At 41.6% G+C, this 70,266-nt stretch overlaps 5 protein-coding genes across 7 annotated transcripts; 3 read left to right on the top strand and 2 right to left on the bottom strand.

Annotated features, from left to right (window-relative positions):
- The first annotated feature begins 4,376 nt into the window (after positions 1-4,376).
- LOC105933815 (achaete-scute homolog 4) lies at positions 4,377-5,477 on the top strand. Its single transcript, XM_012873527.3, has 2 exons — positions 4,377-4,714; positions 4,808-5,477. Exon 2 carries the CDS (start codon positions 4,812-4,814, stop codon positions 5,334-5,336), a length of 525 nt encoding a protein of 174 aa, XP_012728981.2. The 5' UTR covers positions 4,377-4,714; positions 4,808-4,811; the 3' UTR covers positions 5,337-5,477.
- A 4,965-nt stretch (positions 5,478-10,442) lies between these two features.
- On the bottom strand, positions 10,443-20,809 carry sapcd1 (suppressor APC domain containing 1). 2 transcript variants are annotated; one of them, XM_021322053.2, is made up of 4 exons: positions 20,511-20,809; positions 14,731-14,940; positions 11,128-11,274; positions 10,443-11,033 (listed from the first exon to the last, which is right to left on the bottom strand). In XM_021322053.2, exons 1-4 carry the CDS (start codon positions 20,640-20,642, stop codon positions 10,944-10,946), a joined length of 579 nt encoding a protein of 192 aa, XP_021177728.2. In that variant the 5' UTR covers positions 20,643-20,809; the 3' UTR covers positions 10,443-10,943. The 2 variants fall into 2 exon arrangements, with proteins under 2 accessions (XP_021177728.2, XP_012728977.2); XM_012873523.3 differs by having other exon boundaries at positions 14,773-14,940; positions 20,511-20,774.
- An 11,171-nt stretch (positions 20,810-31,980) lies between these two features.
- On the top strand, positions 31,981-37,902 carry cdkn1d (cyclin-dependent kinase inhibitor 1D). The gene is made up of 3 exons (XM_012873542.3): positions 31,981-32,394; positions 34,821-35,317; positions 35,412-37,902. The coding sequence occupies exons 2-3, from the start codon at positions 34,825-34,827 to the stop codon at positions 35,468-35,470; spliced, it is 552 nt and encodes a 183-aa protein (XP_012728996.2). The 5' UTR covers positions 31,981-32,394; positions 34,821-34,824; the 3' UTR covers positions 35,471-37,902.
- Positions 37,903-39,875: 1,973 nt separating this feature from the next.
- Positions 39,876-46,509, bottom strand: slc37a3 (solute carrier family 37 member 3). 2 transcript variants are annotated; one of them, XM_036148789.1, is made up of 14 exons: positions 46,391-46,509; positions 44,991-45,247; positions 44,265-44,382; positions 43,961-44,053; positions 43,782-43,865; positions 43,541-43,686; positions 43,222-43,318; positions 42,268-42,352; positions 41,954-42,165; positions 41,419-41,560; positions 41,223-41,324; positions 40,933-41,132; positions 40,444-40,509; positions 40,241-40,333 (listed from the first exon to the last, which is right to left on the bottom strand). In XM_036148789.1, the coding sequence occupies exons 2-14, from the start codon at positions 45,065-45,067 to the stop codon at positions 40,241-40,243; spliced, it is 1,515 nt and encodes a 504-aa protein (XP_036004682.1). In that variant the 5' UTR covers positions 45,068-45,247; positions 46,391-46,509. The 2 variants fall into 2 exon arrangements, with proteins under 2 accessions (XP_012728995.2, XP_036004682.1); XM_012873541.3 differs by lacking the exon at positions 46,391-46,509 and having other exon boundaries at positions 39,876-40,333; positions 44,991-45,067.
- Positions 46,510-53,193: 6,684 nt separating this feature from the next.
- Positions 53,194-65,619, top strand: LOC105933850 (DENN domain-containing protein 2A). Its single transcript, XM_012873569.3, has 20 exons — positions 53,194-53,534; positions 54,251-54,301; positions 56,009-57,208; positions 57,328-57,419; positions 58,578-58,672; positions 58,743-58,952; positions 59,080-59,173; positions 59,266-59,316; positions 59,406-59,593; positions 60,659-60,768; positions 60,888-60,957; positions 61,298-61,375; positions 61,460-61,600; positions 62,802-62,950; positions 63,445-63,622; positions 63,709-63,750; positions 63,847-63,955; positions 65,024-65,296; positions 65,379-65,465; positions 65,555-65,619. Exons 1-20 carry the CDS (start codon positions 53,500-53,502, stop codon positions 65,584-65,586), a joined length of 3,285 nt encoding a protein of 1,094 aa, XP_012729023.2. The 5' UTR covers positions 53,194-53,499; the 3' UTR covers positions 65,587-65,619.
- The last annotated feature ends 4,647 nt before the right edge of the window (positions 65,620-70,266 follow it).

Raw genomic sequence — 70,266 nt, 5'->3', positions numbered from 1 at the left:
CTTGCGCCGAAGACGCAGCGACACTGCTCATCCCCGTTGACCAAGAAGAGTCTGGAAGCGCAAGTTGAAGAAACAACCAGTGACCACAACGAGACGACGGGGGAAGAGCCAGAAAGCAGCGCTGAAGAACGCCGTGGATATTCCGTGATTCAAACGGACGCCACAGGGTTCCGCGTGGTCACAGCACGACACGAAAAGGCAAAGCTGGCGTCCAAGTCTCCGTCCGTTCGTCTGGCTCAGCCTGAAACGGACAGCGAGCGTAATGGGCAGCGAAGGTCCGGGTGTCAAACGGATCCGGGACCTCACAGCGGCCGTCTTCCTGGTGTCTTGACATGGCCAGGGAGGCTTTTTAGGTTTGCCGGAGCTACGTTTGGGCAAGCTCGCCAAAGAACGTCATCGTTTGTTCAGCAGGTCAGAAGACTGCTGGGGACTGCATTTGAGACAGCCAGAACCGGGACCGCAGGTCTCTTGGACGCAGCTCAAACAGAAGTCAGAAATGCTTTGCGTGCGGCCAGGGAAAGGCATGGAAACAGATTTTTTCGGCTGGTGGCAGAGGTTCCAAATGTTGCTCATATACTTAATATCAGTGTTTTTGAGATTCTGATATCCATTATTCTTTGTGGCAGCCTGCTGCTCTTTCCCTCAACGTGACCTCAGAGCCTTGACACTTTTGATGTTATATTACTTTTTTATTGGCATTATTATGGTGATTAGTCATCACAATGTTTATTTTATTTTATTTTATTTTATTTTTTTAGCAGGACAGCAGTCGCGACTTTATTAAGTCACGACTGCATCCGAGAAGGCAGGACACACTAAAAAAAATAAAATAGAAAAAAACGCATTAAAGGAAAGCGCTGTGATTTTTCCAGGAGTTTCCCCAAGTCCCTTTTTTTTAAATAACTGCGCATGTTTAAGACCGTCTTACCTGCTTTTCTGCTCCTCAGGGGGAGCCACAAATCCACTCCGCTTTTATTTCTTTCTAATGAAGCCTTCCTCTTCTTCTCTTAAACTTGTACGCGGTTTGCTTCTTGCCCAAAAAACTTAGATAGTCATGTATTTAAAAGACTACAGGTGTCAATGTGTCTGCCCTGGCGTGGGTTCTCTCCGGGTTCTCCGGCTCCCACATCCCACACTGCAAAAATGGATCTAAAAATAAGTAAAATGTTCTTAAAGTTAGTTTATTTGTCCTTGATTTGAGCAGGTAAAAAAGATGATTTGCCAATGGAATAAGATTTTTGCACTTAAAATAGGAACAACTCATCTCCATCGTCTTATTTCAAGTGCAGGGTGTCTAATTATCTTATTTTAGGGGTTAAAACACTCATTCCATTGGCAGATAATCTTATTTACCAGCTCAAATCAAGGACAAATACACTAACTTTAAGAACATTTTATCTATTTTTAGATCTATTTTTGCAGTGCAGAAACATGAATGAAGTGGCTCCTTTTATTAAAGGTGTTTTCACGACTCTGTGATGACCTGTGATTTCTTTTTTTTTTTCCCGCGGCATTTCATTCGTACCACAAAAAAGCTTGTTACCAACGTTTTCCGAATTTGACATGGCGAGCTGCAAGCGGTCTTTGCATACACAAATTAAGTATAAATACATAAACTAAAGGAAATAAAGTAATGCAGCCTCAGGTGGGGCAAGTGTCCTGTTTTGAGCCGGTCCCAAGCCCGGGTAAATGCAGAGGGTTTTTTATCAAAACTGCATTTGGTGTGAAACATTTTTTGCCAAATTCACCATGTGAGTCACTAACACGATCCTCATGCTGGATTTGTCAAACTCCGGGTTAACAACGACCGGTGCTGTGGACCGACAGGGCACTGGTGGTCTACTGTTGGTCAGCGAAGAAGAAGAGGAGGAAGACGTGTCCCTAGGCAGAGAGAGATAGAAGAACTTCAGGAGAAATAAAATAAAGAATAAAATGAACAGTATGCACATGTATGTACAATTGATTTTATACATAGAGTAAAGGAAAAGAAAGGCAGGCTGAGGTAGTGTAAATATGCTTATTTAGTTTCACAACAGTGTAGCTGAACACTTATAATGAGGTGTTCTTTGTGCTCGGCAGAGATACATCAGGGAGCCAGTGTAAGGACTTTAGAACTGGGGTGATGTGCTCTACTTTCTTAGTCATAGTGAGGACGCGGGCAGCAGCGTTCTGGATCAGCTGCAGCTGTCTGATCCACTTTTTAGGCAGACCTGTGAAAACACCGTTGCAGTGATCGATTCGACTAAAAATAAACGCATGGATTAGTTTTTTAAGATCCTTGTGAGGGACCAGACTCAACACACTGCAAAAATGGATCTAAAAATAAGTAAAATGTTCTTAAAGTTAGTGTATTTGTCCTTGATTTGAGCTGGTAAATAAGATTATCTGCCAATGGAATGAGTGTTTTAACCCCTAAAATAAGATAATTAGACATCATGCACTTGAAATAAGACGATGGAGATGAGTTGTTCCTATTTTAAGTGCAAAAATCTTATTCCATTGGCAAATCATCTTTTTTACCTGCTCAAATCAAGGACAAATAAACTAACTTTAAGAACATTTCACTTATTTTTAGATCCATTTTTGCAGTGCAAGGACAAAAAAAAAATTTCAAAGTAGAAAACAATTAAATTTAGTTCTTCCAAAAATAGTAAACAAAACACAGATTTAATGTAAGACTAAATCAAAGGATAAATAACAAATTTGGGGCCCAATTTAGCTGAGGTCAACTGAACTCTATCTCTACACAAACAAAACTGACCTCTAAACAAAGAACAAAACGCTGCTTAAATAGGGATGGAGTAACCCAAGTCTACCACATGGGGGAGGCACGACATAACAAAATCACAAATAAATACAAAATCAACTAAAGCATTCTATGAAACAAATAAAGCAAAACTAACTCTTAGCAGAAACAATAATAGGTGAATATTTGAGAGACAAAATTAACTAATTAAAAATAAGTTGAAACAAGTCTCCCCTGTCACTCTTTTAAAAAACAAATGGTATGTTCCAGGTTTCCTCCTCCAGCTGGTTTGTATCAGCAGCACCTCAAACAAAAGACAAGTGTAAAAAAACAATTCAGAAAGTCATTAACCAAAGTGTGCACCCATTATAAAATACCTGTCTAAATGAAATAACTTAAAAAAACTGTAATATAATATAAAGAAAGAAAAGAATACTAACACAATGTGGTGGTGGGAGGATCATCCACCACAATCCTGCTTATAAATCAGTCCTTTAATCCTGGAAATGTTCTTCAGGTGATAGAAGGGCGACCTTGTAATTGTCTTTAGAGGTTTTTGGAGGTTCAGGTCTGAGTTCATCATTACTCCTAGTTTTCAGGCCTGATGTGTGGTTACTAGCTGATGTGACTGAAGCTGTGTGCTAACTTTTGATTGCTTCTCTTTTGGTAAAAAAAAGTAATACTTCAGTTTGTTTTTATTGAATTGAAGAAAAATGTGCACATCCATGCATTGATTTCTTCTAGGCATGTATTCAGTGCCTGAATTGGTTCATAGTCACCTGGTGACATGGTGATGTAGAGCTGTGTGTCGTCTGCATAGTTATGGTAGCTGATGTTGTTTTTTATGATCTGGGCTAAAGGGAGCATGTAGATATTGAATAGGAGGGGACCCAGGATGGACCCTAGGGGAACCCCACATGTGATTTTTGTCACATCTGATGTAAACTTGCCTACTGACACCAAAAGTACCCTGTCTTTTAAGTAGGATTCAAACCAGTCTAATACTGTACCAGAGAGGTTGACCCAGTTCTCCAGGCGTTCTAACAGAATGGAGTGATTGACAGTATCAATCGCTGCAATGAGGTCCAGTAGAACCAGCACTGTGGTTCTTCCACAGTCTGTATTTATATAAATGTCATTAAACACCTTGATAAGGGCGGTCTCTGTACTGTGGTGAGGAGCCAGACTGGAAAATGTAAAAACGGCTGGTCATCATTAAGGTGTTTATTTGTTGAACACACAGCTTTTGCAATAATCTTACTGATAAAGAGAAGGTTTGAGATGGGCCTGTAGTTCTGGAGTAGAAGTTTGTCTGAATTGTTCTTTTTCAACAGTGGTTTGATAATTGCTGTTTGTAGAGACTGGGAGAAAACACCGGACAGAAGGGACGCGTTTATTATCCGAGTCAAATCAGATGTTATGACAGCTAAAACTTTCTTAAAGATATCTATCTATCTATCTATCTATCTATCTATCTATATATATATATATATATATATATATATATATATATATATATATATATATATATATATATATATATATATATATATAAATAAAGCCATGTTAACTGTTTTTTATGCAATCTCAATGCAGCTTGTGTTAGGTTTAACACAAAATGTGCTTTATGTTTAATAGCTAATTTGTTGTTCTTTTTAACACACCCCTCTTGCGTGTGCTGATTAAAGATAAGTAGGCCCGTGTTACTTCACACTGAGCGGAAGGAAGAACTTTTTTGTAGTTTTATCTTGATCTCAGACCATCTCCGCCCCAGATCACACCCCTATAGGTTAAGCTCCTCAGAGCTCTCCAGCAACAACCAGGCTGTCTCTGACACAGACAGAGGCGCGAATCAAGCACAGGGGAATCCTAAATATCACTGTTTCTATGAGAAGGTCCAGACAGTCCTCAGGAGGAAACTCTGCTTGAAAGCTTTTGCTCAGATGTTCGAGAGGAGAGTCTGTCAGGGTGAGAAGTGGATTTTGTCGCTAAATCTTTGCTTTGCTCACTTGAATTATCCAGTTCTCTCTGTTTAACAAAAATGCTTGGATTTTTTTTCAGAAACATGTCTTATAACAAGGAGTTGATGGGGAATATTTCCTTTGCGCCTCCGCTGGCTCTCCGCGGCATCTCGGTGAACGGCAGCCCTGCGCGCTACAAGGACGCGCTCCGGCTGGGGATGCCCTTCCACATCGACGCCGCGTACCTCGACCAGGGTTTCCCCTGCAGGCGGCTGCCCTGCTTCCCCTTCCCAGCTCCCTTCGGCGTGTGCGAGTACGCCTTCGAGCCCGCGTTCATCCAGAAGCGCAACGAGCGGGAGCGGCACCGCGTGCGCTGCGTCAACGAGGGGTACGCGCGCCTCAGGGAGCACCTGCCGCAGGAGTTCGAGGACAGACGGCTCAGTAAGGTGGAGACGCTGCGTGCGGCCATTGACTATATCAAACACCTGCAGGGCCTGCTGGGTCTGGACGTCTCCGGGATGGAGATCTCGTTGGACGAGGTGCAAAGCTGCGAGGCTCTGCGGCGGAGGATAGAGAGCGGCAGCGACGGAGAGTCCAAAATGAGCGACAGTGGAGACAATGTTTACTGAAGACTTGTAACAATGGCAATAAAGGGCAACGAGCGGTGGATAGATTTATCAGCCCTGGTAAAGACATGTTAAAAAGTACCCAAATGAATCTGCATAATCTGACATTGAAAAATCCAGCCTTCAAATTGACTAAATTGATAGAGAAAACAAATAAAATAGACAAATATATTTTAACAAGATTATAGGATGTGAAACAGTTCCAAAGCATGACAGATGTTTGATTAAATTGCCTTTATTATCCCCATCCGGCCAAAGCCCAAAGCTCCATTTAAAGTCTCACAGAATCCAGACATTTATGTTTGGGTTGATGGGACAGAAGATGCCCTATCTTGCATGGATCGCAAACTTCTAGTGCTTGATAGTGTTAAATGGTATATGGAGACCTGGTGAGATGACTGTCTTAAGTGTAATGATCTTTGGAGATTTGTTTATTTCCTATACTCCCCATGCTGTAGAGTTGAAATATAAAAATGGGCCCTGGTCCACCTGAGAAGCCATATTTATGCCCCTAGACAACAGAAAGTTATGGATCTAATCACTAATTAAAAGTTAATAGAAACTCTAGTTAACTAAAAAAAAAAAAAGTAAAATATAAATAATTAAAAATCGTCTTATTTGTATTTATTTCAAAGGGGTAATAATATTTGTTTTATTGATAAAAAAGCTCTTAATAGTAGATTTTACTAACTATATATATATATATATATATATATATATATATATATATATATATATATATATATATATATATATATATATATAGTGCATTAAAGGATGATGCACAATATATTAGGGTATGAGTTTTGAAGAAAGGTACTCAGTTTTATTACATTTTATTTTAAAAATGTCATGTTGAAATTTTATTATATGTTTCCCCTTGTATTTTTAGCATTATTTATCTTTGGTAATCAGCTCCACTTTCCGTCAGTTTCAAGTTGGGACTTTGGCTGGGCCCCTCCGAATTATTAATATAACTTCAGAAGCATCTGCTTAACTGTACATTTATGTCTTTTTAACCCACCAAGTCATTGCTTTCTGTTCACAGCAACTGTTATCATTATGGGAGCAATTAACTGGAAAACAAAAACAAGTTTATTTTAACCTCAACTGTGATTGATGTGAATTGTACTTTTGGCATTAGGTACGAAACGGAAATTATGTGTATAAACAAAGCAATAACTAACGTTCGCTGCAAAATGTTGCCTACATTCAGCAAAAAACATTTTTGATAGAATGCTATTAAACAATATAATATCAATTTTACGAAAAAAGATGAAAATACTGAATTGAAAGGCGTAGTAAAGGCATTGCTGTGTTCCTCTAAACAACGTGAAAGTTTAGTTGGGTGGTAAAAGCTGAAAAGATGTCGAAATAAAAGAGCTTTATGTTATAAAAAGGATTAATAGTGGATTTTAAATTTCTATGGTTATTTTTTGTCCTAATCAGAATTCAATTTGTTACTGTTTTGTTTAATTACGGGTCAATTTGATGATAACAAATGAAATCTTAACATTTTAATTAGACTTTTATTAAAGATTCAGTCAAACTTTAGCTATTCTCAGTCATTGTGTGGGGTTTAAAACAGAGATCGGTGAGACTAATTGCATTGTTAATTGTTAATTGGCCCAGCGACAGCGCTAATGCTAAGGTCAACCTTCTGGCTAGTTGAGCTTAGCTGTGGTTGGCAGGGAAGAGTTTCACATGCCACTTGGGTAGAAAATATATACTAATATTTCATGCCTTAATCAGCAAACAAAATCAAAAGCTAAACATCTTTCTTTATAATAATAAAGAATTGGCTGGAGTTTAACTGCCTTTAGCTGGGAAGGAATTCTTTCAACTACTGATTAAATTAGGATATATAAAAACAAATTTCTATTTTACTGACTAAACTCTTACTCTTCTTTGATTTTTTTCAGTGTATTCAGGTTTATATTTGGTTTAAAGACATGTTCATGAGTCTATGTGAAAATTAGACTTCTGTGTTTGTTATGAAAGTTCAATTAAGATTTCTTTATATGGGCTGAATAAAGACAGGGATAATAAAAAGCTATTAAAAACCCTCTATCAGGAGTGTTTTTGAAGATAAACTCAGTTTGAACTATCAGTTTTTTTTTTGTTGTTGCTGACAATAAATTGAAATTTGGTAGAAATGTTGGTATTGCAAATAAAGGCTTTGGTCAAATCCCAATCCAACACTGGCAAAAATATCTAGAGGTGGATGAAGTGGAAGTTCTGGCATGCTGCAACTATGAACAAAGAACATCCAGTTACAAAACGATATCAAGTTTCTTAGTTTTGTTCTCCTAATAGCTCATGGAATGCATTTATCGGGAAGCCCTCAGCCCCTTAAGAACCTGATTGATTTGCACGTAATGGCTCCTTTCTGATTCTCTGCAATGCCGAAGCCACCGTTTTTAAAAGCGTAAACATTATTTTTTAATGCGAGTAATAGGGACCAGCAGGGCGCAGTTCAGGTGAACCGTGCTGTTTTGGAACAGCGGCATTGACAGGCTCAAAAGCGTGACAGTCCCTCGCCAAAAGGTGTTTGGCAGCGCTGCGCGCAAAATTAGACCCAATAATTAGCAGAGTGCTGGTAGCCCCGAGGGTTGATGGTTCAGTGGCGTTCTGAAGATGGAAAACATGAGGCTACTTAAAGGAAAGCCTTCGTCATAATGGATGTTTTTCTTTCCGGATGTGCAATAAGCTGATTCTAATCAGGGTCTTGCCCCGACTCCTTGCAGGAGACATTCTCTTTTATTGCCTTTCCAAGAGCAGAGTTTTAGCAGAGATATTTGGATTTAGTGTTACTTTGAATTGTTTTACAGATTGTACAAAAATATATATATATATTAGGGCTGGGCAACGATTAAAATATTTAATCGCGATTAATCGCCCTGATTAATCGCGATTAATCGCGATTAATCGCATTGTATTTACAAACTCCAAGAATGAATTCAAAAGTAGTGTAAAGAGCACTTTTATTTTAATGTTCTGCTGCCATATGAACAAAAGTGTTGTAACATTTGTACCACTTATTTTATACTGGATATTTTCAACCCATCTATTGAATTTAGTGCACTAGTTGATCTTTTCTTCATAAGAGAACAAGCACTGCAGCCAAAATATGGCCTTTTTTGACCTGCTGTATATTAGCCAGTCCCTAAGCTTGATGTATCATGAAACTGTTGACCTTTTGGGTTTTGTGGTTTTTATTTTATTATTACAATTTAATAATAATAATAATAATAATAATAATAATAATAATAATAATAATAATAATAATAATAATAATAATAATGTTATGTTCAGTGTTTTTTCGCTAATCCACCTCTTATTTATTTCAATCCTTATGTAATTTTGTCTGTGTTGTATGCACCTGCCTGTTGCTTTAATCCTATAAATTTCCCCGTCGTGGGATAAAAAAAGGATTAACTAATGTTATCTTATCTTAAATAACACTTTTTAATATATGTACTGGGTTCTTTCAAGGTCTTAATTACATGTTATGTGTGGGCTCCAGTAACATCCATCCATCCATCCACTGATCTACCTGGATGTTCCCAGGAGGACTGAAACGCCTCAGTCAGAGACGTCTGTCTGTGGGTCTGTCGGGGCAGTGAGAGAAGTTTCGTCTCCTCTCTCCGTTTCTGGGGCTCGACGTTTTCATGTTTTTTCACGTGCTTAGATAAATTTGTTGTGTTTCCACTTAAATGAACCGGCTTTTTACAAAACATACAGCTTGATTTCATTTACGGTATTAAAATAAAACCGAACGGTGCTACTTCCTCTGTTCATGTTTTTTCGCTGCTGCGGTCTCTCTCAGCTGTTTGTGTATTAAGTTTGTGTGAGAGCTGAGTGCGCGGGCCAGGCTGAGCCTGCGTGCTGATTGGCTGGCGCCGCTGAGCCATGTACGAGAGGGGAGGGGGAGCGAGAGAGTGCTTCCGTGACAGCGCGCTGCAGTCAGCGCGCGTGCTGACTGACACTGACTGAAAGCATGATGTGAGCAACATGCGTTAATGCGCGATAAAATAAATATCGCCGTTAATGGTCTAATGAATTAACGCGAAATTAACGCGTTAACTTGCCCAGCCCTAATATATATATTAATTAAAGTCCTTTTCCCTATGCTTATTTTACAATCATGGTAAAGCAGTGGTGATTTGACCAAACTCTTCTATCCAAACAGAGACAAGAACAGAGGGCCACCATGGGCCCGCATATAAACCAACACATGAGGAAGATGAGACCTGGAAACAAGATTCTGGATAAACATTATAAAAAATCTAAAAATACTGAACCATGGTCATGTCTGTGCAAATACTGTCAAAGTGGGACAACAGACGCTCGATCTGATCAGACATCTCCATTTTGTTTGAAGGTAGCAAACAATCCGACCTTCCTTTCCTGCACTCACAAGGCTACAGTTATGCTGTGCATGAGAGAAATTTCCTGCAAACGGTAAAGATGACTGTGCGCGATAAGGTTTATCAGTTGCTGTGAGATCCGTGTGGGACCACCAGGAGAGGTTCCTGCGACGTGTACCAACAGGGAGCCCTCATGTGAGGACGGAAACGGAAGAACCGGGACACACAATGATGCAGGGGTGTGCTTTTTACACCTCAGGCAAACACTGATGAGGTTAAACAAAAACAAAAAATAATGTATATATATATATATATATACTTAAAAACATTTTTGCATGAAAATGACAGTGTCATCTGCAAAGAATACAGTTTTAGGAGCTGCAGAAATTGAGAAAACAAAGCATACAGTTAGGGTAAAAGTCATCTACAACATTTTCCAAGTTCTGATAAGCCAAAATAGGATATTTTTCTGAAAAACTAAGTAAACCCCCATATTTGCAACATTGGGTTTTAGTCCAGCTTCAGATGGCCTCACGTTTGATCCTTGAAGACTTTTGGTGTACAGAAATGTTCACGGTCGAGTGAATACCTTCAAAACACTTTCATTCATCTTAAGACTCAACATGCTAACTAAGAAATATAGTTTGAGAGTCTGTGTATTTTGCCATTTCTCTAAGAACTGCAGAGGCTGTGTCATGATTTTTTTCTTAACAGGACAAAAATGCATGCGCTCAGGAGATGCTTGTTGGAGATAGTATTTACTGTAATGATGAAACATATAAATTCACAGAATACGAGGAAAACACACAGGTAAGGCAAGTATATTTATATAGCACTTTTCAGTAGCAAGACAAATCAAAGTGCTGACAAACACAGGAACCAGTGCGACAGCAGCAGTAGAATGTGTGTTTTCATTAAAATGCTCTTTTTTACAATTTTTACAATGGTTGGAATATCTATGTTCTCTAAAACCTGGAACGTTTCCTGGGGTGTGAACACTTTTGACATCCCTTGTATTATGGAAACATTTGCTTTACAAGTTAGTGGATTTCATACAGTATTTTAACTGCAGGGCGTGGCTTTCATAAATTATGTGTCGGATAAGTTGCCTGAAAACTTATTGACCTAGAAGATGATTGGCGTTTAAAAGAGCAGAAGAGCTGTATGAGGTAGCATTTATAGTAGTTATCTTGGAGGTGACAGTGTCCCGATCAGCTGGTGTGAATGTACTTCAGGCCCCTCAACAGGCCTGCAGATCCTCCAGCTCTTCAAGGAGAGCCTTCCTTTCCAGCTCCAACCTGGAGATCCGACGATTCTTCTCACTCACTTTCTGCAGGAGGATTTATTTTAACTTTACTGTCAGCACACAGAACGAAGAGTTGAAAGCGATTGCCGTCCTAAAACGTGATCGGCTTCATCTTTACCTTAGTGAGTACCGTGTTTTGCCAGCGGAGGTCACTGTCTGCCAGTGGATCAGAAAGACAAGGATTGCTGCTGACAGTGGGTTCACTCATTATAGAGCCAAGGGAGCCGTTAACCCGCTGGATGTGTGTGGGGAGGCAGGATGGAGGCTGAAGAGAAACAAACACCATTGTTAGGGCGGTCAAACACCCTTGAAGAGCATCTGATATTGTACAATGGAAATAATGTTTACTCCTGCATCCTTTGCACTCTCCTGATTGCAACACTGCATTATTGTCTCAGTTCATCCGCTTGTTTACAGTCTGTTCATTTGGGGTTTCTATACAGCAGAGTGTTTGATTTTTTACTACTGGATTATTGTGTTACGGCATTATCGGACAAGTCCGCACATCGTGAGCATTGTAGACTTAGACTTAGACTTAGACTTTCTTTATTGTCATTTTGTATACACAGAGTGCATACAGAACGAAATTTCGTACAACCTCAGAGTCAAATTCCTCGTATGTGTACACAAACCTGGCAGAGAAAGCTGATTGTAAAATGCTGTGTGCATGAAAGGGTTGGAGCGGGTTTTGGGTAGGATTTCCTAAATGCAAACCTGCACCAGGAAGCTTGTTCCGATGGAACATCACAGCTTCCAAACAATCCCATATATGTCACTTTGTCTGCAGTCTCGTTCTGAGCCAGGAACCGTGGTCCATTACGGTAAGTACTAAAACTTTTGGCATCTATAAACAAAATAAACTGCTTCATTGATATCCTCCAGACACAATGAACACAATTTCAATTTTGTTATAGTCCGAAAAAAGAATTGGAGGCACAACACTGAATTTATTGTGTATTTTCTCTAATCCACACAGGGTCAAAATTAAACCTTACAGATTTATATATACATATTTTTAACACTAATATTAAATGTCCCTTGGCAAGTTGCATCTCCAGCAGAAGGTACTGTAGCAATTAAAAAGTTTTCGATCCTATTTCTGGGCATGATTTGTAGAGTGCATTCTTAGAGCTTTTGAAAAGGATTACGGTTCCAGGAGCGTGGCCTTTGTTGTCCATTCAAAAAACTACTTTTGTCAGTGTCCTGCTAAAAGATCTCTGTTAAGCTTCAACCATCTTGTTGTCGATCTGAAGCATTTTTTTTAATGAAACAACTTCACTGCATGACGCTTCCATCGCCATGCCTGGTAACTGGTGCTGTGTTTTCTGGTTAGACGCAGCCCCATCTCCTCCAGACATACCTATGTCTAGTCACTGTAGCTATAAAGACGTTTGGCTTGTCTATGCGGGAAGCTGGACATTTTAGCCCATAATAATAATTGTATTTATTTAAAAGTGCTTTCTATCAAAATCCTGAACAGGCAGTTAAAAACAAAAGCGAAAAACAGTTTAATACTACTCACGACACATACAGGAAAAACAAGTGGGTCCTTCAAGCTTTGCATCAAAGCATCTACAGAGCAGGCCTTTCTGACATTCATAGGCAGATTACTCCAAAGTTTAGGTGTCCAAAATAAAAAAGAGTCATTTTACTGACTTTAGGCACCATCAAAAGGCTGGGTCCCTGAAAACAGAGGGTACAAGAAGGCACATAGATGTTGACGAGATCATTTAAATAAGAAGGCACAAGCAGTGTGCGAAATACCTGTCAATATTTGGGGGGGTCCCCATCTCCCGATTGTTGCGCAATACCGATCTAAATTTTCTCAATATGCAGTAGGCCTATAACATTACAAAGTCAAAGTTAGCTTTAATGTCAATTCTTCACATTCACCAGACATACAAGGACTCGAGAGGACGTTCCTCATTCACCAACAGTGAAACAGATAAGATCAGTTCCTAATACTAAAATTTAAACATTTTTAGTATTAATCCCCCTGGGATCATTAAAGTATATCTGATTCTGATATTTGTGAATAAATGTTTTGAATTTTAAATACTGGACATGTTGAGCTTAAAAATTTTTTAGTGACCATTAGTGACAAAAAAATATTTCATTTTTAATTTTTTTGACACAATTTAAGACCCCTTTTTAACTTTGCTTTTGAGGCTTTCAGGGGGTCTCATGGGTTAATCGGGGGGGTTGAGCCCCCCCGGACCCCCCCATATTTAGCACTCTGGGCACAAGTACATAAAGACTTCTCTCGAACCTGACAAGGAAGCCAACGAAGAGAGCCTAACATCGGGGTACTATGCTCACACCTCTCCCCCTCGGTCAAATTAGCAGCAGCATTTTGCACCAACCTGCACAGCTCTAAAACTTTTTCGAGGTAGTCCGAACAGAAGGACACCACTGTTGTCCGAGCGAGATGTTACAAATGAATAGATAAGGACTTCAACATCCTTGTAAGACAGGGTGGACCTGATCTTAGCAATTCCTCTGAGATGAAAAAAGGAAACCCAAGAAAGCTCCTTAATGTGCTTGTCAAATACAAGGCTCTGATCAAAAAGGTTTTTCATTCTGTCAGTACATTGTACAACACAGTTATCATGAGACAAAGAAACATTGTCAAATCGACGATGCGATTTCTGAGGTTCAATGATCATCAAACTCTCTGTCTTTACAAAATTAAGGAACAGGAAATTCTCCGAAAACCAATTCCTAACGGCTGAAAAACAGACCTCAAGTTTGGACAAACTAGACCCATTTTCAAAAGTAACAAGCACATATACTTGTAAGTCATCGGCATAACGTAGTAACTGACCAAGTAATGCAAGATAGAGGGAGAAAAGCACGGACCCCAAAACAGTGCCTTGTGGAACCCCATGCCTGACTGCACAAGGCTCAGACATTATGACATTATTAAGCAAAACACTGAGTTCTATCAGACCAATAAGACTTCCACCACATCAGCACTATACCGAGATGCAGAAATAATATTCAAGTCCCTCAAGTAAGATACAATAACCGACTGTTTCAAAAGCACCCCTAAGGTCCAACAACAATAAAACGGAAGAGTCAATATTTAACAACAGGTCAATAACCACCTCTGTCAGAGCTGTCTCAGTGGGATGGTTTGCTCTAAGAACATTGACTTCTTTGGGATTTTCCTCAGCACCACCACTAATTTCCTTTTATCCGAGGATGATAGTCTGAGTTTTCTTCTGGATCAAGTCACCAATAAAAAGTTTTACTTGCATAAATCTGCAAGTATTAATGAACAGCTTCAAAAGACTTGGACACATTTAAGAGTATTAGTCTGTTGGTATTTTATGCTGGAAAGAATAACTCAAGCTCACAATAAAGATGATGAAGATTAAAGAGGTTTTAGTCTTGTCAAGGTCAAGGAGACTGTAGAACCTTTAATGCCCCTTATGGAAATATCTAGTTGAATGTATGCTGATATTAAAGCTGTATATATATAATTGTGATCTTTTGTGGATTAGAGAAAAATTCCAACTTGTGCACCTACCTAATGTTTTTCAATCACTGAAAAACAAGTTATGGATGTGAGTTACTTTCCTCAAACTGTGCATGAACTGAGAAAAAAATGCCCAGTTCATTCTCAGCCTGACTCCTCTACTTCCAGACAGGCACTGTTCATTTCCTAATTAACTTAACTAATGATTGTTCACGTGGCACTTATAAACACGACATTTACTGCACGCTTCGGTGTTGTGAGAATCCACACTCGTCCCTGTACCTCTGCTCTCCGTTTGCGGTAAACGGCGGTCCCGTTCCGGCTCCCAGCACTCCGCAGGTTCCTGTTCTCCACGAGCCGCTGGACGTACCACAGCCGACTCTTCTCCAGGACCTCCAGACCTGACCACAGAGCATCCTTCTCCTTCTCTAGGTCCTTCATTCGCTTGATCTAAAAAGAAAAATGCAAAACGCAAAAAACTCAGTTTTACCACAAATTATACAAAGGGTGATCCACACTGCATTTCTCGTTTTCAGTGGACCCAGCGTGTTTTTTAAGGCAGCAATAGGTTCAAACAAAGACACTCACAAACATCAGGGATAGCTGCAGAACAGATGATGGGCAATTAAAAAAAGATGTAAAATTAAAACATTAGGAAAATAATGACATAAATAGGAATGTAAGCAGGCCTGATCATTTTAAATGAGTTTGCCTAACTTTGTAGAGGCCCTAATAAAGAACTTTGCAGAGCAAGCTTGACATGCGAGAATTTGTCGCTAGGATAAATTTAGCAAAGATGGAAACACTGACTGATGACAGCGAGAAAACAAAACAAAACACAATGACTCATCCATCCATATCCGCCACATTTACAGGACTATGTCAGCCGTCATGATTGTAAATTTGTACAGAAAGGACAAAAATAATCTAGAAAATAAATATTTATTAATTGAGATCTTAGGGGTACATATTTATAGCTTGGCACTCATCCAGAATCTTCTTGTGATTTTGGCATGTTAAAAAGCCATAAATGTGATTTTCCCCCCCCCCTCCAGTCAGTTAGACTTCAGTAAAGGCAATAATTTGTTCCAGGAATGTGACCCAGATCTAAAGGTGCACAGTTAAATGCGCAGACTGTAATTCCTAAAAAACAGGAATCCTAGGTTTTACCTTAACTTTCAGTTGTGTCGGCATTGTGTGTGTCAAGTTAAAGATGCTCAAAAACAAACTTTGTTTACATACCTGTTACACTCTGACCGGCTCTGTGCAAAAGACCATCATCATAAGGCTACAGCAAGCTAAAATAACCTTTTATTCCACAGATTTGCATCTTTTATTATCTGCTAAGATAAACTGTCTGTTTAGATGCAGGTCACTGCATTGCTTCTTGATGTTAGGATCAAGGTTGTAAAGAAATTTAGCAGACCTTAACTTGACATGCGAGAATTTGCGAATTGATGGGGCCACTTCTCTGCGCTCGTTTAGTGCTGAGTAGGTGGAAGTAAGAAGATATTCAGACGAGAGAGAATGACTGGCTGAACGAAAAGGAAAGATACAAACCAGAACCGAGAAGCTGTGGCCAATCTGAATAAAGTCCGACCCACTTCTAGCTCTGTGTGTTATTAGTTTTAAATGTCCCATCCAGATTTGTTTGTTTTTGCCTTTGGGCGCCTGGGGATGGACCCAATTTATCCAGCAGGATTGATTTTTCTAATCGTTCACAATTCAGCTCAGAAGTCCAAACGAGGGGATCCACCGAGACCTGCTATGTGCGCCTGTTTCAAAGGGCATAATTACATCCTCTGTATTCATCTAGTTGTACAGAATCCAGATAACGATGTAATTATTTGATTCTGCCGCGCTGGAAAAAATTTATCTAGATATTGCAGGACACCAACCCCCGAGGCCTAGAGTTTGACACCGCCGCTCTAGCGACACATTTTATTTGTGGCAACATCAAAGGGATACAAAATCAATCACTGATGGGGGGCTCAGGTCATCAACGATGGGTCTGGTAAAAGCCCACATGCTGATGCGTTTATGGACCGAAAAAAAAAATCAATGTGGGGTTTCAAGGACAGTTCACTGTCGATCACAACGATTCCAGAGCCTAACGAAAGTACTGTGTTTTTTTTTTTTTGCTTCAATAGATCAATATATAAATGTTTATGTTTTGCGATATTGATCTAAAATAAATAAATACGTTCATGTTCAGAATCATTGCAGAAAGGGGGCAAATCTCGTATCTCTTAATTGTCATTTGCCATAATTTTGAATTTGTATGGAATTAATTCTATTTAGAATAAAATCACGGGCAGCATTACGGAGGCAGCATTGGAAATAACTCTAGAACCTGATGTGTGTTTGGACCAGACTTTAAAAAAATATACATTTTATTATTGGAGAAACACCAAGAGCTCAGGAAAGAACTAAAAGGACCTGGAAAGTGAAGACAACAGTAGTGTCCGTGGCTATCGGAGCACTAGGGGCATTAACCCCCTCTCTGGAAAAGTGGCTCCAACAGATATCTGGAGAAACATCAGACATCTCAGTCCAGAAGAGCACAATCTTAGGAACAGCTAAGAACCTACGAGGAACCCTTAAGCTCCAAGGTACCTCGAGCTTGAGAGATGAAGAGCCACCCTCATACTCCTGTAAGGGGGGGGGGGGAGGTTGAGAGATTAGGTAAGGTAAGGTGAGAGGTGAGGTTATGACATCACTGTTTTGGCAATAGATGAAAACCCAATGGATTCAGAATTGTATGGCACTCGAACTTCTTGGAAAACCTTCAAACTTTTTTTTTTTTTTTTTTTGGTAAAATCTAATTGAATTTCTCCAAATAATAAAAGCATTCCAACTCTCTGGGTGCTCAGGGCCGCTGCTGTTGCTAAAGCAGTTGCTAATGTCCAGCCTTGTCTGGACTGTGTTCAAAAATTCCCTAACCTTTCAAACCAGCTTATAACAAGAAAAGCAAGTATTACCCATCCTAAAGTCACTGGGTGAGTTTTAGCTTAGTACCTGCACTGAAAGAAGTACAACTTGAATCCTTCCAAAGACGAGCATCTACATGCTGCATCATGGACATCTGTGGACAACTTAGCAATGAAGCTGAAAATACCTCCGAGCTGGTCGGCACAGATTAACTGCTAACTTTACATTAGATTGCCAAGGGTGGTTTCTCTCGTTTAAAACTTGCCAAATTTATTGAAGACAAGCAGAAATGGCAGTGGAGAAAAATAACATTAGTGTTAGTTGGCTTTGGTGCATTAAATGCACTTCATGCACGCTTGAAAAATAAAATGCAGTTGTTTGAATTACAAATATATATTTTTAAAATGCTCTATTGTGAACACTGAGCCAAACACACAAAATGTATAAAAGGCATGTGGCAAATCTACACCGTGGTAATGAATAATGAATAATAAAGAATGGAAGATTGCATATAAAAAAAACAAAATTATTTAAAAAAACGTACTAAGATATATATGTGGAGCCCTACATACAAGCTAGCTGGACATGAGAAGTTACTGTTTTTCTGTAGCTCCTGAAGAAAGCTCAGAAGTAGATCTTATAAGTTCATCTGTGTTTATTTAATATATAATAATATCAATAATAAGCTTTTTTTTTAAAATGACACTAATCTTAATTTCAAACTTTGGTTCAAGTACCACTAATGGTATTTGAGCTGGCTTTAATTTAAAAAGAGGAAGTTCTGCTTTCACCAAAGATTCTTCAGGTAAATATGAAGCCAGTGGGCAATACCTGAGCAGCCTGAACAGTCAAAACCTTTAATAGTTCAAGCATTTAATGTTTGCATGAACTCTGGATCCGGAAATAACATCACAGCCAAGTAAACTATAATCTGGCTGCAAGAAAATCAGTGGGATTTGCCAAGTGCACTTAATGAAAGGGCAGACTATTGTTAGCAATACAACTAGCAACACGTATTCTTGCATTTCATGCCTTTAAGCACTAAAGAAACATGCTTTAGATTTAATGAGATACAAACTGCCACAGTTGAGGATCATTTATGTTGCATTTCATTTGCCTCCATTTATCCAAGTAAAAAACATTCCAGTTAACACAGCTGGAGAGGTCAGGGTTCCAAAATGAAAACAAAAAAGCAAAAGGTTTGGGTCCCAATATAGCAAGGGCCAGGAAAGCTGTAGTTTTGTTCAGTAGCGCTTATAAACGTCCTTTAAAGCTGTACTTTCCACACGCAAACGCCACTTTTAATTTGTTCGGTTCAGAGTTGCAGCTGCTACATGTAACATTGGTATTAACACACTCTGACAACTGTGCCTTGTAAAATAATCATGTTTTTATCACAGCTTACTGTTGTTGATGCAAAGAGCTGCCGTGTTGGACCCGGAATTGGTCTTAAAAAATTTCTCCGACTTTCTGAGGGGAGAGTCCAACTACGGTGGCCGTTAGGGTCGATTTTTCCGATCGGAAGCCAGAATTTTCCGATTTCCGACTGCAAATGGGATGCGACATTATTTCCGCAGCTATAACCACGTTCAACACGCATGGCAGCCATATTGGATTCTGACAGATTTGTTTAAAAACGTTTGTCTTGACTTTTTTTCTTATTCCCACCGTCACACCTTGCCCATTTTTGCTGTAAAATCATGAAACTGAGCCAAGTGAGGCCTGCTGGATTTTAGATGTAGTATAGGGATATTTTGTGACTTCCATGGAGGATTCACTGACGCACTCTTGGTGTAATTTTGGTAGCGGTTGAGAAAGTTACGTTTCGCAGAAGCACAGGGTGTTTATTCATAATATGGTGGAGGCTGAACCAGTAAAACGGGAGCGTGCGGAGGAATGTTGCTTAGTACAGAGAGATTCTGTATTAATGAAGGTTTAGATAAACTCATGCTGCAGAGGGAGAGATTTAAGGCATAAAACAACAAGGAAGAAGCAAACAGAGACCAGATAAGGTCTATAGATAACGGCTGTTGGTGGAAGTGAGGAAGATCCATATATTGATACATGTTTTGTACTATTCAACTCTTTTAATAGATTTTGATTAACTTTAAATTCTGTCGGGGATTTATTAATGTCAGTATGTGTCCTTAATATCCAGAGTAAACAAGCACGCAAGCACAGTGGAAAGTATTCCTAAAAGTAGGTTACCAACTCCTAGGTTCCCAACTGTTTCATGTTTTCTCCACATTTAGATAATCGCTCTCACCGTGGTTTAGTGGGGTCTCAAAGCCTTACAAATTGCTCCGTTAGTTTGGTTTCTCATCTGTTCTTGTATTTCATCCTGAGTGATTTCTTGACTACAGTCCAGCAAACAATCAGGCATGGGCGAGGCTACACATTTGTTTAAAATTGCCTTTGAATGTTCAAGTTAAACTGTTTTACTGTTTTCAATTTAAAAAAAAAAATTTTTTTTTTACATTCTATCCCTACTTGCTTTTATTCCTATATTTTAATCATGTAAAGCACTTTGCATTGTCTCTGTACTGAATTGTGCTATATAAATAAATTTGCCTTGCCTTGCCTTGCCTTGCCTTTGCCTAGTTGGTTAATTATAATTAATTGAGAATTTAAACAGGCGACAATTGCAGTTTTGTCTCCTAATACGTAATTTTAAAACTGTAAGGTTGGTTTACTCAACTTAACTTTGACACTTCCATTTTCAATTTAGAACTAAAAAGAATAATGATTAAAATAACACCTGGAAGATATCTGTAAGGAGAAGATACTTTCCAACAGTACGGTAAGTAGGTAAAAACCTGCCTTCACATTTATCTCCAATCATATAGGATAACAACTATCTTGCAGCCACTCTTTGAGCATATGTGACACCTGCTTCTACGGGAAGACCCACAGTTAGATAATACGTGCCAAATTCCAAGCTTCAAGCGAAGGTCAAGCAAATGCACTGCAACCCGAATGCATCAAGCTCGTGACACTTTTATGGACTCCAGAGGACGCAACACGCGATCCGGAATATGTCTGACCACGAAACATGCACCAAGACAGCATACACACAGACAAGGCCTCACCCATAGGTAGAAACGAAGGGCCTCCTGGCTGTAGAGGCCGGTCCTTAGCGGGATGATGACCACGGTGTAGGAGCCGGAGGTGGAAAGATGGCAGGCCATGGAGAGGAGGTCACAAACTGAGGGCTGCCCCATGCAGCCGCCTGCACTGTAGACAAAAAACAAAATAAAGTCACAGCTCTACAGTGGTTTGTTTCAGTGTGTGTTTGTTTGGGAGAGAGAGAGAGAGAGCAGAATGACACACAGGCACCATGGTGCCCCTAGGGCGAGGTAATGAAACATTCCTCATGTCACTGCTATGATTGGTTCATCAACAGGGTGGAGAGCGCTGTAGCGAATGAAACAGAAAACACAACAGAGAAACCTTCGAGCAGGAAACCTGAAGAGTGGCAGATCCGATGGGCGTGACTGGACCCTTTTGCGGCCCGGTGTCCCTCCTGGAGTCAAATCAAACCTCCGCTTTGAGTTCAGAGCTGGAAAACAGGCCCCGGGAACTCTGCCTCTCCATCTTCTCTGTGTCTGGACCAGCAGAACCTTTTTTATTATTTTTTATTTTAACGCGTCGCGTCAGAAACATTTGCTGCTGAATGAAAGCACAGCACATGTAACTGGGTTCTTCTTTTAATAAGCCCTCTGTCCTGACACGTTTCCTGGAATGTGACACAACCCGGGGAAGAAAAAAAAAAAGTACAGAATAAAACACGTAGCTATATATCATTCTAATCCCGAGCGCACAAATAGGCGGTGAAAATTTGACTCGCTTGCCATAACATGTAATCATTAGTAGTGGCGTTCATCTGTTTGAAGATGAAACCAAAACAAAAAAATTGAAGTTTCTCATTGCTGCTTGAAGCGAGGTTTGTCTTTTTTACACCGAGCTCACAGAGACTGGGCGTGTTAGTGATGAAAATGAAAAGGTTTCCTCAGATGTGTCTGGTACTGGCTTGGACCAGCTCTGACAGAAAGGGAGATTTTGCTCCATGCTGACATGATGGCATCACAGGCTCGCGGCAGATTCGTCCACATCCCAAAGGAACTCTCTCAGTCTGATATCTAGAGACTGTGGAGTCTGGACTACCATTTTCATGTCCAACAAACAAGTTTGAGACGATTTAAGGTGTGTAACCTGATGCAGGGTGCACTGCGGTCATAAAGGGATAGATATTTTCTTTTATTTTTCAATTTTGGTGAGCCGGGTTAGGCCATAGAAAGGCTTCCACTCATCTCAAAGCCTTTCTATGGCCTAACCCTGACCCTTTACTGGTTTATACCTAACCCTAACCTAAACCTAATTGACACCTGAGTCCTAAACCTAACTCCTAGCCCAGAAAGAAATGTGTGGACCTTTTTTTTTTTTGGTCCTCACTTTACTAATAAAATGAGCAAAAAATGTTCTCGCTCAGCTGCACACACACATACCCAGGTACTCTGGCTTCTACGGTACAAGAACCTGCCTGTTAGGTTAATTGGTTCTCTAAATTGCACCCAGGAGTGACTGGGCATGGTTGTTCACCTTTTGACCGATGGGGATAGGCAACGCGGGGTGTGAGCTGGAGACATGTTGAGCATTCTTCTGCCTCTGCAGCCATCTGGGTATTGGGCTCTCATTATGTTCTTGGCTGTGCATACCGCAGGCTTGATGTCCGATTATATAATAGGTGCGGTTGAGCCTGTTTCTCCTGACGCTATGCTAATGCACCTCCTGTTTTGCCACGATAGTTGCAGGGCAACCCAGTGAATCCCTCTGTTATATATCTGCAGCTTACTGCAGATACATTTTCCTAGTCTCTCCCTTCTTTATTTATTTATTTGTTAAAATGTTGTCTCTTCAAGCTGCACCTCTAGTTGTTCACCAGCAGAGGAAGCTGTGGCCACATTTGCCTGCTGCAGAGACCTTCCCCAGCTGCTGTGTTCCACAGGATTGTGATGCTATACCTTCGACAAAACACCAGGTGGCGCAACACACCGAGGCCTACTTTCTCAGTTGTGTTCGACCTGTTAAGTTTTGACCATCGACAAACTATTGTAGATATGAAAACATACAAACATAAAAATATTTGTGAGTCTTGCAAAGAAAGCCAGATGAAGAACTCTTGAGAGTTGTTTTAACTTACAGCCCACAGTGCCTTGCATAAGCATTTAAACCTCTTGAGACCACATTTAGTGTGTCACATTCCAACTACAGTTTTATGTTTGTTTTTTCTTAACCTTATTTTATTGGAAGAAATAGCAGATAGTAGGAAATAACCCTGAAGTGGAAGGAAAACAACACCTTTTTAATTCACAAAAAAAAGAAAAAAATAGAACGGGGCTGCATCCGAAAAGGCCTAATTGTTAAGGACTCTTAAGCCAAAGTGGAAGTGCGTCAGCGGCTGCCATGATAAGTGCCGTCCGAATAGTGTAGTCAGTAGAGGTAGGAAAAGGAGCCTGTATGCTTCCTATTATAGCTCCTTTAGCATAGGGACCTCGCAATGTCCCTTACCAGTGCTAAGGAGCTATAAGGATTCCCACAATCCTTTGCTAACACGATGTATAAGGAAATTAATGAAAAATGTCCAGAGAGAAGGGAGCATGCTCTTTGTAGTTCGTGTTTTTGGAAGGCTGTAGGCCCAGATTTGACTAGAATAATCTATGTGCATGAGTTAAAGGCTGTACAAAATCAGCACCACAACCTGAAGGTCCTTTCCTACCCATGATAGAGTTCTTACTGTTGACCCCATGAACGGTCAAGGAGCAGGAGCTTGGAGCTAAAATTAGGATGTTTCGGATGAAACACCTTGAAAGTCCGAACCGTTCCCAAGTAGCTAAAGCACGCTCAGACTGGAGAGCATCTTTAAAGGGGCCTAATCACAGATTTTAACCCCAAAAACCTTAAATTCATCTTCAAATAAAACAATATACACCAGGCATTCATCCTGATAGTGTTTACTTAGTCTTTTTTGAGCATGGAAGGAACTTTGCACTGGTTGCTATCAGCAAACTAGATCTGATCTGGTTCGTCTTTCTTTCTGCCAACCCCCCCCCCTCCCCCCCTGGACGTAGCTGACCATATCGGTTCTAATACTTCTCCTTTGTTACTCATTGCATGCATGTGCAATATCGTATCTCCGGTCACATGGTCTTGTTATAGTATAAATTAATCCACAAAGGCGCTTCGTTTACTAAAAACTAAAACAACAAAAAAAGTGCAAAACAGAAATTAAATATAAGAAGCAGACAGGGCGCGACAATTTAATCTGAAAACGTTTGTATGCAACCAGAGTGAGCTACTGGTGTAGGAATGTGTAAAGTCATAGTATGACTAAGCCCCCTTAAAAAGCTGTTTCTAAGTATCACCATAGAATGTCAATCTAATTTAAGTCTGAACTTTGACTAGGCCATTCTAATTCACTATTTAGCTCTGAACCTCCAGCCCAGTTCCAAGTCTTTTGCAGCCTACAAGAGGTTTTCTTCCAGGATTTAACATTCCTCATTTCCCAAAATTGAAATCTACACATTGTGTTCCACCTTCGCTTTAAAATGATGCACTTATTTGTGTTGCTCTATTATCTAAAATCTGAACAAAATGCATTTAAGTTTTTGGTTAGAGGGTGACAGAATTTATTCCCTGTGTGTCTGTGTGTCTTAGGTCAGAGACTACAAAGCAGCTACCCTACAGAGCTCAAGACAAGGAGTTGTGCTCTGCCTCAGCATCCCAGGGATAAAGCCTGCAGGGGAGACCCATGACTCTGTTGCGTCATGAGACGTGTGATTCCCCCCCCCCCCCCCCTCCCAAATCACTGCCCAAAGCTCCATGAGCTCATTGTTTCATCTACAACAGATTGCTGTATCCCTGTTTTGAACTAATCGCAGCTGCCCAAAGAGGATTTCTCTGCACAAACAGAGGCGGGTCCAATAATCGTTGAGCCTTTATGTAAATATTCCGCAAAAAAAAGAAGCGAGCTGTCATTTTGGCTTTTCTTGTTGTTGCACGTTTCTTCTAATTTTCCATTCTGGGCCCCCCATAAAGAGGAAGTTCACACAAACTGTGCCAATGTATTCACGCCGTTGCCTCAGTAATAGTAGTCTGAAAACACATCAGAGGGGCGGGGGGGGGGGGGGGGGGGGGTAGTGATGTTTCCCCCTGAGCCTTTTGAGTCACTTCTACAACTTTGTAGCTAAGACTGGGCCCCCCGTCGCTTCCTGTGTCACTCCTCTGCGCTTTATCACACACCTACTACCTTTGCTTTCTCATAGCGGCTGTGAAAAACAGCGACACGTGGACGCAGGCCTTCTTAGGACTTCTCCAAGCGTACTTGTAGCCGTGGTGCCCTCACACCTTAATCTGCATCTTATCTGATCTTAAGCCTTTTCTGCAGATGACTTCTGGCTTATCCATGTGCGCAACTGCAAATTTTAGCTCAGCTTGAAGATGATTTTTGACGGGGAACATCTTTCTTGGTCCTCATTAACATCAAACTGGCTTGACCTTGGACAGATGTAGTGGTGGCGGTTTCCAGGGACCACTGTCCTTTCATATGATGGGGGTAAACTTGGTTGAGATGGTGGAAAACCTGGACACAGTTTAGTATTCAAACAGGTTAATAATCCGAATGACATAGAAACTTGTTTTGGAAGGGATAAAACAGCCTAAATGTTACAGATAACATGTGAAGTGGGCTTAAAAATCTGAGTCTGTGCCAGAAAAAAACAGCCAATTAAGATAAACTGTACTATTTCTGATTAAAATAACAGTCACATATTGAGATTAAATTCAGGAGTTTGCTCATAGCTACAAAAAGTGTGTGGGTTGTCTGCAACTCGCTAAAGGATGTTTGACCAATGTATATAATAGGCACTACTTTTTTTTTTGTTAAAGAATTGTGTAAGGAGGACCAAAACTCATTTAAGAAACAGAAATATATAAATGGCCCAATAAATTAACCAATTCACATAAATGCATCAGTTAATATAAAAAAAATATATAATAAAAATATTTATAATTTATATTTCTGTTTAGAGTATATTATTTGCTTTACCAAAGTTGTATAATTTACTTGACCTTCCATTTCTTTCCAACACAATGGACTTGACTTTACCTTTGTTTCTATTAATTATAGATGCATTTATGTCTTTTATTTCACCCTTGAATCGTCTTATCCCTGTTTTCTCCCACAATCCGTTTTATTTTCATGTATGGTTTGAACATTATTTCTGTCTCCCTTTTTGTATTTCTCCTTGTGCATTTCTGCCTCATTATGTAAATAAGGCGAGGTGTCCTTCTTCGGGGGTCAGCTCCTCTACTATTGGTTAATCAAGAAGAAAGGATATTGCACCTTCCTCATTACTTTTAAGTCATCATTAGCAGTTTACTTTACCCCTGACTGGACATCATGATTATCAGCAGAAAAGCCGTTTTGGGGTGCTGGAGATGCCCGCTGATACAATAGTGTGCTGTGTGCTGAGTGCCTGGGACGACCTGAGTGCTAAACAGATGCATGGATGCGGTCCAAACTTGCCAACCACACAAAGCAGTTGGTACATTGTCAAGCAAAATTAGGACAAAAACAACAATACACTATTGTTTTGTCGTTGGATAAATCTTTCATGCAAATATGGGAAAACAAAACTGTAAAAAGTTCTAAACTCTTTCAGCACGACAACAGAAGGGCTAACAGACCGCGACAGCAGTGGCGTGAATTTTGTGCGCCGTTGCCGCGCATCCCGTGCTCAGAGTCCAGGTTTTAGAGCGTTACGGCTTACCGACCGCCCGTTAACCTCGCAAAACACCAAAGTCCTCCTCATCCTCTTCTTCTCCCATCTGTTCTGTGTGAAGTTTTTTTTTTTTTTTCACTTTTTTACCTACCAGCCCAACATATCACACTCCCTGCTGCAAAACCTGAAAAAATGCAACCCAAGACACAAACAGTGACAAACATTCGATCTCAACGAGGAGGACCCCCACCCCTCTCAGATTTAAAGGCCTCCTTCCCCTTCGGTCATTTTCAAAACATGAAACATTTTTAAACCCTGTCAGAAATCCGGATCGATGAGGCACTAAAAATATGAGACCTGTCTGAGTCAGCATTTAATCTATCTGTGCATACAACCTTTAGAAAACAACACCATAAAGATAGCTCGGTACAGTCCAGGGAACACGATCGCACATAAGAGAAGCCAGTCGTGACTCAACTAGACTCCCCCCCTTCGCCCTTCACTTTCTTTTTTGCCCCTCTGTTGCTTTGCCTCAAACAGATGGAAATCCAGATGTTTCCCTTTATCCGCTGATGTTGTCCAGATGTAGATAAAGGACATAAAAAGCCATGCAGATCAGCTGGAGCAGGCCACCTTTCCACCTCAGCTGTGCAGAGAAGAAACAGAACACCTTGAAGGAGTTGGGTGAGTTGTATCAATGCATCTAGCTGAGGAAACATCAGAAAAGGGAACGGCATGAGGGTTTTGCATTTGCTGTTTTTGTTGCACGCTCTCGTAATCTCTTGACGTGTGATTGCAGCTACGCGTCTCCCTCTCAAGTTTTCTGAACTCGCCCGAAAGGTGCTTGAGTAAAACCAAGACGAATGCTTCTCAGGGACACGCACAGAGACAAAAACAAGGGATTGATTTACAGCCACCTCGCCCCGCCTCTCCGCCTACTCCTCGTCTCCCAGCTCAGCCCTCCTTCCTCTTCACACGCCCACAATCCCACTCTGCAAAAACAATATCTCAGAGCGCCAGATAGCAGGAGCGCCTTAAGCCGCAACATTTGCAGCCTCTGAAACCAGCACCTCACAGCTATGGCAAGAGAAGATAGAGCCTTTATTTTACAGTATTTTATTTTCTGGTCCATCTCCCAGACCAGGAATTGCCAAACTTTTCTGCCTGAGACTCCCAAAACAACAGGGCCAGAGACTTGGTGACCCCATTTATTTCTTTTCCTTTTTTTTTTCTGGAAATTATAAGAATAAAATTGTAAAATCACAAGAATAAAGTCATATTTTGGTAAGAACTCTAACAATAAAGTGCAGCTTTCCTCCTGCAAATGAGATACTTGGAGCATCTTGTACCCAGTTTCACGAATAAGAAAATGCTAAATCTTTTTAGCACATTCGCATCAAATCATCTCGCGACCCTCCGGGGAGTCCTGACCCCCACTTTGGGAACCCCTGTCCTAGATGATGGAAGCTAGACATTTGTGAATTTAAACGTGGCTTTTTCTCTCTTTTCCATGCAAATCGGTTCACGGTGATTGAATAGGAAAAGCATAAAATTGTATTTAAAAACAAATACACAGCATTTGCCATTTCAACTTCTACATGTTCTGCTTCGAGTACAGTTTCTCAGTGCTTCTGTTGATTTTTCTTCCATTTTTGACCTCTTAAAGTTGAAATGTTTTGAAGTTGATCAGAGACAAAGAGGAAGACGGCCTCGTAACCTAAGAGACGGCGACGCTGGATGAAGGCTGATTGGTGAACACATGCCGAGCTGGATGAGATTTGGTTTAATATTCTCCTCCTCTGTTGTGGAATTTATTTTAAAAAAAGGTCAGATTTTAACCATCTGGATCCTAAAGAAGAGGGAAGATTCACAAAAGAAAAAAAGTTTAGGTATACGGCTGTGTAAAAAAAAAAGAAAAAGAAAAAAAAGTTCCCTTCCTTACAGATTTCTTTTGGTCGTCTTTTGCCACACATTAACGTCTCAGATCCTTAGGAAGATTTAGAAATCATGCAAGAGCCTTAAAACATAAAGGTTTAAAATGCAGATTTCATTTCTGAAGGAACAAAAAGCAATCCAGACCCCCCCTTTAATATTTCATGAAATAACTGTGATCACCCACACTGATTTGATTCTTCCACATCCGGGTCTGATTACTGCCGGACCAAGGAATCAGTCAAGTAGAACCTGCATGACGACATGAAGTAGGCTAAAAGGTCTCCCAAGGAAATTCAAGGACAGATTTCAAGCTAAGTCCCTGACATCTATCAGTCTGGAAAGGGTTTGCCAGCCCATTTTTAAACCTTTGGGACGTACAGTGTTGGAACCACAGTATTGGAGTAGTGGAACACGTTAAACAGTGGTGAGCGACTCGTCCAGGAGGTCACAGAGGAACCAAGAACTGCATCTAAAGCACTGCAGGCCTCAATTCCCTCAGTTAAAGTCAGTGTTCATTAAAAAATAAATAAATAAAGTGAACAAAGATGGCATCAGGTGGAAAGTTCCAAGGAGAAAACCCCGAACGATCAAAAAGAACACAAACACCCGTCTTGCATCTGCAGAAAAAACAAAACCCATAAACGATCTGTTTGCACACACACATGCATAGTAAGAAATTATGCAGCTCTAAAATGAGAATGCATCTTATCTTAATCCTGCCGCACAGATCTTTCCACTTTCAGTTCAGCCCTAATGTTTACATCCCGCTGTTATTCTGTCCATTTTCACGTCTCGCTTCTGTGTCTTTGGACTGTCTGCATTTTGTTGTGGCGTGTTAGGAAATAAGAGGCTGACGTAAACAAGCTAGCGTCTTGCGGCGAGACTCTCTGCCGCGCTGGCTTCCGCCGCTGAAGGGCAGAGGGACGCGGAAACCCCCACGCTGCACCTGTGAACCAAAAAACCTGCTCTCTGCTGAGATCCTTTCTTCTTCTTCTTCTTCTTCTTCTTCTTCCACTTCCTGCCAAGAGGAAACTGACTCACAGTACGTGTTATGCATCTTCCTGGGGTTTCGCCAAACTGCCTTCAGCTCCAGATATTTGTGGTATGTCTCAACCAGCTTTACTTGCCTAGAGACCGAGATTATAAAAAAGCACCACCTCATTCAGTTTTCATGTTTTGCCGTAAATCCTCAGCGGTACTTAGGTTTGGACTTTGACTAGGCCCTTCTAGCATCTGAACATGCTATGGTCAAACCCGTTCCATTGCAGCTCTGGCTGCATGCTTAGGGTCATCATCCTGCTCTGACCGGCTTCCTTTCTTGTGCTAAAGAAAAACACACAGGGTAACGAGGGATTTTTAGACTGATGACTAAGACTGATGTGCAGTCTTAATTTTGCTTGTTGTCCAAGATGTTTAAGTTTGGTTTCATCAGATTAGAGCACATCTTCTTGGTTATGCCTTCTGGGTCTCCTGGAAGCAACAAACATGATTTGGTGTTCCTCGTCACCCCCCCTTGCAAAAAGGCCGAATTTGTGGAGCACATTCTGTCAACAGATCCTCCCACCTGAGCCGTGGATCTCTGCATCTCCTCCAGAGTAATACTCTCCTTGCCCCGGCCTGTCGGCTAAAACGGAGCCGTGTGCTTCGGGCCAAGAGTGGGATACCGATTTTAAAAACAGGCCCTCCGTTGTATCCTTTGTTTGCCTTGAGAAGACACACAATGTGGGAAAACACAAGACCCACCATGGCCGTTCCCAGTGTCCAGAGCCAAGTCACATTGCGCCGGTGTGACTGTTGTTTTTACGAGCGCGCTAATGTATTCAAAAGGGGGCCGAACAATGGGTTTAATCACTGCGCAGCCGCATGTAACACGCAGCACAGGAATAAGCATAAAAGAGTGGTGGGGGGGGGGGGGGAGCCCTCCAGGAACATGCGTAGCACAGCGGAGAACAAAAGGATTAGGCATTTAATGTGGAACAACAAGCTGACTGTAAATACGCGCCTAAACAGCCTCATTAGGCTACCCAGCGCACAGATCTGATCGGGTCACACGTTTCCTATTTTCACGAGAGAGACCTAAAAACTCTGAATATTAAGTCATCTTCTCATGGGGGGGGGGACCTACAAGACACGTATTGTTTCTTGTTGTTGAACATTGATACAGTTTTCACCAGAATAACGGCGCTTCTCCAGACGCTCTGTCTGATAGACGCCGCCGCTGCTACAGTGTGAATGCAGTTTTTTTTTTTTTTTTTCTGTGTGGGAGTGAAACTGGGAACAGCCCTTTTGAGCGAGGGCCGTTGGCTGGCCAGCAGGCCTCTACCATGGCTCAGATGGTTTTGATGGCACATCACAGACGTACCGTGCATATAGCACGCAAGGAGGAAATCAAATATGTATCTGATCGTTTTTAATCCACTTATTTGTCTGGTTTCAGGGGAAAAAAAAGACAAATATTCCCCTTTTCGCTGATACCTTTACATGAAATCCAGAGAAGGTTATAGTTTGTTTTAAAAGATATAGATAGTGGTGCTTGAAATAAGGATGATAGCAAGTGGATGAAACCATGACTTGCAACATACGGTCTGAGAGTTTAACAAACAATAATAAATATGTAATATCTGCACTGTTTTTATCATAGATTGGGACGTATTGCAGGTTTGTCAGCAGTCTGTACAGGTTCACTGCATTTGTGTTGTGAATTGTCTTTAAAACATGCATGCTGAACATTTATTTTGCAAAGCAGATTGAAAACAGCCTAAAAGAGTTAAAAATGTGGTCTGTTCAACCTGCAAAAGTAAAGCTTTATAGTTACTTACAGAGTATTTATCCCCTTTTAACTTTTTTTTTTAAAAATCGGTTGTGTTACAGCCACAAGCATCATTGCATTTGCAACGCATTATAAGTACGAAGTGCAAGGAAAATGTCGTATGACAAGCCATGTCTTGGATTTTAATCATCCACTTTAATGCATTAAGTGCAATAAGCGGTGGGTGGCAGCATTATGATGCGGGATTGCTTTTCTTTATTAGTGACAGGGACACCTGGTCAAAGTTGATGGAAAGACGGATGAAGCTACACAGAGCAATCCTGCAAACCAACCAATCAGAATGCAAAATGCATTGCAGTAGGCCACTGTACATATACAGATAACTCAGTTAACTGTACGATCAAGAAAGGTATTTGACACCTTGCTCAGAAAGCCCCTCCCCTAAAATATACCACCCTGGGCAACTACCCACCTGGCCCCTATAATAAAACAACTGGGCTGATTCAAAGTGCAGAACTACATTGATTGGAGAGCTGCTGCGAGACCTGCTCTCCATCCAGACTGGTCTAGAAAGAGGAATTGGCAAATGTTTCAGTCTGTGAACGTGCAAAGCTTGGCAGGTGTACGGCCAAGAGAGGTATGAACACATTTGCTACGCACTGCCTGTACATTTTACGTGCACTGATTTCCACTATAGGGTCAGGTCAGTAGGTCAGGTTGAGGAAAAAACAACCTACAGTGACTTTGCGGGAGCTTACGTTCACTGTCCCACTTCCATTTTTCGCGGGAACACCAAAAATAGTCCCCCCCTCCCGCTGTGGGACGAGGCGAGGCCGCAGCAGGAGAAAGGTCTTCCCGCTCACGTTGCAGCCCAACGTGACTGCAGGACGCGGCGGGCCAGGTGCCAACATCAAACGTGATGCAAGGGCAACACGGGGAATGTGTGTCACATTTGAGGAAGAAGGAGGGAAAGGGCGCCCGCTGCCAAAATATTTGACCTAGTTTCGGCCGAGAAGGGAGGAGGAGGAGGAGAGGAGGTGCAGAGAGGTTGGGCTGAAAGCTGGACAGAATTTTCGCAATAAAAACCATCCACTCTCAATGCGCGAGTTTCTCCCCATGCAGTAGCGGCGTCTGCTGCAACCTCGGCTCGCGCTCGGCTAAGCTGCGTTTACGGGCGGTGAGGATTTAGAGTTCCGCTTCAGCTCGTCGGGTCCTCGGCACCGAGAACGACTGTTTTGACGGAAACCACGTGACCGCCCTCCTTCTCGTAGGACGTCCCCTCCTGTCTCACGAGTCCACAACAAAACAAGTCACGCAGATAAGAGGACTAAAAGTACCCCAATCCGTGGGCAGTGACTCCTGGAACCTGACAGCTTGACAGGGTTTATACCCACGGCAGCTGTCACGCACCGCACTCCGCGGGACTCGGCGATTCACCCCCGCTTCATTCGTCGGGCAAAACCTCATGTTGATGCATTTACGCTGATGGTAAGAGGAACTTCTCTCTCTTTTTTTTATTGTCAGTACGTGAACCTCAAAGTTCATTGTGCACAAAGTTAAGGCTGCACCAATAAAATATCCACAGTGACGCTTCGTTGCACTTTTCTAAAAGTTTTTTTTTCCAGCTCAAAACTTCACGCGCACTGTTTATTATTATTATTATTATTGCGCACATACGAGGAGTTTGCGTGTGTTGCGCAGTAAAGTGGATGTTGACACGATGCGGAGCGTTTGTGTGTCGCATCTCATTAACCCACATCCTCCGTGAATCTAACTGCGTCACTCAGCGCAGCCCGAGACTTGACCTCCCGTTACTGCGCCAAACGCGTCTCGCGCTGCGCCTCTTCGGCGTGCGCCAATAAAATAAAATAAAATACGTGGACACTGAAGCGTCATATGGTCGTTTCTGGTGATAAATGTCGCTTTTTCCGGAGCTTGAAAGCTTGTTCTCAGTTGTTTTTCTGGAAGCGGAGACACAGACAGACCGCAGTGGAGGACCTGAGCCGCGCATGTTCCGCCCAGCGTTCAAGCCAACAACTTTCACTCTCTCACACACAGAAAAAAAAAACTCTAACTCTTGAGAAAATTTTGTATTAATTCAGCCAAAAAAGCCTCGAGACGCACGTTTTTTAGGCTTTTTAGGGGATGCAAGGTTAACTTGGAGGCGTGGTTTTATGAGTGCTGTTTTTTTCAAATTCTGTACATTTTGTTCTGGATGTGTCAAACAACTGGAGCTCACTGTCTCCTCCCGCGGACCCCTCAGGGACCCCGCAGTTCTGCTTTCACACCAATGTGACTCCTGTTTGGTATTTTAAAGCTCACAATCTTCAGGTTATACTTGGGAAAAAAAAAATAGAAAAAAAAAAGTTTGTGTAAAGCTGTGAGCGCCTAAATTGAGTTTATTTGGTCAATGTTTTCTTTGCTCCAGATTAGATCCAAACATAAACAACCACTCATCCAGGCTGCCGTCATTTATGAGTCAGGGCGTAAGGGAACATTTGGCTCTACACATGTGATTCCATAATTTAGCTATAATTTGGGGGAAATTCGGAAGGAAAAAGAAAATCCTGATTTCTTGTTTTTTTCCTTTTAAAGCAAAGGTTTCACAAATTACAAAAACTATGTTTTAAACAGCCCATAATCAGTCCCTAAATTGCACCTGTACACAAACCAATTAGCACCAATTAGTGTATTTTGGTTTGTAGTTAAGTGTTTTCAGGAATGCTTAATAAGTAGTACACGAAATGCTCATATTTGAAGCACAAGTGAATGTAATTTTGTGGTATGGTATCTGAAATCTCTTTGGGTCCATTAATTTTTTTCTTCTTTTTTTAAAAGCAAATTAATATGAATCCTGATCCAAACAAAATAATTCTGAGGAGCCTCCTGCCAATGGATCTGATTTATTGGACTCAAATAATGTATTTTGCTTACAGTAGACTACGATATAAGCAAATACAATGGAGAATGGACAAGATGAACAGCAGTCAAAATCCACTGTTTTTCTCTCCCCATAAATACATTTAATAAATCTCAAACTGCATTTTAAACAATATGTATTTAGTGGAGAATGATCCAAGTGTGTTTGACCAGGTTAGAAACCTTGACACGGATGCTAAGTTAGCATAGCCGTAGGTGGATGCTAATTGTTAGCTAGCCTGCTTTATTTTTTTCCCTACAAAGCACCAAAAAATAGCATAAAAGTGATGATAGCCAGGCCAGTGAACAGTCTTTATCGGCCCCCTTCAATCAAACTCAAGAACTACTTCCTTTCTCATTTCAAAATAAGAGTCTCACACATAGATCTGTGATGTGAAGCTAAATTAGCGTACACTTATTCAATCACGTTATCACTGGAGGTCGCCTTTACCCATTTTGAGGCGTTTGCTGACGTGTTTTTCACCTTGTTTTTATTTGTGTTAGGATGTAATAATTCAACATCTCCAACGCATCAAAGACCCTTTAGATGTTCAGCTGTAGGTCGGGCTCTCCTGGTTGACCGATCCTCCCTCCGCCTGGCTGCGTTCGGGTGCGTTCGGGTCAGCGGCACATATAAGTTGGAGCTCCATCTAGGAATTCAGCTGCATTGCTCTAATTAACTGTGGCGGAGGGAGAATGCGGGACACATTCCTCATCACGGGGCCGTGGCGGACCTCTCCAGCGCGACCTTTGACCGGCAGGCTCCAGAGCAGGTGGAGACTCTGGCTCCCTTTGACGCACCTGGGCAGGCGGCGGATTTATTTGGTGTTAGTTCAGGTTACCTGCTGGTGTGGGGAATTGTCCGAACGCATGTGTTTCCGATCCATAAATGGGGCGAAATAATGCTCGTTTGTGTGTGTGTGAGGGGGGGTGTTTTTGTCGGAGATGTACCTGAATGTATGCAGCTGCTTATGTTCTGCTTGTCCTCCGAACAGGGACATGGCGATGGCTTTCACATCAGCGTCGACCGCAGGCAGCATGGCATCTGACCCGGAGGCCTCAGACCTCCAAGGCATCGAGGCCCTGAACCTGAGCGTGGGGCCGGTGCGGAGGAACCTCTTTGGCCCCGTCGACCACCAGCAGCTCCAACAGGACTTCCAGCAGCTGCTGCGCATGAGCGTGGAGGTGGCCAACAAGCGCTGGAACTTCGACTTCCAGAGGGACGTGCCGGGAGAGGGCGCCGGCGTGGAGTGGGTGGAGCTCAGGGGCCAGGACGTGCCGGCGTTTTACCGCGCCTGCTCGGTGAGGCGCGGCGTGGCGAGGAGAAAGATCGCCAGGACCCCCTCGTCGTCGTCGTCGTCGCTGTCGGAGGAGGACAGCTCTCCGGTCTGCAGCAGCTGGTGTGGCTCCGGGGACGAGTACCAGGAGGTGACCACCAGAGAGTGCTACCCACATCAGCGGCTGGACAAACGCAGGCAGTCTGCAATCACAGGTGAGCAGATACACCTTCATAGGTTGTTTTATTCACGCAATTTTTTTTGTATGGCTTCCGAAATGATCAAAACTACGATTATTGTTTCCCACAGATTTCTTTAAGGTGAAAAAGAGGAAGCGTCTGCATTGCAAAACGTCCTCCCGGCAGTAGAAGAGCGCCACGACGTCCACAGGAAGCTCACTAAGTGGTCCCCAGCCCTCCACACTCACCCTGATAGAGATCACGTGTATATATGTAGCAACTTATAACAGACTCTCTATAAGCTTAAACGAGCTTGGGCCTTAAAACCTTTGGAAATCCACCTTGCCTATAATTTTCAGCACAAGGAAGCTAACTTTCTTCTTTAGTCAAGCTTAGACTCTAGTTTTATCGTGGATAAATATTCAGCATAACTACTCGGTATAAATATATAAACTGTATTTTATATGCTGTTTTGCGTAGCTTTTTACAATACTGTGAAAGAAAAATTCGCAAATGCACTCATTCAGGATATTAAAACAGAAAAAGGATACCAGTTCCCAGAGGTTAAGTCCGTGGCCCTTTTCCCCTTTTGCTCCAACTCATTAGAAGGTTATTGATCAGAGCAGTCACCACTGCCGGCACGCTCGGCACGCGTAGCGCTTTTAGTTTCACCCCGAGGCTCTGAGACCAGGGGTCAAGAACCCTACGCTGGGTTCAAAAGGTGGCAGCACGACTGTCATCAGCTCCAGGACAGACGTCGGAGGGTGGAGGCTGTACGACTTTAAGAGCGTTAGCGCGTACGTTCTGTTTATTTTTCGGTCGGTGCGAGGTCACTGTCCAGAGCCTTGCAAAAGTATCCCACTTATGTTTTTACTTACAACCACAAACCTCAGTGTGTTTCACTTGGTGTGGATGACACACAGGAAGTGGTACATAACGGCGAAGACGTAGAAATATGATGCGTGCCATTTGTCGTCCAGAAATCACTTGATTAGAGAAGGAAAAAAAAAAACCTGATTAAGCCTAATAAGCCCAGTAATACTCCAAAGTTGAAAAACGTTGAACCCTTTGCAGGGCGCTTTAGACAAGAAGTCATTTAAACTCCCGAGGTTTTAACACAGCATTTTAACCCGCAACTGACAAGTCTTCTGGTTTGGCTTTGCAATGTCTTTTTGGCAACATTAAGCCGTCAAATCGTACGTTTTGGTCCGCTTTGCGTTTGTAATGCGGAGCGTCTTCCACCTTTTATCCGTTAAGGGAAATGCAGGGTTTTGATGTTCTCAGAGAAGTCAAGTGTTTTGGTTCTTTACACAATTTTCATCTTTATCGTTGTTTTTTTTGTGCTATTTTGTAAATGGTTTTTCCAAGTCAAGGTCCTCCTTTAAAAAGAAAAACTGGCTTTCATGCAGATATGCCTCACTTTTTTTCCACATTTAATTTTTCCCATCTATCCCTAGTGTTTACCAGTATTTGCTGACCAGCCAAGTTTCTGTGCCCCTTGTGATGTCATTAGAAAAATGGACACTTCATTAGCCACCTGTGTTTTTATTGCCAGTTATCATTTGTTAGCAGAAAAAAAAAACAAAAAAAAAAAAAACCCCACACCGCTGGGTAATTTCTTTAAACAGGGTTCTGCAGCAGTTATTTAGGAGAAATAGCCATATTCTGGACTTATCCTGTCTTACTACCTCAACAAGTTGTTCGATAATACAAACACCCGAGCTCGCTCGTGTTTAAGGGCCACAGAAGCGAAGAGTCAAGAGAGAGTCCTGTTGTGTTTTGGTGAAACATCAGGTAAAGAAGTCAGCGTGTCAGAGCGGGGCCCCCGGGGAGGTGGGGCCAAGGGCTGCCGCTGCGTGGGGTTGACCGCTTTTGTTTTTGCTTCACTTTCCACGAGACGGCTTTCCCAGAATAGACAGACGGAGTTTGGCAACAGTAGTAGGGGTGGGACGAGGAGTTAAAAAAAATAAAAACTAAAAACCTGACAGACTTTGATAGAAAAGCGCCCTGCTAGAAGGTCACATTCAGCCCCGTGTTGTGCATCCAGACAGGCAGCTTGATGAAGTCTTCTCCGTTGTCTTGACCTTATATCTTTAGACTTGCGGGTCAGCCTGTTTGTGTTGTCAAACTGTTTAAAGCTGTAATTTTTTTTTGTTGTTTTTTGGCAGGAAACTTGTTCAAAAGTTGTACCCATATTATGTCTAAAAAGTATGTATTTGCACTATACACCTTAGAACTACTTTTACTGTGCCGATAGGGAAATCTCCTGAAAACAGACAAGACGCGCGTTTGGACTGAGACTTCCAGCTTATTGTAGCCACGTAAATACTTGTTAAAATCCGTTGGAAACAAATCGGTTTTTAAAGCTTGCAAATTATTCTTTTGCAACATCGATATGTTTTTTTTTATTTTCCGTTTTGTACATGCATGAATGTGAGATATTTGTACACAATGTGTAATAATTCTATTGTAATTTAATTGTGGTTTATGTATCTTTTCATGTAAAGATGTAGCTTTTGTATCACATCTTTTTTTTTTTTGGAATAATATTGTGTTCTTGCTTTTCATAACACACATTTTATTTGGTTTGTTTCATCAGTTAATAAATATAATGATGAATCAAAGTGACTGGCTGTGAGTGTTTGTTTCCAAGAGTTTCTGAGAATCGAAAGAAAAAGGTGGAATTTGAAGCTTTAACAGCGCCCCCTGGTGGATTTGAAGGCCATAGTGTCGAGGAACATTTGCCAGAATGTAACTTACATTTATTTTAAAACAGAAATAGTTAAAACATAACACACAAATTATTTTTTTCTTTTTTACAAAACACATAGAAATCACACAATTCATTACTTTACATTCTATTACAAGAGTTTGGCTCATCTCATGAACAGAATGGTAGTTTAATACATGATGACCTGACACCAGGAAGTACTAAAATTAATGTGTTTAAAAAAAAAAAAATCTAGTCAATAAAATATAATTATATCTAAGCTATGAAAAGAGGTTAGCAGCTGGCTCCCTAAAACAAATTGGATTTATGATAAAAACAAAAAATAGAATAACGACGTTCATTTTGGTTGTGATGGCTAGAAAAGTAACTTTAAAGGAGGTCCACAGAGATTTTACCATTGGCCTAAACAGTCTATGGCACTAACTGGAAAAAAGATACAACACTTTTCACCTTCATTTACACCGTTGATACAGACATAAAAAAAACGTTTTCTTGTTCTCAATAGTAAAATCGCACACTGGAAAATGTATTTTGACCTTTAATATGAATGCTTTTATTCAGCGGGAAGGAAAATGCTCCAATTTGAGGAAATTGCTATTTTCAAGTAAAATATAAGTACCGTAAATATCCTCTGGGGTCTGATACCAGAGGCAGAAATACAGAACATAAAGCGAAGGCTGGTTTGATCCCTGCATCTGTTTTATGTCACATCAGCAGAGACATTTTCCACCAAGCTTTTTGAACGGCTTAAGGTTTTGCTGCTCTGGACAACATGTTGATGAATTACCGTATTTTTCGGACTATAAGTATCACATTTTTTCATAGTTTGGTCGATCCTGCAACTTATATCCCGGAGCAACTTATAGTCGGAAAAATACGGTAGTTCACAGCTGTTTTTTTTTTTATTGAATTATTCCTGGCCATTAAAGTTAGGCAGATCTATCATTAAAAAAGAACCAAAGAGTACCAAGGCGTTTATTCACCTAACCCTTTATATACCTCCAGTCGGAGCAATAATGAAAATATTTCAGAACTGGAACTACTGTATGATAAACAAAGCTGGGAGTTTGTATCGATGCGTCCAGAGAAAAATTTCCTTTTATATATCCCACTTTTTCCAGACTCATGTCTCAACATTTTTGCCATTTTCTGGATATTTAAGGCTTAGGACAAAACCCTCCACATGATCAGGTTTTTTCTGATCCTGAAAATATTATTTTACTGCTTTTCACTGGAGTTTATGGCATTCGAATTAACTCAACTGAGCATGAAAAACTACAAATTTGATTTATTTACTCTGGGGAGGATTATTTTACACCTATAACAGGTCTTTAAAGCAGAGCTTTAATACTTTTATTCAATTTGTAAAAACTCTAAATGTGAGGTAGAAAATAATCGAAGATGTAAATCCAATTGAAATAAAGGGGGAAAAAAAACCTACTAAATTTAACCTTTTTCATGCCAAAAAAAATGTATATAATGTATACACATTGGTTTTTTACATATTTTAAGACAAAACAGCAGCCCTGAAGTGAAACATATTTACACCTTGTTTAACGAGCGCTACGGCATCTTTTTCACGCTGTGAATTTATGCTGCAGTAAAAAGGGTTTTTTATTTTTACTTATCTTTATGAGGGCTATGATACACGTGGAGGGCGCTGTGAGTTTAAATCTATAAAACGTGTCGCACTGAGTGTAAAGAGTGGGAATTACCCATGAGTTAAGACAGAAACTAAAACTGTTAAACACTCCTGTGAAAAGAAAGTGAAAATAAATCGGTGATGCAAAAACAAAAGATAGAAGCGGTCCCCATAGTTTACAGGATAGTTTTTCCCCCCCATTGTAAAAAAGACAAAGCAAGTCAAGATTAAAGTGGTTCATTAAAATCTTTTCAGACTCATTAAGAAGTAAAATGTAAAGAGTGCAACATCACAAGGCTAAAACCGCTACTCACATTCTTCGTTTTGACCTTCTCCACAGGTCTCATTTTTGAATTCCTGATTTAAGACTCAAATATCAACTTTAGTGCATAAAAAGGAAGTATTTACATCCGATTATAAAGTTAAAATATATACACCAGCATGGCTCCAGCCACATCTCTCTTTAAGCCCACTGAAGTCTACAGGAGATTTTGAGCTGTAGTGTTTCTGTGATGGACAGCGTTCTGCATCCTGAAACCAACGAACCAACGCTGAGCCGCCCTCGATCAGAACCCGGCGGATCCTCTCAGAGCTGGTGCCGCAGAGCTTGCCTGACTCTCCACATGTCTCGAAGCTCTCTCACCAGCAAGGGCGAGATGAAGACAACGCTGCCCCCTGTCTGTCGGCGCGAAACAGAAAAAAAAAAAAAAAACGCACACCGTGAATCGAAACCTGTTCTGAGAGGAATGGCGTCCTTTGACATGGGAACCAGAACAGGCCGCTCCTTACCATGACAATGAAGAAGTAGAAAACGCTCATCCAGCCCAGCCGGCTCTCGATCAGCGACACCAGGTACTGCAAGGTTAGAAATGAAAAGGTGACTCCTGAAGGCGGCCAGTCGCACTGGGATTGATCAGGCGCCGCAGAGAAAAAGGGACCAAACGCTCCATGCACCACTCAGATTTTGACTTTTTTTAATTTGTAAATCATCCAAACAGTTGCATTTTGTTCTCGTCTTACCAGACCATCTTTTCCCACACGGTGTGTAAATGCAGACATTTTTAACGCATGATGAAAATGCCCAAATCTGGTGAATTTGCTCCAACGTTTTGCTGCAACGCTTATTTAAAAAGGCAATATTGGCAGTTTTATGTCCCCGGGAGGCCTTTTGCCTCCATGAGGAAGTCAACAGACCACCCATGAAGCTCGCGCAGCCTTAACGATTTCTCCCCCCCCCAACCCCGTTTTTGGGAGCCGGCTCCCGTTTTTCTGGCTCACCTGTCCCACGGCCGCTCCTATACTCCCGGTCCCATCCACTATCCCGGTGACGGTTGCCAGAGCCTCCTGGCTGCCCCTCAGGGCGTCCTGTCTGCCCAGGTCCGCAGAGATGGCCGAGCTGATCATGTTGGACGGGCCTCCGATGAAGAAGCCGGTGGTGGCCAGGATGGCTGCGTTTATGACCTTGTCGTTCGGGGAGCCTGAGGGTGCGGGAGAGACAGGACTATGAGCGCCGCCGCCGCGTTAGCCTCGCCTCAAGCTTTAAAGACGCTGCGGGTGCAAAGACTCACGGCTGTATCCCACCAGGGCGCCCATGGCCATTGCGAGGCTGAAAACCAGCACCGGAGCTCTCTTCCCCATGAAGTCAGAAATGAGACCTTGAAGGGTTCCCCCTGTCGCAAACCAACAACGGAAAGCATTGAAGCCTCGCTTTGGTTAGCCAAACGCAAAAACGGGTTTTGCGAAATTAGCCAGTGGCGTCCTTACCGACGATCCCGCCGACATCGTACCACACGGACAGCCGGTCGGCCTCGGCCTCCTTCCACCCGTAGTTGTTGCTCAGGTAGAACGGGAGCCAGAAGAAGAAGGAGTAGTTGACCAGCTTCAGGCACGCGTAAGCCAAGGAGTACTGCAGCGGGAGCACAAGGTCTTCACGTCACATTCACAAGCAGCGTTTTTTTGAGTCAACGTTCCGGACTTTTCCCGACTCAAGTTTCAGATTTCTCGGCCAGATTTTGCTGCTTTTTTAAAGTCTAGATACAAATATTCAACAGGATAAAAAAAAAAAAAAGCTTTAAATATGAACCCAAAGAAGATGGACTGAATCACTGACTGACTGACTGGATGAAGATAAATGTTCCTAACAGGAAGAAGACCTGAAGAGGCAGATGAAGGGACAGGACGGCATCGTGGGACTTTTACTCAAGCTAGAAACTCATTAATCAGTTTTTATGACCCCCAACTGTCAGAATAAAAGCCGATTTTCTAGCTCAGTTTGTTTGGAGCCCTCCATCGGACTCACCAGCAGGACTCCAGGCAGGCAGAAAGCCTGCAAGAAGCCGATGGCTTGAGGAGGCTCGTCCACGAGCTCGTCCGGTGGCGGCACAGGGCGGCGTTGCCGGCTGGGCGCCTCCGCCTCCACCTCCTCCTCCTCCTCGTCACTCATCAGGGGTCTGTGGCTGTCCGTGTCCGTCTCGACCGGGCTCAGTCCGGTTTCAGACTCCAGGTGCAAACCTGCCACACACAAATTCACGAAGTCGGTGTGTTTATGTGCTGACTTTGAAAGAAGTTGCCAGTCTGTCTCTCGCATTGTTCACCCAGCCAGTCGGTTCTTACCGACTTCTTTTGGCGAGGTTAGGAGGCCGAAGAACACCACCACCCCGCCAGCGAACTGCACCACAGAGGTCACCAGGAAGGCATACTGCAAACAGCAATGTCACATGCTTTACATTAGCATCTAAATCCAGAGAAACGGATGATATCTGTACATTTTATTTACCTTATTAATGTCCACGTTTTTCATTTAAACTTCTGAAAATGGTTTGACTTTATTTTTTTATTTGTTTAAGATTGAAACCCTGGACAGAAAGAGCGTTCAACAATAAAACCACTTGAGAAAGCTGGGTCAACGTTGTTTTTAGCTGGAGTTTGTAGTTGTTTTGATTCACAGACATTCCAGTGTATGAGTTGTACCTGAACGCGCCATGAATGGAAAAACCCTAAAGCTGTGGAGCAGCAGAGTTTACCCATACCTGGGAGTCCTCTCTGCTCTGTTTCTTTTTGAAGTCGTGCTACAGAACGTTGCATTGCGCACTTAAGTCTTGCACATAAACATTCTACGTGTGTTCAGGTATAAAACAGCGCTTTATTTGTGTGGTACTTATCCTGACTGCTACCTTTGAGCACTGAGAGCCTTATCATACCTATTAACCCCTCTGATGGATGGATTTGGCTCCATATGGAAATTACATGGATGGAAATGAGTAAATATCAGCATTATCCTACAAAGACAGCTGGACTTCATTTCAGGTTAATCTGAGTCACTATAATTGTTGAAGAATGTGAAAGCAAGACGAATAAATTAAGGAATTAAACACAATTATATAAACCGAGCATTAAATCTGCATGCAACCAGGAAATCAGGCTGTTGCAGCTTTTCTTACGTCTCCAAACAGATCTGTTTGTGTTCCAGGGTGAATTGTAATGGATATGTGTTACATTAGGGACGGAGAAAGTTTCATTTTAGGAGTAGTGGACACATTTTATCAGAACAAGCTGCAAGTGACTGACCTCATATCCGTACTTGAGGACGCTTGAGGCCAGGAAGGCGCCCAGTATGTTGCCTACAGAGGCACAGGCGCTCCACAGGCCAAACACGAAGCCGCGCCTGGAAAACCAACATGGTGACCATTAGAGAACAGGGAGATTCCTGTTTAAAGACTCCGTGCACTTTGTCGTTCAGCGTCTAGATTTTGACTCGCTACGTTTACACTCTCACTTCCTGCTGCAGAGGGAAACTGAGCCTAAAAGAAATCTACGCTTCAGCCGCAGCGTCTATGAACGGACCTTCCTATGTCAGGTCGGCAGGAGCAGACGGACGGGAACTCACCCCGCTTTGCCGAACCAGTTGCCCATGACGGCCACGACGCAGGGCCAGACGGCCGACTGCAGCAGGCCGTTCAGCACCCACAGGCCGCAGTACAGGTAGACGTTGTAGACGTGGAGCCATTCGGTCAGCGTGCCGAAGAGAAATTCCTGCAAGAGCACGCGTTAGAAACTCAGACTGGGGGAGGAGGGGGGGGGGGCAGACACCTCCGGTGCTGGTTGTGAGGCCTGCGTTGCGTACTAACCACCACGGCGGAGCCGCACAGGCCGAAGCAGAGAACGTAGCGCAGGTTGACCCTGTCGCCGATCACGCCGCTCAGATACAGACCCTGCACAGGGGAAGACGGAGCGCACGGCACAGATCAAACACCTCGCCGCGCTTTGCTTTCCCCCCCTCAGCTGAGACGGTCAGGGCTCGACTCACCACTGCGTACGAGAAGAGGAAGATGGAGTCCAGCGCTCCCAGGAAGAGCGTGGCCTGCGTTTCGTCAGCGAAGAGACGATTGTCCTCCCATGTCTGCGCGGTCACAGAAAACACAATTAATCAGCGGCGTCTCCAGAGACTGCAAAGACCTCTCTGACATGCACCCTCTACAGCCCCCCCCCCTAAGAACAACGTTGCTGCTCGTTTGGCTTTCCGTGGACGGACTTTATTTCCCCCAAAGGGCAACCGCGGAACCAAACCCAACCCAAACAACCGCGTCCTGCCAGCGTCGGGCAGCCAGTACCTCGCCGGGAGAGAACGCGGGGGCGCTGCTGTTGTTCTGGGCCGACGGCGTCCACTGGGCCGAGATGCTGACCTTCACGTTGCTGAAGGTCTTCCTGGATGCGTGCAGCAACACATAGCTGGGGAGAGACGGAAAGGAGGTCAGCGGGTTTTATCTCGCCGGACGTCTCCCGTTTCAAGACGCCGAAGACTTTTCCTCCCAGCTTCAGTAGGTGTAAGAAAGAGCTATCGGGAATCGTTGCCGACAGCCGCCTCTATCTAACCTCTGCCCTGAGCAAATATCACCTTGTCGAACTTTACTCCTTACAGAGTTATCTCCTGACAGCGATACCTCTCAAAAAAACCTCATCAATAAATATTCAAACTAGCTACATTCTCTCTGCCTACAACCACAAACTTTTATTTATTGAGACGACTGAAGAGAAGCAGCTCCAATTCAGTGACACTTTTTGTTGGACTATCGCTTAAAACACCCCCCAGAATAATACATTGGAGTTTTTAGGCTGTAACGTGATCAATATATATCGATATATCAAATTATCGACGAGCTAATAGAATCTGTTCTCCCATCTTGACCCCACGTTGGGTCATTTAGACGCAGCCGTTTGATGACGCTCCTGCTAATTTAACCCCTTTTTTCCCCCTCACTAATCAAACTGACACAATTCCCCAAATAAGGCAATACAGTATGACGTTGCCGGCATATTTTCTACGACGTCTGGATTACCTAAAGAAGGTGAGGAGAAAGACCACCAGGTGATGATGGGTGTACTGTGACAGACAGCCGAAGCACGAGGGAGGCATCACAGGGGGCAGCTGGAGGGAGGAGGAGGAGGAGGAGGCGGCGGAGGAAGGAGCTGGCGGTGGGTCGGTGGAGGTCTGCGAGGACGGAGGGGAGGGGGAAGGAGGGAGGAGGTTTACATACAGACCTCCACTACTAACTCGGAAGAGTCAAACGCATCGCTACGGGAGGGAGAGCTCTGCCTGCAAAGGAAGGAAGCCCAGATTAAAATCAAATAAGTGAACAAATGTTTTGCACCAATCGCTCTTTACAGCACAAGTACAGCTCTGGACGTTTATTGGCGCTCCTGGTAAAGCTGTGTACAAATCCTTATGTGATGATTAGCAGACCTTTCTTTGTTTAATGTTATGTTCTCAAATCTTTCTTGTTTTGAAGAGTGACAAAGAGAGACGAGTCTCCGTGTCACTTCCCATTTATAACCACTGGCATACAGAAAGTCACTGATGACTAATTAGAAGATCCAAGAAACCTCGATCGGCTTTAAAAATATTAATTAAAATAAACGCGCCAGCTTCATTTATGCAAAAAAAAAAAAAAAAAAAAAAGATAGTTTGGTGTATTAACAACTTTACCGTGATTCTGTTCAAAATAGTTACTTCCTAATAGAAAAGCTGCAGATTTTTCTGTTCCCATTTTTTGTTGAAAGGGGCCATTGATGCGACGCAAGCGCCTCTGAGGAGATAAACCTGCTGGTGTGAATGCTGCTCTATGTGCAGCCAAAGCCCCCCCCCCCCCCCCCCCTCTGCCCATCAATGAGCCCAGTCAGGGTAAGGCTGGATCTAGACCACCTCCCCCAGCAGCTTCACCTTCTCAAGAGCCCCCCCACACCTCCTAAAAGAGTGAAGTGTTCTCCAGATGCATCGGCTCAAGGGATCTTACAAATAATCTATCATATTATTTTCAGTCTAACTGCGGCATGTGTCTTTAAGTGAAAGTGCATAAATCGTTGGTTTAGAAACACCAGGATGTTTGAGCAAGTTTGGTTTCCTCACAAACACACTAAAGTGTTCCCTACTGATAATGTCTTTTTGCAAATTACACAGGTTTCGCTGAGCCTTACGGCGCATCTTTACGGATCCATTACGTAAGCTAAGACACGTTTTTACTGCTTGTTCAATTAAAACGTCCTTTGTGCTTTGTTTACTTTTGCTCCCATAAGAGCATGATGGCACATATGTCAGTGGGTGACATGGCACATGATCTTTTGATTTAGAAGACGATATAAACACAGTCAGTTCCGGGTTGGTTTCACCTAAGAATCTTTACAAAAAGCTCTGTAATAATCGCCAACAAAGAAAGGCTTAGCAAGAATTAAAGGCTCTCACCTTTCTGTCCAGTTCTTGTTATCCTAGCTTTAGTCTTGATGTTGCAATTGTACGTGTATACTGTGTGTATTCCTGCTGTACTGGGCGACGTCACTGGCCGGGCGGGGCTGCGAAGAGCGGCGCACTACCGCCGCCTGCAGGACAGGAGGGAAACTAGGTTCACCACAACGGATGACGGACGTCTATGGTTAAAACTGTAAAAGCGTCGACCGCTGCCGAGATTGGGGGCCGCCATCTTGAAGCGGTCGCCTTCACTCCTCAGTGTAGTGCGTTTACTGTAACATGAGCAGTAAACTGTCAGCGCTTTTATTTGAGCAAAACTCGCCGAATACTTAATGGATTTTCACATGTTTCTTTGTTGCAAACCTTAAACATACAACTAACACACACACGCACACAATTACATGGACACTCACCAACTCTATTTCTATATCCTTATATCTCTCTACATTTCTATACCACTACATGTAATCTAGTTTAAGGACCTTGTCATTTTCCCTGTCACAAAAAAGGACATTAAGAGCTTTTGGCTTCACATCAGTAAGGGAAATTAAAAGTTAAAGATTGATGGTGGTTTTGTGAATTTTGTTTTTGTTGTTTAATGTTTATTTTGTAAAAGTTAGTCAAATAAAATGTTACTTATACTAGAATGATTAATACGGTGGCCCTGAGGTGCAAAGCGCTACAACTTTAAGGAAAGCACTCCAACATTAATGAAAGCGCTACAACAATAAGGAAAGCACTCCAACTTTAAGGAAAGCACTCCAACATTAACAAAAATATTACAACATTAACAAAAGTACTTCAACATTAACGAAAGCACTCCAACAATAAGGAAAGCGCTACAACATTTAGGAAAGCGCTGCAACGTTTAGGAAAGCGCTACAACATTAAGAAACCGGAAGAGGTACGTCCCAGTGGGAGACCTAAGAAATCGCTGATTGGACTACACTCGTTTTTACTTTTGAACCGAAAGTTATTCTGGCTTTACTGTGTTTTTTAAAACCATGAATGTTCTCGGTGATCCAAACCGTAAGATGCAGTCTAAAACGCCACTTAGTCTGTTTATAAGTTTCGCTTTTATTAATTATGCTTTTTTTTTTTTTAACTACGTGCGCTGTGTTTCTGTACCTCAACGCTCTGGTCTGCTCCTCTCCCCTCCCTCCCCTCGGACCCAGGGGCTTTTATCAGCGGCAGCCTTATCACTACGTTTAATGTCTCTCCACTCCTACCAAAATGTCCTAATTAAAATCAATAGGAGAGTCCGTAGCTGTGTTTCATGCTATTTTCTTTTTAACGACACAGAACCAGTGGCGCTTCGGTGGGCGTGCTGCCTTGGCTTGAATTCAGGTGCGCAAAATTACGTTACATATAATTTAGGTGTGCACTTTTAAGGGTCATTTCAACAAGCTTGTAACATCAGGAGCTTCAGTTCAGACCCAATATTCATTCTCTTCCCTCTAAAGGAGCCCTATACAGTCTTTATTTATGCTTTTCCCCCACTGTTATCCCTCGCGCGCAGCGCACCAGGGTAAAATAGAGCAGCTGCGGATCATGCGTAAAGACGCAGCGTGAACGACGCAGCCCTGTATGCTTTAAGGGTTACAGCTTAGGGGAAAATGTTGGACCTTTTAGGCTTGATCAAACTCCGCCTCATTCACAGATGTGACCAACATGAATAGATTAATGATAAGCTGTAGTTTCATTATCAACTACGATAACATACAATCTGCTTCTGGGGGGGTGGGCGTCTTTACGCATGATCCGCAGCGGCTCTATTTTACCCTGGTGCGCTGCGCGCCGAGGGGAGGGAGGGGAGAGGAGCAGACCAGAGCGTTGAGGTACAGAAACACAGCGCACGTAGTTAAAAAAAAAGCATAATTAATAAAAGCGAAACTTATAAACAGACTAAGTGGCGTTTTAGACTGCATCTTACGGTTTGGATCACCGAGAACATTCATGGTTTTAAAAAACACAGTAAAGTCAGAATAACTTTCGGTTCAAAAGTAAAAACGAGCTGTAGTCCAATCAGCGATTTCTTAGGTCTCCCACTGGGATGTACCTCTTCCGGTTTGTTAATGTTGCAGCGCTTTCCTAAATGTTGTAGCGCTTTCGTTATTGTTGGAGTGCTTTCGTTAATGTTGAAGTGCTTTTGTTAATTTTGAAGTGATTTTGTCAATGTTGTAATATTTTTGTTAATGTTGGAGTGCTTTCCTTAAAGTTGGAGTGCTTTTCTTATTGTTGTAGCGCTTTCATTAATGTTGGAGTGCTTTCCTTAAAGTTGTAGTGCTTTGCACCTCAGGGCCACCGTAGATTAAAGTTATGAAATTGAAATTAAGGGTGACATATTTGTGTGAAAATGTATGAAAATACAAATCCGGTGCTATATAAATAAAAACATGCATCTTTAATCAATATTTCACTAACTAAAATCATCATCAAAAAAATAAATAAATAAAAATAAAAAAATTAGATACACTTGTATTCATTTGAAAGCATATATTGAGTCACATTCAGTAAATTGGAATGTGGATCCCAGTGAGGCTTGCTTTTCGGATTGAAAGTACATTTGAAAAAAATAAAAATCTCTAAGCAGGTATTAAATATACTTTTTCATCAAGCCTGCATTTCTGCATTAAAAATGTCTTTTATATTAGTCAAATGTAATATTCTGATCTTAAATGTCATATTTTCATCAGCTATAAGTGGAAAATCCTCCTCCTCATCATCATCAGAACTAAAGGCTTGAAAACATGAGTCTGTGTGTAATTAATCTATGTATAGAATAGTGGTAAGTAAGTAAGTAAGTAAAAGAAAGTAAAAGTACTGAAAATAAAGTTCCTCTAAAATGGCATTAGAATATTTTAAATCGTTTCCTGTTTAAGTGTGATACTTCTGAAAGGATGTCCCTGATAAAAGAGGACATATCATGCAAAATATACATTTTTAGCCCTTAAATAAATTTTTTTGCTTACTTGAAGCCTCTAAGAATGCAGAGATTTTGAATGTAGTCTGTCCAGGCACTTTGTAGATAGCTTTATATTCTGTTTGAGTCATCCTTTTCAAGCCATTCAGTTTTCTCTATTCTCTATTACGTTCTCTGAACAATTATGCCACAGTCTTCTGGCTTTCCAATTTTGCGTATCTGCCATTTACATTTTTTTTTTCTGTCGCAATTTTGTAGTCCAAGCTGAAGGATGTTGAGCCTGCAACTGGATAAGTGAAAATGTTCGCTTGCTGGGTGTATTAACCACACAATTCCTTACACCATCCCTTAGGATACTACAAAAATGCAGCGGGGCTGGGGTGTGAAGGGCCTCCTTTTCATTTAAAAAGATCTCACCAAAATGCACCTCAGAACAGAGGTAAAAGAGGGCCTGTGGGGCAAGAATAATGAGGAAGTCAAACCAAAAATATTGCAGTTCCAATTTAGATAGACCACAACTGAATGATTAAAATGTGAGTGTTCAATTACATTTATGCAAAAGATGCGGAAGAATGTTTCATTGGAAAGTAAATTTATTTATTAATCTGCTATATTTGATCAGTTTTAAAGGGAAAAGCTAACTTTGTCACTTTGTAAATATTTTCAGTTTGTGAATAAAACTCAACAGAATAAATTTTGTCACATTACAAACACACATTTCTATGTATTTTATTAAGATTTTATCTGAAGCTAAATTAGCACATCATTTTGAACTGTGTAAATGGCTTTTTAGCTGTAACGTTTGTGCTCCTAGTGCAGTTCTTAGTGGAATGACTTCTGTTCAAATTAGAGATTTAACAGATGAACAGATTTACCACTAATTGGCAAATATTGAACTAATGTGAGGAAATACAGTATCTAACTAGTGGAGTGTAGCTGCAAACTAGTAGGTAAACACGACAGCTGATGTCAAGGACATTGAATTCTTTTTACAAACGGCTTGCCATAGCGGCAGCTGCTGAGAGGTCACCTGTTGCTGTGCCTTCTGTTGCCACTGGCATTTGCTCTCAAGCAACTTTCTGTGCTTCAAAACTACAGCGCCAAAACCGCCATTCAAGCCTGACTCCAGGACAGACATCCAACATTTAATTTAGGTAAGCTTTTGACATTGTGTTTTCATGTTTAAAATAATACTAAACCATATTTTTAACTCTGATTATACATTTTGGTAGTATTTTATTTAGTCATAACATCAGCAGAATCTTTACAGTGCCTTGCAAAAGTATTCATACTCCCTTCAGCTTTTTTTTCCCCTTTTACTTAAAAACCCCCAAAAAGCTTCAGTGTATTTTAAAGGAATTTTATGTTATAGACCCGAAGAAAGAACAGTAGATATGAAGTAGAAAAAAGGATGCATTTTTTTAGACAACAAATTATTCACAAATAAAAATATTTTGAAAATGTTGCGTGCATGTGTTCAGCTTCCAATAGATTCTAGAACCACCTTTCACTTGAGCCACATATGCAAGTCTGGGGTGTCTTTGCTCAGCCTTGCACATCTGGAATTAAAGTCATTGACATTTCTTTATTACAAAAAAGCTCAAACTCAGTCTTATTGGATGGCAAACTTTAGCAATTATCATCTTTCAAATATTGCCACAGATTCTTAATTTAACTCTGGAGTTTAACTGGGCTATTCTGACATAAATGTGTTGGGATCTGAACTGTTTTATTGTAGCTCTGGTTATATTTAGGATCTTCACTTTCCAGCTGCAAGGTAAACTTTCGTTCCAGTCTTTTTAGCTCTGTCCAGCTTCACGTCAACTTAGATCACCTTTCCTGTCCGTGTTGATGAAAAGCAACCTCCCAGCATGACGTTGCGACCACCGTGTTTCAGTGTTAGGATGGTATGTTCAGGATGATGTGCTGTTTTAAATATTGGCCACACATAGAGGCCAAAAAAGCAAAGTTTGGCAAACTTTAAAGAGGACTTTCTTTCACCTGTGGCTTTCTTCCTGCTACTCTTCCATAACATTAAAATTTGAACAGTTGTCCTGTCGACACATTTTCCCACCTGAGCTGTAAACCTCCGTAGCTCCTCGAGAGTTATCAGGCACCCGCGTAGGCCGTCCGTGGTCGTGTCAGGATGCCGGTCTGCTAGAAAAGCTGATGTTTTTATGATATATAGAGAGATAAAACACAGAGAGAGAATACACAAGACATAGATATAACACAACAGAAGATAAGAGAGATAGACAATAGAATACATCTAGAGAGATAAAATACATATAGAAGAGAGACGAGAGAGAGAGAGAGAGAGAGACCGAGAGAGACGATGAGAGAGAGAGAGAGGAGATAGAGAGAGAGAGAGTAGCCTGAGATAGTAGAGAGAGCGAGAGAGCGACAGATGAGAGAGAGCGAGAGAGAGAGACCAGAGAGAGAGAAGAGAGAAACAGAGAGAGCAGCTAGAGCGATGAGAGCGACCTAGATAAGAGCGAGAGAGACAGGAGAGAGATGAGCGTAACGAGAGAAGTACAGAGCGAGAGAGACGAAGTAGAGAGATTTTGAGCGAGAGAGAGATGAGAGCGAGAGAATGAAGAGACAGACAGAGACAGACAGATGAGTAGAGCGAGAGTAGAGAGACAGAGAGAGAGGAGACGAGACCCAGAGAGAGAGATAGAGACAGAGAGAGAGAGAGTGACACGAGAGAGAGAGAGAGTAGAGAGAGAGAGAGGACAGAGGAGCGACCGAGAGATAAAAGAGATAGACAGAGAGAGAGAGATAGAGAGACGATAAGAGAGAGAGAGGACAGAGAGAGAGATAGACACACATAGAGATAGACAGATGAGAGAATTATGAGATAGAGAGAGATGAGTAGAGGAGAGAGAGAGATAGACACACAGAGATGATAGATATATTAATATAGATAATTAGTGAGAGAGAGGATATATATATAGTAATATATATATATATATATATATATAGATATTAGTATATATATATATATATATAATAGATATATATAATAATATAGATATATATATATATAGTTTACATCACACAATTGTGGATTCTGTTAACTAAGTGGCTGAAGTTTTGAATAACTATCAAAGTAAAGGGGGATGAATACAAATTCTTTGTAAAAAGGTAAGAAAGTCAAGTATATTTTCATCTTCCACTTCATATGTATGCTATTTATGTTGTTGTGTCACATATAATTCCAAGTAAATATGCAGAAGTTTGTGGTTTGAATTTGATAAGATGCCTCAAAGTCAAAGGGGGTATGCACCTTATCAAGACACTGAATAAACAAAATGTAAAATGCAAGGAGAAAGTGCAAATATAAAGAGAGAGATACATTAACAGAAAACCAAAAGAAAAACACTGCAAAAACGGATCTAAAATAAGTAAAATGTTCTTAAAGGGAGTGTATTTGTCCTTGATTTGAGCAGGTAAATAAGCTTATTTGCCAATGGAATGAGTATTTTGACCCTTAAAATAAGATAATTAGACATCCTGCACTTGAAAGAAGATGATGGAGATGAGTTGTTCCTATTTTAAGTGTAAAACTCTTATTCTATTGGCAAATCAACTTATTTACCTGCTCAAATCAAGGACAAATACGCCAATTTTAAGAACATTTTACTCATTTTAAGTTCAGTTTTTGCAGTGAATGAAGGACTCTGAATGTCAAATGATACAGCAGCGGGGCTGGGCTGATCTGCTGCAGCTGCATAAGCAACCGTAGTGAAGAAACAGCTGGGACAGAAATTCCAAAAAAAACTTCACATTTGGAGGGAAGTGATTCAACGTGATGATGTATGTCCCGCAGAACAAATTGTCCAGCAGGCAAAGGTTGAAAATGTGGCTTTTGAATCGCTTCAGGGAGCATCAGGACATAGTCATTCATTCTGCTGGTTCAGCTGTGAGAGGGGCAGACAGAATTAGAAGAGGGGAGAGGAGCAGGAAGTTGTATCCAGAGTTATGGGAGAGTGAGGGGTGAATGAAAGCTGCAGATTAGAACAGAGTCAGGGGGCAGAGTTTGTTAGTTGGAGAGGGAAACTCTTTACCATCTGCTCAAGATTTGAGTCAAGTTAGGAAGCCAGCTTGAGTCTTTCACTACATATGGAACGCTACGGGGGTCTGGACGTTATGCTGATGGATACTGCTTTACTAACAGCAAATGCTGGTAGCCATATTTTTATCAAATGGATGGAGGTAAGAAACAACAAAAGATCTTTTTGTCATTTGATAGTACATGTTCTTGGTTTGTTTATTGTTCCTAATTTGTTTGCAAATGGAAAAATAGGTAGAAGTCGTATCTATTCAATATGAGTTTCTTTTTTTAGATCACAATATATTGTTGTGGTTAAAAGTGGTTAGAATGGGATAAAAGCAGGAGGTTGTTGGCGTAATTTCTGTTTCAAAGTCTTTTTTTTGCATTTTCTTTTAAACAAACAATAATACCACTAAGGGCGTCTCGAGCTGTGTTTTACTTAAACCTCACTACGCATTTGTTTTTCTTTTCACCGTCATTCAGTTTAAGGATTCATGCGGTCCCTCTGCTCATGCACGCTGCTGTACTGACCATAAACGATGACAGCAGCTACAGATCTGGGAAATTACCAAGTGCTATCATGAAGGACACTGAACTTTGAATTGTTGGCCTCAGAGACATGTGAAAGTATGTGGGGCATGTTAGTCACTCCGCGGGTCAATAGTTAGTCTCCTGTGAGGACAAAGCGGCAGAAGAATTAGCATTAAATGAAACAATAAGGAGTGAAGGCGAGAGATTTTCACATGAAATACCAAACATGTCATATAGTGTTGTTTTTACTGAATTCTTGCCAGCTGCTCTTGAACAACTAAGGGAAATTATGTAAAACTTTTTTTTTTTTTAAAACATGATAATGTACTCTGTACTATTCTTGCAGGTGTACAGTGATCATGGAGGCTGCTGAGAGAATCAACATCACTGTCAACAGGTTTGTACAGAGGCCCAGATCTTTTGTTTTTTTAACCTTTGTTACATAAAATATATAAAAATATAGCCACTTGCATAACTTTGACTTCTTTACTGAATGGTCAAAATGCACTTTGAAAGGAAGGCTATCTTCCTGTCAAGTACCCACATATTTGTTGGAGGATATTTTCTGATGACATTACTTTAGTTTTATTCACACTATGAAGAAATGTTAAGCCTTACATTGAAGCTTGTGTGGCAGCTGAAAGGTCAACAGCCTGTCCTAGTGTAAAGGTAGCAAAATAAAGTATGGTGTCATCTGCATAAAGGTACACTTCAGTTGGAGACATACTTTTTTGAATCTTATAAAGAAGGAAAAACAACTCTGGGCCTATCACTGATCCTTGAGGGACTCCCTTAGACATCTCCAGAAAACTGGACAGCTGTATGCAGACATGCACTGTTCCTCCTAAAAGCCTAAAAACCTGCCTATAACTCCATAACTCTAATAAACATTACAGAGAATCTAATATCACAGTATTTAAAATAACATTAAACTATGCCAGAAAAACAAAAGCATTAAACTTTGGTGCACTCCGAGAATGAACTAAGTCAAGAAAGAAAATCCAATATGGAGGGCAAATCGTAGGTTAGCTGGCAAAGCTTTGCCATAAAACAATAATAAGGTATTCTCCTTTAGCTTAATGAAGAATGATATACTGAAAACGAGCAACGAGGAAACAGCATGCATACGATGATTCATCAGAGACATAAAAGGTTTTCTTCAGCCGCAAACATATTCTCCCAAAAATCAGGAACAAAATTGGGAAATAAAATGTGGCCTGTCATCTGGACAAAAAAAAAAAAAAATCAAATCTAATATTAAGGCTGGTTTATTTAAATATTACTCCATGATTCTGATGTGCATATCACAATCAATGTACAAGCTGTGTGGAACTTCATGAGTATGATGGTCTGCACAATTCAGGGATATGTGCGGAGGACAGCTTTCAACTTTCAAAGCTCTGTCAGTTGATGGAAAATAATGATTTTTAAAGCTCCTGGGAACAATCATTAGAGAAAGCAGTTTCAGTTTTGGGCTACAAATACATTCCTGTCTGCTGGAACAGATGCATGTCATTGACTGTGAAATTATTCAGCTATTCTCCTGAGACATTGGGCTCAGAGATGTTGTTTACGCATTTTGCTCCAAGGCAGGTTATGTTTCCAGGATACGAGACAATAGTGAAGACTCAATTTAAAAGATGAAAGATGATTCACTTCCTGAGCTTGAGAAATTAGGAAAAGCATCCATCTGGCCTTTTATCATCCCATTCACACAAGGTCCTTTAACCCGGGGCTTCCCATTTCCTCTCGTTTATTTATTAAAACCTAACAGACCAATAAAAATTGGCCCCAGTCCAAGAATGTGTTTATTTTGCAAAGCTGATGAGAAGAAGATGCTCCTCATAAGGTTGTCTTTTGGCATTTACTCTCAGGCTCAGTTTTCCCACTGTCACTAGGAAAACTGAGCATCCTCTAATTGGTAGTCCCAGTGAACATATGAGAAGTTCAGGAAACTTTAGAGGTGGTTTTCCAGTCTCGTGGTAGTATTTGAATGTAATTCTTTATGTCAGATTCTTGCACCTTAGTTATTTCTGAGACAACATCAAAATGACCAATTCAGCAGGAATCTATGGGTAAAAATCTTCTTTTATCCCTTGTTTAGGCAATCGTGGGGCTTTCTTGGTGGAAAGAGTGTGAGAGTGGAAATCCACGACATTGGACAAAAAAGAAAGGGGACAGAAAAGCAACCTTTTGCCCCTCTAGACAACCTGTGGAACCAGAGGCAGGAATCGTTAAAGATGGATTTCAGGAGATCAGTCTGTGACCCCTACCCCAGCGACAGCACCATGGTAGGAGCTAAACTACCCAAGTCCAAAGGGACCAACATCAAGGACAAGATCTCTCTGTGGGAGAACAAGGAATCGACTCTTTCCCACCTAACTTCAGGTAGCCTGAGCAAGTGTGGCAGCTTTAAAAGAACTGACTCCTTGACAAATGGCAGCAACAAAAGTGTAGATAAGCAAAGCACTGAAAGTAGCAGGAAGGTAGCCAGTAAGGAGAAGCAGGATCTTGGGAAAGAAAATGTAGTAACGCGTGGTGATTCTAGGCCTTCTACCCCTGATGGACTGCCAAAACAACCTCAATCGGCCAATAGTAGTTCCAGGTCAAGTGAGAGTCATGAAAAGACTGACTGTAAGAGACATATAGGTAGCAAAAAAACTCCTCGAGGGGATTCGAGGCCGTGTTCACCTCATGAACCGGGGGATCAGCCTCAAGTGGTCAATCCTGGTTCTAGGCTCAGGGACAACCAGGCGAAAGCTGACTGTAAGAGAAATGTTGGTCTCAAGGAAACTCCTAGTGACGATTCAAGGCCTTGTTCTCCCCCAGCCGCTGAGAAGCAGCAAGTAGGGACCCTAAAAAAAAGCAGCGACAAGAAATCATCGGAACAGACAAGTGAGGAGAAAAGAGCTGTATTCACCCTTTTTAAAACGCTAGAGACCTTGGGGGAGAACCGTGGGAAAGCCCCTCCAGAGCTTGGAAACTACTTCAGCCCACCGGGCAAGGAGAAAAAAGGTGAGGTGAAACAGAAAGAACTTGATGGTGCAGTTATGGGTAGAGCTCAGTGGGCTAGAGAGGGGAAGGAGGACCAGGAGAATGTGTACACAGAGCCAGGCGCCCTGCCCATCAATCCAGTGCCCAAACCCAAGCGGACCTTCCAGCATCCAGCCTCGATGGGAGGCAGTTTGAGGGAGGAGAGAGGGAAGAGGAACCTCCCTCCGCTGCCATCCATTTCCACAAAGACATCCTCAAAGCCTCCCTGTGGTCACTTTGGGAGACCCCGGGCTGACAGATACCTGAACAGGTACAAATGGTTTGGAACCAAATCCAATTCAACGGCATGTTTATGGGGAGATTATACGAGTCTTGGCATGCTGATCTATTGCAGTTATCTAAATAGTAAGTACTTTTGTTCTGTGACAGGAAACAGTCTGACTTTGAAGACTGTGCAAGGTCACCCAGTCCAGTTTTCACCTGCTCCCTGTCTCAGGAACACCACTACGAAGACATCATGGGTCAGGCAACCATTTCATACCTTAAATCTTAACTCACTCATTTTTTTTCTCATTTTTTTGCTTTTGTGTTTCCATTGTAGAGCTATAACTTCTTATGTGGCTGTGCTGACAAATATTTTTTAAATGTTACTAGTTTATAGAAGTACAGTTCCTTGCAAAAGCACTCTCCCCTCCTCTACTTGTTGACGTACCAACTTTTAATTTGAAGGTTTTTTAATGTTATTTTATGTGATGGCTCTGCAATAGTTTTCTAAAGGACCACAATAACCTGTATACTCCATACAGCTGGGCTTTATGGGAGAGAGACCAGAAAAAAGCCATTACTTAGTGCTAAAAATAGGCAGGCATGTTTTAAGTTTGCTAAAAGGCATGTGGGCAAATCCCCAGATATATGGAGGAAGGTGCTCCGGTCAGATGAGACTAAACTGAGCTTTTTGGTAAGATGCTATATCTGGTGCAAACCCAACACATCCCATCACCCCAAGGAACAGCATCTCCACAGTGAAACATGGTGATGGGAGTATCATGCAATGTCTTGCAGGAGCAGGGACTGAAAAACTAGTCTGAGTCGAGGGAAGGATGGTGCTAAATACATGGATATGCTTGAGCAGAATCTGAGTCAGTCTGCCTATGATTAGAGACTGGGACGGAGGTTCGCCTTCCAGCAGGACAATGATTCGAAACATACGGCTAAGGCAGCACTCTAGTGGTTTAAGGGGAACCATTTAAATGTGTTGGAATGGCCTAGTCAAAGTCCAGACCTCAGCATAATTCAGAATCTGTGGTTAGACATAAAGGAGTCGTATGCAACGCTGCTTGAAGCTGTAATTGCCGCTAAAGGTGGTTCTACAAAGTACTGACTTTAGGGTGGGGGGGAATAGTTATGCACACTGAAGTTATCTGTCATCTTTTCCCATTTGTTGTTTACTTTACAATGAAAAAAATAAAAACACATCAAAGTTGTAGGCCTGTTCTGTAAATGAAATGCTGCAAACCCTCAAAGAATCCATTTTTAATTCCGAGTTGTGGGGAAACAAAACATGAAACATGCCAAGCGGGCGAACCCTTGGGAGGCACTGCATTTCTTGGCATAACTCCATGTTGAGGACCAATCATGTTTAAATATAAACATTACATAAACATACTTTGTCTCAGCAGACTCGTCCAACGAGAACCCATATGAAGACATAGAGCTGGAGAGCCAGTGTTCGCAGCAGTCCGTGCCCTCGTCTCCTGGTGCCGATTCAACAAAGGTTCGCACAAAGCAACGCAGGAGGCAGCCAAAGCTTAAATTACATCATCGTAACTGTTCTCTGTCTGTAGGCATCCAGGCCTGATTTCTTCAGACAGAATTCAGGCAGGAGCTTCAAGCTACTGGACCTGAAAAGAACCAACCAGGTGGCTCAGGGCGTCAGCGCTGGGGGCGTTTCATCTCCGCTCCGGCTCAGCCCTCCGTCCACCCCGCCAGGGAGCGAACATACCGCCTGGATCCCTGGGGATCCCTACAGCCGCACCTGCCGCAGGATACCAACGGTCTGTGTTCACATTTACACATTCCTACCTTCGAACCAGCATCACCACTATTAAATCACAGGATCAAAGTCCAAATGTAGTGTTTTTCTCAACACCTGTCGTGACCCTTTCCCCCCTCCTCCAACAGCTTGTACTGAGAATCAACGGTATATTTGAGGGTCGGACCAGGAAGAAACATTTGCGAAGGATGTATCATTATGCCGAAACAATTTCTGGAAGAGGTTTCAATTTTTGATTGCTCTTGCAAAGTCTAGTTGAGTTCTTTAAACATATCTGGCGACAAAAAATGTAGATTTTTGGCTTTCGTTCGCAGTAACTGATGAATACAGCGACTCCGAGAGTGAAGTTGAAGACAGATTGAAAGGTAAGGCGGGATTTATACATTGCAACTGTATTCAAAGTTTTATGCAGCCATCTTTTACTTTGGGTCTTCATCTTTGTGTCTTGCTACAGTTCGGTCCCTTCTGAGGCAGCCGAGAAAGAGGTTGGTCCACTACCACGATTCCAACGCCAGAAGCCGCTCCCTGGATCAGGATCGCCACCAACGCAAGCTTTTCGAGTACTTCCTGGTTGTTTCCCTGCAAAAGTCAAAGGCCGGCGACCACTACCTGCCAGAAGTCACACAGCAGTTCCCCCTTAAGGTCAGCAGCAGAGAAGCGCTAAAGCTGTGTTGTTTTTTTCTTTTTATTTTGGGCTGCAAACAGCATGTGATTTTGGAAAATTAAACTTCATGACATTGGTCAAAATTCCTCAGACGACTTAACGTTTCAGCACCCCAAATTGCTTGTCTCCAGCAAATCCAAAGGGAATTGATATTGTGACAACCCTTCACTCAACTCATTACTGGATGCAATCATCCAAAGCAACGTAACAAATAAAAAGCCATATCTGTTGGTTTTTTATACACAGTACCTCACAAAAGTATTCACACCCCATTGACTTTTTTATTCGTGCTATGATATAACTTGGTTGAATTGTAGCAGGATTTGAACTGCTAGCTTCTAAACAAGCGCTGGAAGAAGAATTACCCAATAATAAAAAACAATGCATAAAAAAACCAAAAACAGTTATTTTTCCTGTCTCTGTGGAAAAAAAGCATCCCCACAGCATGATGCTACCACCCCCATGTTTCATTACAGAAACGCCGTCTGCAGGGCTATGTGCAGCTTTAGCTTCCTGGCACACATTAGCCAAATGGATCTCTGCTGTAATGGCCTGTATATTTGAGCAGATAGAAATTACATATATCCACATATCAACGTGTCTTTGTGAATTTGCCTTCTTGCAATGCTGTTTACATTTTAAGGTTATTGGACAGAGCTCTGAAATGCTCAAAGTTGGTGATATTGTTTCATAACCTAACCTGCACATAATTTCCCCTCTACTTTGTCCCTGTGTGTTGAGTTCTGGAGGCAATGCATGTCACATTTTGTAGGTAAAAATATTTAAATACCACACACCCTATTCCTTCCCCTCCACAATTATGCAGTGTGTTTTGTCTATTGCATACAACCCAGGTAGAATTTGCTGAAGTTTGTGATTTTAACGTGATGAAATGTGGAAAAAAATTCAGCTGATGTCTTAATTTTTCCTTGTTAATCCAGAAGTTTACTGCAAGACAGAGTTGTGTAATCAGGCTTGTCTTTACGGTTCCATTGGATTAGGATGATATTGAAATAACAGAATAGTTTTCATACACGCTGCAGTTGGAGCGAAGCTTCAAGTTCATGAGGGAGACGGAGGATCAGCTGAAGATCATTCCTCAGTTCTGTTTCCCCGATGCGAAAAACTGGAAGCCAGTGGAGACGTACCCGAGGTGACAATGCCACCATGTTATACACCTCTTATTGCCTTACACAACTTGGAATCCACAACATAGTTTATATGCGGATGCCTGTAATTTCTATATGTGCAATTTCATTTTCTCTTCCACAGCGAGATGTTCTCCTTCGTTTTGACCGGGGAGGACGGCAGCAGGAGGTTCGGATACTGCCGCCGCTTACTGGTAAATAGGAACGGGCCGAGTAAATAAGAGTGCCGTCACTGAGCAGGAAGTGGCTGAATACCAAATGCCGGCTGAGTAAATAAACATGCCAAAATGGTGGACGTGCCTGTGGGAAAACGGTCCATCTCAGAGCCGAGGCGGAAGTGTGTGAGACTGGGAACCGTACCCGGCATGTGAAAGTGTGCATGTGGTCCTGTTTATGGATCTCTGAAGGGAGCGGGCTCATTTCTGTCAAACCCTAACGCGTCTATAAGAGTTCTACATATGCGCTTTGACGTCTCAAGGTCCGAGAAATACGCGTTTCCCTGCAAATGGAAGTGAACTGTCTCTTGTGTTTCAGCCCAGTGGAAAAGGCCGACGGCTGCCAGAGGTTTATTGCATCGTCAGTCACCTCGGCTGTTTCAACCTGTTCTCCAAGGTGAACCTGTCTGCCTCTGCAGCCCAACACCGATGCATCACAGATCAGCCCCCATAAGTCATAGTGTGTGTGCATAAATGGCAGGTGTTGGATGAGGTGGAGAGGCGGCGCGCTCTGTCCCCAGCACTCGTGCAGCCGTTCATGAGAGCCATCATGGAAGCCCAGTTTCCAGCTCCGGGCAGAACCATTAACATCAAAACCTTTCTCCCTGGTTCTGGCACTGAGGTGAGTAACACCACGAAATGTGTATGTTACTGAATTTGTAATTCTTTTCCCTGCATTGTGTCGTCTAGGTGTTCTGTACTGGTTTAATCAAATGTTTTGGATCATTATCCTGGTGAAAGCACTAAGGACAACACTTGTGCTTTTCTTGTTGACTCCAGTAGATTTTGTTCTGGTCTAAAATGTCTTGATATTCTAGAGTCCATAATGCCATTAAATCTGACAAAGTTCTGTGGGCTTTTGGAAGAGAAACAGGCCCACAGCCTTACAGAGTCTCCACCGTACCCAACAGTGGGCATAAGCCACTTTCACTCATATTCATTCTGTGTTTCACAGCAAACCCACCTCGGGTTTTAGTTGCCTCAAATCCTAGACCAAACAACATGGTTCCAGTTAAAGTTTTCTCTCACCGAATGAATCAAATAAAAAATGGATTAAAAACAAATCCATCTTACGATTATGCTATTTAATGAAACAAATTTTACAGCTTTTTTTGCATATTATTACCTTGAGTACCAATAAATGTATGCGGTGCCGTACTAATAAAATTAAAATCAACATAATTTAACTAAAAACCTAAATATGGATTTAGGCAAGCTTAAGTCCAAATAATTTTAAAAATATTTATATTTAATAAAACAGTTCTAAAACCATACCGTTTCCATTTTAGAGCACATTTGACAAAAGACAAACACTTATTATGAATTTTAAACCCATCTGTCTTATTTTATGTAGTTAAATCAAATATATGCAATGTCAAAGAAAAGAAAAATCATCCCATATAACAAATAGCCTTTTGACGACAAATTTTTCCACGTTAAAAGAAATTATTAACCCCTAAATGCCTAACATATAAATGTAGAGACATGCTTTTTAAGCACCACAGTGTCCACAAAATGTTAGTACTTGCCTCAAAACCGGATGTACTAATTGTTTTGTGAAGTTAGTTTAAATTGTAGCGTGTGTCTTTTTAATCAAATAGACTATACCTGTTACAACATAAATGTCCACTGTATCATTTATGATACAGATCTTTTTCGAGGAATCCTGAAGATGTTTCAGTCAGGTATTTTTTCTTTTGTATGTGGTTTGTTAAAAGCCCCTAAAACACGATTAGAAGAATCTGAATTTCCGGGGACTCTTTTTATTGTATTAAATGAGTTAATGTTATTTGTGAATAACTGTATTCCTGTTTAATATCCAGGTGATGGAGCTGTGTCGGCCCTCGGACTCCCGCCTGGAGCACGTGGACTTTGAATGTCTGTTCTCCTGCCTAAGTCTGCGGCTGCTCCTCCGGGTGTTCGGCTCTCTGCTGCTGGAAAGAAGAGTGATCTTCATCGCTGACCAGCTCAGGTTGGTCCGTTCACCTTCAGTGCAACCAACTTCCTCAATTTCCCAGCAAGCAAAATCTGTTTGCCGTTGTTTTTTTTTGCTCTGAACGCCCTCATGCCGCTGTTTATTAATCTGGGCTGCAGGGACTTATGCCTAGAATCAAGGATGTTATCATTATGAAATCTGGATAAATTGCGGGTGGTCCAGACCCATGTTTTTAAATAAATGTGAAGCATCCCAGGGACTGGGAGCTCACGCAGGAGTGACATTTGCTCATTTGGCTGATGAGCTGTTGGCCAGTTTGTTTGCTCTACTGAGAATAGCCAGAGACCGTGATCACAGTAACTCAGGGGAATAATGCAAAGACCACTGATGTCAAGAAACACTAAAACCATTAATGCCTGATTTTCTCTGAGGGAATCATTGAGCGTTGGCATCCTCTAGTGGCAGTAGAATGGTTTTCCACCAAGTGCCCCAGCACGATTTCACTAATTTCCCCTGTTCTGCCCCTGCAGCACCCTCTCCCAGTGCTGCCATGCAGTCGTTGCTCTGCTCTACCCCTTCATCTGGCAGCACACCTACATCCCTGTGCTGCCCTCAGCCATGCTCGACATCGTCTGCACCCCGACCCCCTTCATTGTCGGCCTGCTGTCCAGCTCTTTGTCCCACCTCGACGAGCTTCCCTTGGAAGAGGTCAGACAGGAAGCATAAAACTTTAAGGGATACACCAATAAGAGCAAATGAATAGCGCTGTTATGGCTTAGTTTGTCTTTGTGCAGGTTCTTGTCGTGGATCTAGGAAATAATCGATTTCTCAGACAAGTGAGTGCACGTCTCCAAGTTCCAGGTCTTTACGAATCAGGACCAGTGTTTGCCTGCTCAGAAATATCCCTCATCATTCTCTGTTGTCACGTTTAGTTGGATGATGAGGACTCAATCCTGCCTTCTAAGCTCCAGTCAGCCCTGGAGAACGTTCTCGAAAGAAGACGAGAACTCGCCAGTGACAGAGGAGCAGATTCAGTCAGTGGTGAGACAAAACAACAAGTGTCAACTTTTTGCAGTGTGGGACAAAATTGTTTCGTTGAAAGTGCCACAAAAATATGTTTTTTATTAGAAATGCAAAACATTTTAAGCTTTTTTTCCCCCTGCTCTACAATAAACTAATTAAATAACAATAGTTTAGCAAAGTAGTCTTATTTAGTTGGAAATGGTTTTGTAAATCGTTACATATAATAAAAAAAAAGCCCTTTTTGTGGTTTGCCTTGCTCAAAGAGCGGCATACAGTTTCCAAATGTTGCAAGGGTTGTTGGTCAAACGGGTTTTCATTTTCTTGGAATTGAAAAAAAAAAAGTGTGTTTCTCAGCAATAAGAAAAGGATTTGGGTCACTCTCTTTAAAACGCTTTCTGTATTTAGCCAAGCTTAATGAGTAAATTAAAGGCAGATCTGGGGTGCAGCCAGGTCGGCTTTTGAGTAGAGTTTGCTGGATATTTGTGTTCCTATTTACTGTGAAATTATAGAGTGAAAAAAGCATGATTATTAAAAGATGAATATTTTTCTTATACTTAACATTTTCCATTTAAGGAAGATTTCAGTTTGTCTGCCAAACAGTAGCTACTGCTCTTAAATTGGTCGGCCCCTGCTCTAAGCAGTCAATATCTTACCAGCCATAGAGACCTCTTAGAGTATCTTAAATCTAATCCTAAATGCTTAAATAAACAGAAGATGTCTAACCACTCACCCTAAAGGCTTCCTCAGCTTTTATCATGGGCTAGGGGTTTCAGGGGTTTCATGCACCTCTGATTTCTGTTGAAACATATTTGTGAAGAACACAAAGCCAGTTTCTTTGAGACTCCGCTTAAAGCTAAAGAGAAACCTGAACATGCAAACTGGCTTTTGGTACATGAATCCCCACCCAAGCTCCAATGACTGAATAAATCTCACAATGGAGGAATAGATTTTCAAAGAATGGCAAAGTTAATCTCTCAGTGATCATGAATATGAGCTAAACCACCAAGTTTTGGTTGGACTTGAAGAGATGGACAGCCTGACTGGTTGAAAATCAAATCAAATCCACCTCTCCTCCTGTCTCTCTAGACTCTGGCCATCTAAGCACCGTCGTGTCGGAGGCCTTTGTCCGCTTCTTCGTGGAATTAGTCGGACACTACCCGCTCTTCATCACCGCTGAGCGGGAAGACGGCTATTCCTCGTCCTCCTCGTCCTCCCCCGCCTCCTGCTCATTTCAGCGCGAGGGCTTCCGGAAAGCAATCCCGTCCAAGACTGTGCGTCGCTTCTTGGAGGTCTTCATGGAGACCCAGATGTTTGGCTGGTTCATCCAGGAGAGGGAGCTCCATCGGCAGGCGCTCAGAGGTACCCAAAAGGAGAAAGAAGGGGTTCAGGTTTGGGATGCTGATAGGATATTCATGCCTTTGTTCCTCCGCGTCTGTGACAGGACTCTTTGAAGTGAGAGTGCAGGAGTATCTGGACTCTATCAACGAGAACGAACACCGGCGGGTCAACAGGTTCCTCAAAGGTTTGGGTAAGAATGGCTCTAATCACTTAGCTGACGACATATTGACTCAGTCCTATCCTAAATTATTCTTGTTTTCTCTTTCTTGGTTTCTCCAGGAAACAGAATGAAATTTCTTTCCAAGAAATAACGTAAAGTGACAACATAAAAAAAAAAAAAAAAGGAAGAAAATCCTGATTGCCTGCCTCAAGCAGAATTATAACCGGAAGGCTTTTTCTTGGAACTTGTCCTGCTTCTTGAGGATTGTTGGCCAAGGAGGCAGCGGTTTTTGCTTCACGCCTGACATGCCTAGAGATGTTTTGAGTCAAAAATTGGTCAGTCTTTGGCCTAGAAAGATTATGACACCTAGACATTTAATATATTTTAGTTCTTGGTTGGAGGACTTTCGAACGGGAACAGAGATGGTACTGTACTTTTGGCATTGTGCTGTATGCTGATGCCAAGTTCAAGCACCCTAGAAAATGAAAACCAAGTGGTGTGACTGACATTATGGTTGCAAAGCGTTTGTATTGTAAGTTCTGTTGAACATTCCTCATCATAGTTTTCTGTTTCCAGCAGGGGGCAGAATTAGAAAGAGGAAAACGACACTTTCGCCCTCTTCTCTAAAATGCTTCGGTCTCTTTCGGTCAACACAAATGAAACACATGCCACCGAAGCACTGCACGTTCTAATCTGGGATGTCTTTTTTTTTTTTTTGTCTTTTTTTCTATAATTCTGTATGAAAATGTTGCCTAGATTACTGTTTTATTTCACAGAGGAAGCTACTTTGGGAATTGTGCCCTACATCCGTGTGCCAGTTTAAATGTGTCAGTAGACGACAGTAAATTCAGTTACCTGTCATTTTTACCATGTTTGTATATTTGAAGGTATTTTTGCATTGTTTACTATAAAGATGCTCCGAGTGGAGTTGTTGGCAAAAGCTTCGCTGTTTGATTCTGTGACCCGTGGAAACTAAACAGATATTTACCCCACAGGGAGGACAGCACACCGGTGTCAGCATAAAGCACACAGCACAACTGCAAAGCAATGCAGCATGTCGTCTAAAATAACAGCGTGTGCGTGGTTGGTGCCTGCTGAGCATTCCTCAGTGACCCTAACCTTTTATACACTCTGACTCAGCCAACTTGTTTGCTTTCTAATGTGAACTAACTGAGTTTTGATCATGATTAGGCACTTTTTCTTTGAAAGCCAGGTTCAATTTCACTGGGTCATGCCCAGATCTGATTGGTCCCCAAGATCCAGAATCAAAAATTACAAAGTTATAACATAAAGTAGGCTGAACACTGCAAAAACAGATCTAAAAATAAGTAAAATGTCCTTAAACATAATGTTTTTGTCCTTGATTTGAGCAGGTAAATAAGATCATCTGCCAATGGAATGAGTATTTTGACCCCTAAATTAAGATAATTAGACATCCTGCACCTGAAATAAGATGATGGAGATGAATTGTTCCTATTTTAAGTGCAAAGATCCTATTATATTGGCAGATCATCTTATTTATCTGCTCAAATCAAGAACAGATACACTCATTTTCAGAAAATTTTACTTATTTTTAGTTTGGTTTTTGCAGTGAAAGAGCTCAAAAAGCAACACATCATGCTCTGATCTAAAGAACTATAAGAACAGATGAGAAACAAAAAATAATGTTATCTTTTAGTCTTGAAAAGGATTACAAAAGCATTTCTAAAGCTGTTATTTTTCCACAAATGACAGAAACATGCACCAGTGGTGAACCTTTCCAAGCGTGGCCAGCCTTACTAGTGCAAAGGTGACTGTTCCAGGAGGTCGCAAGAAGCCCAGAAAAATCTGTAAAGCACCACAGTCTTTACTCGCCTCAGTTTAGGCCTTTGTTGGGATTCAACTAAAGGAGATTAAGCAAAAAGGTACCACCAGGAGAGTAAAAACAACACTGGTGATCAAAAAGAACACTGAGGCCAAACTCGATGCCCTTGATTTGGGGAAAAATGCCTTGCAACCTGTTGAGAAACTTTGTATCCTGTGACATCTGAAGCTAAACTAACAGCCATGAAGGAAAAGTAAATCATTCCAACAGTCAAACATGGTAGTGGTAGTGTGATGACATTTCTTCTGCTTCTGGATCTTTATTACTTCCCCTAATTTATAGAACAATGAGTTCTGCTCTTTAGGTAAAAAAAATCTATGAACGACAAAGTCCGGCCACCATTTTGTAACCTTAAGCTCTAAAGCACATCGTGTTCAGTTCTGTCATTTGCTTTACAATTTGTAAGTTGTAAAACACTTATAAATCAAGATCAAATCTACTCTCGAAAAAAAAAAAAAAAAGGCTTTCACTCATCTGGTGAAATCAGGCAACGGATCAGAGATTTTTTTGTGTTTTTTCCCCCCATTTCCCATCAAATTCTTTCCTCAAAGGTTCACCCTGTACACCTACTGCAAAACTTTACGACATATCTGAGAACACTGGATGGATTTCAGCAAACGTGGAAACAATGAAACACGTTAAGTGGTTTGTAAAGAGGACCAGAGCAAACTGGTTTGCAACTCAACCACAACAAAACCTCTCAAAAGTCCCTGGTACGTTATAGTTTTTACTAATCCCAGTTGATTTGATTGATTCTTGTGCCTCTTGTGATGCCATCGAGCCAAATACACACAAAGCACAACTACTAGTTGTTTGTATTTGTGAAATTCTGAAGAGGTAATCTGTACTTCATTACCTACGAGAGTTTTTTTTCTGTCATTTATCATAAATCAGTCTGTAGAAAATAACAAAACAGCTGGAAGAAAAATTCAAATAACTTATCTGAAAACAACAGTAATGGTATTTTTTTTTCAGTGGCAATGCACCAAATTTTGTGTGCATGTGGAAGACACGAAAAGACATTTTTACCACAACCACATTTTTTGACTTTTTTCCCCCCGCTAAACATTTATGTCAAAGTGGTTTGGCCTCAATCTACAGGCATTCCGACTTGAGCTTGTAAAAGTAATGATTCCCGAATTTAAAGCTGCAAATCAAACCTTGTCAAAATGAGAAATAAATCCTTCCACGGAATTAAAGTTCATGTTCAACAGAATGTGTGACTAAAGCTGTAAACATGACACAGCGGAGCTATCAGGAATGGAGATCTAACAAAGACGAAACAGATCAACTTTGAAATCCAGCTCAAGAGAAGGGCTATTTTCTGTAAATACCAAGACTTTTAAACATTATCTGCATTTTATTATATTTTTAGTTTTTAAAAAACCTTTTTTTCTTAATGCAAATCTCTTCTATACATGAACAAACTTGAGTTTCTTGAGCACATTCAGGTCATTGGATAAAACCTAGATTTGCAACTTCATATTGGTCATAATTTGTAAAACTAGATTTTCAGACTGAAAATACTAACTACTGTACTCACTTTTGTTGCCAGCAGTTCAGTGTCGCGTTATTTTGAAGAGACAGCTAATTTAGACTGGGATACATCACCTACTTTACATTGAATGAAAGTGTTGTACTCACTTTTGAACAACTATTGTACTTGATTTAATGTATTTACTTCAACAGCTTAATGAATGAAACCAAAAGACAGCTATAAAATACAATAATCTGTGGCTTTAAGATGTGCATAGTCACGGATATGTAGAAATCTTTTTTTTTTTTTTTGCATTAGCTGTAGCCCTGGATGGTTAGCTAAATAAAAAAATGTTCTGTTCAGATTGTTAGCTTGAAACAGCAAAGTCATAGATAGACGCTTTTATTATTAACAGGTGAAATTAAACAAAAACCATGTTCAGTTCAAAAGGGGAAAAAAAATGCACATTCTGTAACACCCACAAAAAGATGATGTTTAGACTCATGGCGTGATACCAAAACTAGCTAGTTTACCACACTGGTGCCCGAGCCCATTCCTGCAGGACTATTGTCCAGTCACTCTTACTTGCATCCATTCTCCAACACACCTGAATTGAATGAATGGCTCGTTACCAGGCCTCTACGGGGCTGACCGCCCTGCTGATCAGGGAATTTGATTCAGGTGTGTTGGAGCAAGTTGCAGCTAAAAGGTGCAGGTGTTGGACACAACTTACCGCTATCCTGTGGCTAAATTATATACAGTGCCCACCACATTTAGTCCATCATTTTTGGTAAAGATGTGTAAAAAAACATTAAATTCACACGTGACAAAAATGTGCAACAGTTCTGGAACTGTGAGCTTTGAAGATTTCTCTGTAAATATCTTCCATGGCCTCTTCCCTGCTATGCATGGCGGCAAGATATAACTGTGGACACTGTGGACACCGGCAAAGTGAGGTTACCTGATTTGAGTGACAGGCCTCTGTCAGGTGTCATATTTATAGCACACGGAAGCAAAATGTTATGGATAGCTAATTAGAAGTTTTTAATCTCATCAATTTAGTCAAAGTACAGCATACAGGCTACTTTTCCTACCTCCTTCCTTACTGACTGCACTATTCGGACAGCACTTATCATGGCGACCGCTGAGGCACTTCCGCTTTGGCTAAAGAGTCCTTGCTCTATAAGGGTATTCGGACTGAGCATTCCGTGCATTCTCTATTACATGACAAATAAAAGCTGTTCTAGTCAATGAGGCAGGCTTCGTGGCGCTGCAGCATCACCAAGAGCTCTCCCCCGTCCTCCACCAAAAATACAGATCGAGTCTATTTTTGACAGATGACAGAGCAAAATGCGTCGATTTCTAAAAACAGATGAGCCAGACAGGAAGTAAGACAAGTAAGTGTAAAGCTGATCCGGTATATTTAAAAGCAAAGGGGGTAGGGAGGCGGGGCTATCTGGATCCATGTACGGATCCTTCACGCATCCAGT

Source organism: Fundulus heteroclitus, chromosome 17 (assembly GCF_011125445.2).
Source record: "Fundulus heteroclitus isolate FHET01 chromosome 17, MU-UCD_Fhet_4.1, whole genome shotgun sequence".
In the NCBI taxonomy this organism is placed as follows: Eukaryota; Metazoa; Chordata; class Actinopteri; order Cyprinodontiformes; family Fundulidae; genus Fundulus; species Fundulus heteroclitus.
The sequence above is the reverse complement of the archived record's forward strand: the minus strand, read 5'-3'. Positions and strand labels throughout refer to the sequence as shown.

Bases quoted from the DNA above. Each gene is read 5' to 3' on its own strand.
- LOC105933815 (XM_012873527.3), top strand. From the start codon at position 4,812: ATGTCTTATAACAAGGAGTTGATGGGGAATATTTCCTTTGCGCCTCCG.
- sapcd1 (XM_021322053.2), bottom strand. From the start codon at position 20,642: ATGGGGCAGCCCTCAGTTTGTGACCTCCTCTCCATGGCCTGCCATCTT. The intron at 14,941-20,510 runs GTGAGGCCTTGT...TTTTCTTTTTAG, and splicing joins CCCTTCGTTTCTACCTATGG to ATCAAGCGAATGAAGGACCT. The intron at 11,034-11,127 runs GTAAAGATGAAG...ATCCTCCTGCAG, and splicing joins AAAACACGGTACTCACTAAG to AAAGTGAGTGAGAAGAATCG.
- cdkn1d (XM_012873542.3), top strand. From the start codon at position 34,825: ATGGCGATGGCTTTCACATCAGCGTCGACCGCAGGCAGCATGGCATCT. The intron at 35,318-35,411 runs GTGAGCAGATAC...TGTTTCCCACAG, and splicing joins CAGGCAGTCTGCAATCACAG to ATTTCTTTAAGGTGAAAAAG.
- slc37a3 (XM_036148789.1), bottom strand. From the start codon at position 45,067: ATGCCTCCCTCGTGCTTCGGCTGTCTGTCACAGTACACCCATCATCAC. The intron at 42,166-42,267 runs GTAAGAACCGAC...TGTGTGTGGCAG, and splicing joins AACCTCGCCAAAAGAAGTCG to GTTTGCACCTGGAGTCTGAA. The intron at 41,561-41,953 runs GTGAGTCCGATG...CTCCCGCTGCAG, and splicing joins GCCTGCCTGGAGTCCTGCTG to TACTCCTTGGCTTACGCGTG.
- LOC105933850 (XM_012873569.3), top strand. From the start codon at position 53,500: ATGCTGGTAGCCATATTTTTATCAAATGGATGGAG. The intron at 53,535-54,250 runs GTAAGAAACAAC...CTATTCTTGCAG, and splicing joins TTTTTATCAAATGGATGGAG to GTGTACAGTGATCATGGAGG. The intron at 61,376-61,459 runs GTGAACCTGTCT...CATAAATGGCAG, and splicing joins GTTTCAACCTGTTCTCCAAG to GTGTTGGATGAGGTGGAGAG.